This window comes from Miscanthus floridulus, chromosome 10 (genome assembly GCF_019320115.1).
Source record: "Miscanthus floridulus cultivar M001 chromosome 10, ASM1932011v1, whole genome shotgun sequence".
In the NCBI taxonomy this organism is placed as follows: Eukaryota; Viridiplantae; Streptophyta; class Magnoliopsida; order Poales; family Poaceae; genus Miscanthus; species Miscanthus floridulus.
This window is the reverse complement of record NC_089589.1, coordinates 24,664,741-24,736,829: the sequence shown is the minus strand read 5'-3', so window position 1 is coordinate 24,736,829 and position 72,089 is coordinate 24,664,741. Positions and strand designations below refer to the sequence as shown.

General features: G+C 42.9%; 3 protein-coding genes and 1 long non-coding RNA gene across 4 annotated transcripts; 3 read left to right on the top strand and 1 right to left on the bottom strand.

Annotated features, from left to right (window-relative positions):
* Nucleotides 1-20,200: 20,200 nt before the first annotated feature.
* Nucleotides 20,201-21,664, bottom strand: LOC136485696 (uncharacterized). The gene is made up of 3 exons (XR_010766523.1): nucleotides 21,408-21,664; nucleotides 20,589-21,318; nucleotides 20,201-20,503 (listed from the first exon to the last, which is right to left on the bottom strand). It is a non-coding gene; the product is annotated as an uncharacterized lncRNA (long non-coding RNA).
* Nucleotides 21,665-53,847: 32,183 nt separating this feature from the next.
* LOC136488241 (uncharacterized) lies at nucleotides 53,848-55,835 on the top strand. The gene is made up of 3 exons (XM_066485241.1): nucleotides 53,848-54,267; nucleotides 55,156-55,547; nucleotides 55,640-55,835. Exons 1-3 carry the CDS (start codon nucleotides 53,848-53,850, stop codon nucleotides 55,833-55,835), a joined length of 1,008 nt encoding a protein of 335 aa, XP_066341338.1.
* Nucleotides 55,836-60,716: 4,881 nt separating this feature from the next.
* On the top strand, nucleotides 60,717-63,055 carry LOC136485177 (uncharacterized). Its single transcript, XM_066482109.1, has 2 exons — nucleotides 60,717-62,091; nucleotides 62,332-63,055. The coding sequence occupies exons 1-2, from the start codon at nucleotides 61,342-61,344 to the stop codon at nucleotides 62,596-62,598; spliced, it is 1,017 nt and encodes a 338-aa protein (XP_066338206.1). The 5' UTR covers nucleotides 60,717-61,341; the 3' UTR covers nucleotides 62,599-63,055.
* LOC136488239 (protein synthesis inhibitor II-like) lies at nucleotides 60,782-61,187 on the top strand. Its single transcript, XM_066485240.1, has 2 exons — nucleotides 60,782-61,074; nucleotides 61,148-61,187. The coding sequence occupies exons 1-2, from the start codon at nucleotides 60,782-60,784 to the stop codon at nucleotides 61,185-61,187; spliced, it is 333 nt and encodes a 110-aa protein (XP_066341337.1).
* Nucleotides 63,056-72,089: the final 9,034 nt, after the last annotated feature.

The window sequence follows — 72,089 nt, the reverse complement described above, 5'->3', positions numbered from 1 at the left end:
TCCATTCATAAGCTTATATCACATGAAACATGATTTCGAAACATTACAACATGTTGCATATTTCATGTGTGTTGTTTCTTTTATGAAATGTATAGTGTGCCACACTTAAGTGCAACATGTGCAACTCACTTTAGTGAAACAAAGCTAGTAGTATCATGCAACAAGATCATGAAACATGTGAAACATGACTATGAAACAAATGTAACATTTCATGTGTTTTTCTTTGTTTAAGTACATACAATGCTTGATTCTTGTGTGACCAATGTGTGGTGTGGCTAATAATTCTCTTAAGTAACTTAGTTACACCTAGAATGTCATTTGGAACATTGTTCATATTGATCACATTACCTAATTATGATTTCAAATAGTGGTTTGACTTGTTTTGACTCCTAAACCCTTTTGTTTGACTGTTTAAAAAGTGTAGCTTAGAGTGTTTGCATGTCTGAGCAACCTAAAGCAAACTTGTAGAAAATTTTGTAAGGAACAAACTTTGTTTAGAAGCCAAGTCATGAAAATGTGCACAACATGTTCAAAAAGGACCCACAAGTCAGTATTGAAGGCTGATTCCACACTTGAAAATTTTCTAAGTGTTTTAACTGAGTTTTAGTTTCATGAACCCAACTTTGGCTTGATATAACTCATGATCCGTTGAGTTTTAGCTGGTGATTTCTGAAGCATTGTTGTAGCCCTATCTTAGCTTTACAACTTTCATGTATATGGTTTTCACTGATTCGTCACGGTTTAAGAGATCAAGCACCATCAAATGTCGCTGTCAGGCGTCGAAGGAACTCTGAATTGCGAGGTACAGTGCCTGATCGTTTTCAGAAAACAAGCGCCGCGTGGGTGACACTCGTCGCCGGCCGCCTAATCGCGCAGCCACGCGCCGTGGCTGTCCTGGCACTGCCGGCCATCACTTGAACCCCCCCCACGCGCATGCCCGACCAACTCGCCAGCCCAATTTTCATTTCCATCGCCTCCACTGCATGCAGCAACAGAGCACCGCCGCTCCGCCATTTCCGAGCAAGCCGCGCCGTCGCCTAGCTCGCTCGCCGCCGCAAAAACGCGAACCACATCTCCACCATAGCTCCGCCGTGTCCTCCTCTACCTCGTCGACCGCTTAGCCGAGCCATCCGTGCCTTAGGTGAGGTCGAGTGACTGTTTTTCCGTCGCCGTATCCATGGCCGCGCCTCGCCGGAGCGGAGCTCGCCACGGCCAACCACCACCGTGACCTCGTCCTCCTCTCTTTGCTTGGGTAGCACCGTAGCGACCTCGTGGAGCTCATACCGAGCTCAGATGAGGTAGCCGAGGCTCGCCGTCGTCGGCGTCTCGCGCCGGAGCTCTGCCGTGCCGCCATCACCGGCGACGAGCCACCTCCGTTGAACAATAGGTCTTGCCAGTAGCACCAATTGGCTCACCTCAACACGTAGAGCACGTAGGTGTCCTTGGTGTCGCCGGAGTCCTCGCCATCGGCGAGCTAGACCACCGTCGTGCCGTCACGTGCCGTCTCCCCTGTTCTGTGTCACTGACCAGCAGGCCCGGCTGACACGCGGGTCCCACGCGTCAGTGACAGTTCATTTGTAGGATAGTTCAAATTTATAGATTTCTATGCTGTTTTGTGAATTTTGTAACTCCAAATGTGTAGATCCAAATGGTGTGATTCAAATTTTGGTAGACTCACAGTGAAGTCTAGTATTTAATAAAAATATGACATGAGCACATGATGTAGAAATTTTGGATGAATTAAATAGGAACTTGAAATGAATTTTTAAATGCATGCAAATTTGTTTAAACTATATCTTGAGTTTCTCTGATCCAAAAATTATGAAATTTTGTTTGTAAGCTATTCTTACTTAGTAGAAGCTCTGGTAAAAATTTGAGAGTCATTGCATATATGGTTTTGGAGTTATAGATTTTCCTTTTATCATTGATTGATACTTGTGTAAATTTTTGTAAATTATCAAGGAATCCTATGACCATGAAACTTTGTGGTTAGTATCCTAGTACCTTAAGGATGCTAGGAAAAATATGAAATCTGTTGCTTGACACTTTTCACTAAGGTTTCCTAATTATGTCATTTTAAACCATTATGTCTTATCATTTTTGTGTAGGTTGTTATACTTGCTCAAATGGTGTGACATTTTTATAGTGGTCTACTTAGAGCATGTAGTACCTACTGTAATTTTTGTAGATTTAATGGTATAGTTTTCATATATGTTTACCATTTCCTCTAATTAATTCAATAAATTAAGAAAGGTATTAAAAGAAATGTTTTGGTGATGAACACCCTACTTTCTGGTGTTCTTGTGATATGTGTAATAAGTGGGTAGAGTTAGTTTTGTCCAATTATGTGTTTACATCAAAAGTTGATAATTATTTTGTTGGCATTATGTCCCTCTGGACAGATCTGGGGACTTTATAAAGTTCCCCATGATATTTTGGTTTGCTGTGAATGTGATGAATACAAAAGTTGTGGATAATTTATGTATCTAGCTCCTGTCAAAATTTGAGGGCATTTGGCCCAGTAGTTTAGGAACTACAGCTGTTTAAAGTTAGGTTCCAGTTTTGCCTACTCTCTGTCTTGTGAAGACAAGTTTCTGTTGATTGAGGAATTCGACCTGGTAAAGGTTTGAATCATGCTTAGAGGTCTGAAAATGAATTGTAGACAATTTCATAAGCTTTCCAAATTGTCTTGTTGCATGTCATTTGGATTTATAAATCTCCAGTTATGGGCAGTTTACTGTACCACTATATAGCTCCCTTTTGCTGAAATACAAATGCTTGAGTGTATGCTTCGTTGCCACGCCCTCATTGATTGTTGAAGGGCTAGCCTAACTTGAGAACATGCTTAGGTGCAGGTGCTAAGTCATTAACTGAAGATGAGCAATTATACATTAGATTGTATAAACTTGGTAAGTAAAGTGATTTGAATAGAGCTTAAGTGGAATATGCAGACTACAGTGAACATGTGCATTCCCCGAGCATCCCTGACTTCGTTCATGTGCATCCATGATATTTATCTGGCGCATTCATGCAATAGGTGTGCCGGAGGGAGTGACATCGCTGGAGTTCGAGGGAGCCAACCAGGAGGAGGAGCCCGAGGTGCAGGAAGCCGACGAAGCAGCCGCCGCGGAGGAGTTGCCCGAGTGCCCTGACTACCAGCCTTCCTCTTTCCTGAAAGGCAACCCCGGAGCATATTAAGTCTCCCATGATTTCACAAATACATTGAGTATCTTTTATTCGTTGATGATGCATTAAGTATAGGAATTGGTTGGAACCAATTGTTGCATTATATATCCTTCCTTCCATATATCGTACTGGAATCCTATTTAAGTTCAGGAATGGGTTAAATGCTTAGCCATGCTTAGTGCGGTAGAAGTCAGGTGATTTCCTATCACCTACGAGCTTTAGGATGAGGTGGATCACGGTTGGCTATATTTGCTATTGTGGAAAAGAACCATGTGAATAATGAACTAAGACCGGGCGGAGTCTTGTGTAGGCTGAACATAGTAACTCCGTCTGTGTCATTTAAGGACCGATACGCTGTACGTCCTCATGTCATGTTGAACGCAGCCTAACACTTAGCTGGCCGGATAAGTCATTCCGACCGCGAAGCTGAGTAGCTCAACTCAAGCCGGGATCCGTGGGGGTTGGATGCATTTTGGAGGAAGTAAGGATGTGCGGAGAGCCATTGGCATAAGTCCAAGGGGAGTCAGGTGCATAAAATCATGCACTTCCTGGCAGAGTGGTTCTCTGAGAATGCAGGGCGACCCGGACCCATGTCTTTTCTTTTATTTTTCTGCTGAGTTGTACCAAAGATGACTTGTTTGCGACCCGGACGGGGGAAGCAGGGTTTGTGTTAGGAATACCCCTCTAGCTGGATAGGAATCGATTCGAATCGTCGTCTCTCCCGGATAGTGAGAACTTGACTGAGCAGCGGCAACGTAGATTCAATTAATTTAACGATATGGTTAAATGGATGATGATGATAAGGTTGCCACAATGTATACCTGATATGGTTATTAATGTTTGCGCCCTAATAAAATGATTGCTTAGTACAGGTGCTAATATAGATAACAGGTTAATGGCTAAAAGTCACTGCTAGTTCAGTTTAAGAGCTGATCTTATTACTTATGCTTTTCCGCAAAAAGAAAGTGTCAGCCAGATCCACTACATTAAGCTATGCATAATCCTTGGTGTCATTTGTTTTGGTTTCCGACGGGTAAGTCTAGCTGAGTACATTCTCGTACTCAAGGTTTATTCCCTCTTGTTGCAGATGACCTTCTATATCAGGGATTCTGTAAGTATTGTCTCCACCCGGCGGGTGATGAAGACTAGATCATGGGCATGATCTCTGTTTCTCTCATCTGGATGCTTTTGCGGGTTGTGATCAGCGAACCAGTATTTGTATTTGAACTCGGGTGTGTATGTTAAACTATTTGCTTCTGCGTACTTTACAAGACTTATTTTGTAATAACGATGACTCTGTGATGAAGTAATCTATTTGCAAACATCTACGAAATGTTGTAACGTACGATATGTTATGTTGAATTACTGTGATCTTGGTTGTATGCAAGTTGGTTTGAAATCCTTCGAGATTTCAGTTGACTACCGGGTTTATATGGGCTCAAGTTCGAGAATTTGATCGTTTCGGCGATTGTTTTTGTACTTGTGCTCTTATAAATTGGTTGGTTCTGTGACAGTTGACCCCAGATCAAAGTTCTCTACCTGTGACTATGGACCAATCAGGAATACAGACATGATAATTTTGGAATAAAATTACTTTTATCCTAAAATTGGGGGCATGTGTTTACACCAAAATTTGGAAGAAGATGTTGTAGGGACTCGAAAGCTCCCAAGATCATGTCACCAAGGAACCAATTGTGTGCAGATCGGGACCAACTGATTCAGATGCAGAAACTAGAATCGGCTTTCCACAGATAGCGCCAGTGGATAACAACAAAGGCTACGTTCGACGCCAGGACGAAGCATGTCGGACTCTACAAAAAGGGAAAGATTAGAGTCCAAGTTATCTTAAATTAGGAATCCTTTCTCTAGGGTCAAAAATTGTAATAAGTCATGCTCAGACAGGAGTCATGCACGGGGCCCGAGTATAAATACCAAACTCTGGCTATTGTAACATCAATCAATCCAAATATAAGTCAATTACTTTTTTGGCTTCGGCCACCCCTTAGGAGTAGTAGAGTAGATCTCAGTGAGTTCTTCAGCGAGTACGACTGCATCGATCCGGTCGACCTCCACTGCTTGTCTGTAAGTACCGTCATGGTTTATACCTCTGTTCGTATGGCTGCATCGATCCGGTTGACCCCCATTGCGACTCTGGTATAAGCTAGTTATCGACTCTTGTTTAATTCAAGTATGGCATGTGTGATTCTGCCTCACACCCCACTGCTTGAATTAGATCAAGGTCAAGTTATCGGCTCTACCTTAGAATGGCAGTCTTTGGTAGATTCATTAAGTTACCGATATTGCTTGTTGCTTTCATCATTTATCTAATTACAACAATCACTACGGGAGAAGCAAAATTTGCCGAGTGCCGGAGGCTTTGCCGAGTGTATTTTATCGGGCACTCGGCAAAGACGGTCTTTGCCGAGTGCCAAATAAAATACACTCGGCAAAAAAAACACTCGACAAAATTCGTCTTTGCCGAGTGCCTTTTTTCTGGCACTCGGCAAAGATGTATTTTGCCGAGTGTTTTTTTCGGCACACGGCAAAATGCGTCTTTGCCGAGTGTCTTTTTTCTGACACTCGGCAAAGATGGAGTTTGCCGAGTGCCTTTGTTTTGGCACTCGACAAAGAGGCATTTTGCCGTGTGCATTTTTTTGGCCCTCGGCAAATCAGTTTTTTGAATCAATTTTTGAGGCCCTAAATGAATTCAAATGAAAAACTTTTCAACTACAAAGTTGTATAACTTCTCAAGATCTACAAAGTTTATTTTGGTCATTTCTTCATTTGACAAAGCGACAATAACGTTGTTCATAAAATCTACATCTCTCATATTAGTTTCATGAAAGTAGAAGAGAGATATATAAGATTTGTGAACAATGTTAGTACCACTATGTCGGATGAACAAATGAACAAAAAAAACTTTGTAGATCTTGAGAAGTTATGAAATTTTGTATTTGGCAACATTTTGATTTGAAATCATTTTGTCATGCAAAAACAACGTTTGAATTTGAAAATTTTAAAATTTGAATTTTTCAAAAGACCTCGGATGGAAAAACTTCCTAAATGAAAATTGTAGATCTCCAAAAGTTATGAAACTATGTAGTTGACAACTTTTTGAAATCATCTTATCATGCAAAACTACGTTTGAATCTCTCAAATTTGAAATTCGAATTTTTCAAACGACCTCGGATGGAAAAACTTCCTAAATGAAAATTGTAGATCTCGAAAAGTTATGAAACTTTGTAGTTGACCACTTTTTGATTTGAATTCGTTTATGGCCTTAAACAAGCAATTTACTCTTGGTTTAGTATAATATATGAGGATAGATAACAGAATCTAGACACAAGTGATAGTGTAGTGCAGTGGTAGAGCAGCAGAGACGCTAGGGAGAGGTCATGAGTTCGAATCCCACCGGCCGCGTTAGCCGTGGATTTTGCGCAAAAAATGCAGCGACTTCGATGGAGGCGGGCGCACACTGGCCGGTGGTGGCCTCCCCCGAAAAAAAAATTTCGGGTTTTTTTGCTATTATTTTTGGGTTTTTTCGCATTTTTATTTTGCCGAGTGTAAATCTTTGCCGAGTGTTTGCCCGACAAAAAACACTCGGCAAAGTCTGTTTGCCGACTAAAATTCGCCGAGTGCCGTTTGCCGAGTGTCGACACTCGGCAAACCCTTTGCCGAGGGTTTTTTAGGCTTTGCCGAGTGCCCCTGGCACTCGGCAAACCTCCTGATTCCCGTAGTGAATATCATTCTGCCCGATTGTGATTGATTTAGATCGGCCTTATATCTTACTTAACCCATTATTTGCTAATCTAAAATTGATCTAATCTATACCTTAAACGATGAGTTACGTTTTATCGGCTGTTTTATATCAATCTTAATCGTGCATAGCGTGCGGTTAAGGCATGTTGCGTCTCGAGTAGATCCACTGGCTAGCGAAAACCGTTCCACGACCCGTTATCACGGCCTGTGTGATTCTGCCTCACACCCCACTGTTAGCACCATGGATCGGGGATCGTTATTTAGTAGATCTATTCCTGGTAAGGCATGACTTTAACTGTGCGCTATGCCTGAATCGGCTGTTTTAGCCGATATCGAGTGCTTTCACGAACAGCTCGCATCACGAGACCATTGAAGTAAAGATAGGTTGAAAGATATGTTAGCCCATGATCTTATTATTGTATTATGGCATGCATGATTCTGCCTCATGCCCCACTGATATTAGTAATGAGTTAGGGTCGTCGAGTCTATTGTTATTTCTACGGCCTGCATGATTCTGCCTCATGCCCCACTGGTCATAGCGATAGATGAGATCTAGCATGTTCATTAGATTTATCTTTATCAAACGGTTAAATGGTGTTGAATTGTTTCTTTATATAAAAAGGGGTTCGGTTACTTGTAATCATTGGCTTGGCATAAACCAATCATCATTGATATCTTATTGCCATTGATTAATATTTGCTCAAATAACGATATTTATCCTGAATGATAACCGATTCTTCTTACACAACCCCATGAGCTTTAACCGATTTATTCTCATGAATATGCTAGAATCGACTATTTAGTCGATCTCCTTTCATATCGGCTCTCATAGCCGCACATTCGGGACTGTCTAGCAACACCGGCAAGTTCCACCCTTAATTACTGATGAACTTTCTCTTCTTGTCAATTGCAGGGTCAAATTAACTGGCACGTCTCGGGAGGATTGCATATGATCGACCATCCCTGCGCTGAAGCTAGGCGGATCTGCTCCATCGAGCGGACCCTTCTGGCTTGCTGCGTGTGTCCTCAGCACGGGACGAAAATTCTATGTCAACATAGTGTCTACCTTTTGAGCCTCATAAACCCCATGTTATTCTTTGTTGAGTACGAGATGTACTTACGCTTGTTTACTTTTCAATACTTGGATAAAAATCCTAGATGGATACCAGATTGCTAAAGTTTGGAGGAGTTAGGCTTGTGATCAACAGTTAGTTGTCCCAGTGGTGTTGGAGTCTTCACCTAAAGATCGGAGTTGTCTTTCTGCTGTTTGCTATCTAAGGTTATATCTTTTGTACTAAATACGTTATATAACAAGCATTGTCTTTTGATATTACCCCTTATTTGTAGCCATATGTGTGATTTGACTTCCTGGGCTCATATATGGTATGTATCTGGTTTTGTCCTTAAAACCGGGTGCTACAAAAATAAACACTATCTACTTGCTAGGATGCAATGCAAGAGCAAGATCATGATGCTACAATATAACAAATGAAGAAAATTGAGAATACTTATCTTGCCCTTGCCATTGTATACATGTCCCCTTATGGAGAGGTTCTATTCTAAAATTGACAAATGGAGAGGTGCTATCCATAAGGACGACAATAAGTTAAATATCGCCTTTTTAATGCTTGTGTATCGTTCAGATCGTAATGTAGCTGTCCATCTTCATTTTTCTGACATGCATGGCTATTTAGAGGTCTGGCAAACCCTAGGATGCAAAATTTGGGAATTCTTGGGGAAGGCGTCCTCTTCTCAAGTCATCCCACAACAAGCTCTCTTGGCGAATGGGTGGCTTACAGGCGGGACTGGATTTCATACATCTAAATGTAAGCCTATGTTCTTCACTATGTGTACCTTTTGATTTGCTCCTTAATTAAGATCGCATATCATGCACAAGCCAGCTCTAATATTAGACATAAGATTGAATTTGTCGATCGTCTTACTACTTTTTCATTCGTGTACACTCTTGCTCTGAATATGTTGTACCCCCATTCAATGTACATTAGACTTGCAGCCAAAATAATGAAATATTTGACAAAATGCTCGGATATGGATGCATTCATGTAAAATGAGCTATTAATTTTTTTAGATAATGGAACAAAGTTCCAACCTCTACCATCCAAAGATGGTACATAGCTGAGCGTCAACCACAAAACAAAGTCGTAAGGCTTAAGTTCTCACGTTTAGGAGATGAAAGAAAGCAAGCAACAGAGTTCAGCCCAACTAGGGCGAGCGAACAACAACTATAAAAGAACAAAAAGCTACGCTTCAATTCGATTTTGGAAACGCCACCCAAACTTTGCGAAGACCACCATAATCAATGTCTCCAAGCTTCTGCATCCATGCTTGAACAATGGACGTTCCTCCTTCCTATGCAGCAGGGACCACTGTCGGATCCAGTAAGTCACCCTGAAAATTACCTGCAAATAAGTATTAGACTTAGCCTTGTTAAAAACCACATCATTCCCATTCAACCATAAAGCCCAACAGATAGTTGTTTCGCCTAACAAAATCTGGTTTCAAAGCTTAGGACAAAAGTCATTTATCCAGGAGCCAAACATATTAGAGAAACTGGTGGGTGGTTGAATTCCAAATGTGATGTGCACCGCATGGCAAACAAAGTTCTTAAAATGGCAATCAAAAAACAATTGTTGAATAGTCTCAATAGCACTAAAAAACAAGATTTGACACTTCCTTGCCAATTCCTTTTTGCTAAGTTGTCCTTAGTAAGCATAACTCCCTGTTGTAAGTACCAAAGCAAAATCTTGATTTTCAGTGGTACTCTTAACTTACAAAGTGGGCTTTTTACCGAGAGGACTCCGTGCCTAATCATAGTCCTATACATAGACCGGACCATGAACAAGCCATTCTTAGCATGGTTCCACCGAAATAAATCTCTACCAGTTGTGAGATTAAGCAGGGCAACTTTTGACACTAAGTCATACCAAGAGTTGAGATTTTCGTTTACCAAACACCTTCTAAATGATACATTAAGCTTGTACAGTCTGTAGGACATTTGCCACCGTATCATCCTTCTTCCTTACAATACTGTAAAGATTTGGATATGCTTCTCTAAGGGTTTTGTTTCCTAACCAATTGTCTTTCCAAAATCTGACTTGCTCCCCACTTTGTACTTTGAAGGAACCACTGGCCAAAAATCATCTTTGACTTTCAAAGGGCCAATCCAAAAATGAGAGTCTCCTGGCTTATGTTGCACTTGTGTTAGAGTTTTGTTAGACAAATATTTCCTTCTTATAAGGTTTTGCCACACTCCATCTTCATTTATAAACTTAAATAGCCATTTACTCAGAAGTCATTTATTTTGAACTTCTAGCTTTTGTATGCCTAATCCGCAAAAATCCTTAGGTTTACAAAGAACACTCCATCTAGCGAGACGATAGTTCTTTTTGTGCTCATCAGATTGCAAAAAACACAAATGATAGTAACCTAGTTTTTAAAGGATTGCTCTAGGGATTTAAAAGAAAGATAACATGAACATGGCCAAACTAGTTAGCACCGAATTAATCAAGACAAGTCACTACTTAATTTTTCTAGAATTTCACCTCGATGAAGGCCCAATCCTTTTTAGATAGTTTCTTATGATTCATAGGTATACCTAGATACCTAAAAGGAAGGCCTCCTAACTTGCACCCGAGCAAATGAGTATATTCTTGTTCACAATCCTTGGCTACTCCATAACAAAATAGCTCACTTTTGTGAAAATCAATTTTCAGCCCCAATAATTGCTCAAAGGTACTAAGCACTAGCTTTAGATCTTTGGCTTTGATCGTGTCGTGGTCCAAAAACATAATAGTGTCACTCGCATATTGAAGGATAGATAGACCATCTTCTACCAGGTGAGGGACAACTCCCTTGAATTTTTCATTAGACTTAGCTCAGAAAATTAAGGTTGCTAGCATATCTGCAACTAGATTAAATAAGATAGGAGACAAGGGATCATGCTATCTTAGTCCTTTCTTAGTTTGGAAGAAATTTCCTACATCACCGTTGACTTTAACACTAGCACTGCCTCCACTCATAATTTGATCAATCCATCAATTTGCACCACTTTGGCGAGAAACCTTTCATTCTCAAAGTCTACTGTAGGAAGGACCATTTCACCTTGTTGTAGGCTTTCTCAAAGTCTAACTTTAAGATTACCCCTCTAATTTTTTCCTATGCATTTCATGTAAGGTTTCATGCAAAACGACCACCCCCTCCAATATATTCCTACCTTTCATAAATGTCGATTGTGATGGTTGAATCACGTTATGAGCCACTAGAGCTATATGATTGGTCATTACTTTTGTGAAAATCTTAAAGCTAACATTTAACAAACATATGGGTCAGAATTGTTGGATTTGTGTAGCTTCCTTTTGCTTTGGTAGTAATGTAATTATACTAAAGTTAAGGCTAAAAAGGGGAAGAGGTCACCTTTGTGAAATTCTTGAAAGAGAGGCATGAGATCAACTTTTATCAAATCCCAAAAAACTTCATAGAATTCGGTAGGGAAGCCATCGGGCCTGGAGCCTTATTATGCTCTATTTGAAAAATAGCCTCCCTAACCTCCTGTTATGTGAATTCCACCGTTAAGAAGTTATTTTCTAATTGTGAAACTTGTGCAATACTATCTGTGAAGGACTCTATCATAGAAAATTTATTACTATCTGGTTCTCCCAAGAGACTTTTATAGTAATTGGTGATGAACTTTTTAAGATTCTCATCATCCGATATTGTTACTTCCTCTTGTTCCATCCGGAAAATCCTTGTTTTCCGATCCTATATTTTCCATTGGACACTAAGAGGAAATACTTAGTATTGCAATCACCAGATAACAACTTAGTTGTCTAGGCCCGTTGATACCATTTGATCTCCTCCTCCCGTAGAAGAAGAGCATGTCTCTCTTTATAATAATTTTTAAGATCAAGTACCCTACTATAAGAGTCTGCAACTCCGCATTTTTATCTAACTCATCAGCTTTTCTTATCAACTCTGCTTTTTCTTTCTTATAGTTACCATAAACATTCTTGGCCCAACCCCTTAAGAATTGGCGAAGCCTTTGGATTTTAAATTGCCATCTCTGTAGTGGTGTTCTGCCTCTCAATTCCTTTTTCCAAACATCAACAACCAACTCATGAAAATCATCCCTTAACAACCAACCTAGTTCGAATTTGAACCCTAGTTGTTCGTTTCCATGTGTGCCATTACCAGTATCTAAAAGTAATGGAGTATGATCTGATATTTCCCTTGTCAACGCTTATACCCTCACAGGTGGAAATTTAGATTTCCATTCCGTGCTCACTAAGATCCATTCTATGTTCATTAACTAAACTGTGAACTAAATATGCTAGCTTGTGATTTAGATCCTTCCTCTTATATTTATGCACGCCTAATCTAGAACTATAGTTGTCTGGCCCTAGACTTAGCTTAGCTTATTGTATTATACACATGGGGTGCAGTTTGAGTAATTGGACGCAATTATAACTATGCAAGGACATAATCGTGAAGAATAATATTCTGCTTCTTAAGTTTAGCATGTTATAATGATTTGTTGCTTCTGTTGCTGTGAGCCTTCTCCTCGCGGCAATATGAAGCTGATCTGATGGTTGCTTCCCCTGATGCGACGCTTGTCCATGGTAGCATATATGCAGTCATAGGTACGTTCCTCTCTCGTCCAGATAAAGTTTATTGATTCAGATCTTGAAACATTGAATGTCACCCATTCTTTGCTCCATCTAGGCAGCATTTCTGATTGAGGTACCTCATCACAGTTTTTGCCAATCTTTTTTTGACCTTCGTTACTAAGCATGAGGCTATTTTGTTTCGATGTAGAGGTTGCACGAGTTGTTGGTTGCTATACCAATCTGCAGTACAAATTAATTTGCCTTTCATTGATCATGCAGTGACTTGCCATTGAATTTGACATTAAACATATGTATTTGATCATGCCCTGCTTTCCTATACAGGAACCTGGAAGATGCACATGCATCGGTGTTCTTAGCAAAAGGTAATTCAGTGATCAATTAGCTGATGATGCTCACTTGTCTATTGGATTAAGCTCATGCGCCCAGTAATGTTGGCCGTGGAGTCGTAGCAAATATTAATGCACCATTCAGATGTTTATTCACCATTCAGATGTTTATGCCTAGCAGGGGAAGCAATGTCTTCATGTTATGATGGTTGCGAAGGAGAGTAACTGAAGGTGGTTGCTGTTGACACTCCAACTAAAGCGTGTATTCTTGCTTAGTGCCTATGTGTATGCTTAATTTTGTACAAGAGAGAGACTGAAACATCTGTACTGCCTAAAATGATATTGAAGAGCTCTGATAGCTACGAGATGATTCATATGTTGTCATATGTATGTGAAATAGTAATCTAGAATGGCCAAGCAGTATGGGTTATCAAGATGCTTGGTAGGGCGTCGCGAAGCGCGCAAAATTTTCTAGTTGGCTTTAAGTTCCACTACCTAGTTACACTGCAAGGGATTTGGATCTCCGTCAGTGATCAGCGTAAACTAATGTTCTTGATACCTACAGTCCTGGTGACAACTGTCAGTGGCAACGTGCCTTGGCGAGGCTGCCGAGGTCGCAAATCTAGAGGAGGATCAACTTGCGTTTTGTTTATACACGAGCTGCAACTGCATGCAAGCAGTGGAGTTGTTCTTTTGTTTTTTTCCTACGAAGTTACACAATTCTTTTTTTATTCGTAAAGTATTCCTAGCATCGATATAGCTCTATTTCTCCTTTTTAGTCTTTCTAACATTTTTTGAGTTTGTTAATTAATTTATCATTATTTTGGTGGTTCATGGACAAACTAATTAATTTAGTTAGGACGGCAACACATATATGGCAAGGGAATATTTCACTCAAAGATCATGATAATGCGTCATCGGCATACTAGAACTACATGTAGACTAGCTATATCTGCCCCCTGTTGGCTAATACGATGGAGTATAGTTATATTTCCTAAATGAAAAATAGAGGAAAAAATTTGTTAGGGGTTCATGCTATTGCAAGCTATCACAAAGAATTGCGCATGTAGATACACTAATATTCTCGAGAACTGCAGACCCAGTGAGGATTTTCAAATGGTTCTCGTGAATCTAGAGGAGGATTAACTTAATTATGTACTGTTTGTGGCACCGGCACCATCTGCAGGCAGTCAGTCTGGGAATCGGAAACACTACTGGATTCAGGCGCTTTGCCGAGTGCCTAGGCTACTTTGCCCTCGGCAAAGCCTTTGCCGAGTGCAGCACTCGGCAAAGAGCCTCCGGTAAAAAATCCATTGGCAAAGAATTCTTTGCCGAGTGTCTTTTATCGGGCATTCGGCAAAGTCTTTGCCGAGTGCAATCTCGGCACTCGGCAAAGAAAAGTGACCGTCACGGCGCCGATTCCGTTAGCACATGCTTTGCCGAGTGCCATGTCAGAGGTGCTCGGCAAAGATTTTTTTAATTTTTTTTCAAAATTTCTTTGCCGAGCGCCCTACCAGGGAGGCACTCGGCAAAGATTTTTTTTAATAATTTCTTTGCCGAGTGCCCTGCCAGGTCGGCACTCGGCAAAGATTTTTTTTATTTTTTTCAGAATTCCCAGCTTTGCCGAGTGCCAGGGTCAGGGCACTCAGCAAAGAGGCTAATATATATTTTTTTGATTCTATATTCACAAACACAACATATAAGAGATATATATAACATCTGTGACATCACAAACACAATATAGCACATATATATCACATCCATCTCATCACAAAGGCAATACCACATATATATATCACATGTCGATCACACAATATCTCACATACACGACATCACAAGCATAATAGATCCAATATCCATCGAAACAAGTCGATAGTCGATCATAGTGCATCACATGTCCATCAAGCGATGAAAAAGAGATACAAACTACAGGTGGGGAGGAAACGAGTGCCTAGTGAAGGAAAAGTGCCGTCGCCTGCTTGCACCTGAGATGGGTTATTCGAACCCGCCAACGGAGGCTGCATAAAGGACAAGAGATTGCATCTGTTAGAGTGGTCATCTAATGAAAGCACTAGTCGAAGCAATTTGGTTTCATACTCACAGGACTAGCTATAACTGGAGGCAGCGGTGGAGCAAACTACGGCACAGCTACACCGTGCATTTGCCAAAGTTCTATAGGAACGTCGTAATCTCCGCTAGCTGCTTGGTTTGCCTTTCCCGCTCGGCCCGCTCGGCCTATCTTTCTCGCTCGGCCTGCTCGGTCCTCGCCGTCAGGTCCCACAGCTCCTGAGCGATCCTCTTGTTCTCGGCCTGCAACATTTCAATCAAATGTTTCAGTAATGCAAAGGTAACTAAGTTATTTAAAGATCAATGTACGAAGAGTTAAACGGGACTAACCTGGAGTGCGTCGACCCGCTGCTGTGAAGGGGACGACCGTTGGCGTATGGCCGGGCCTCCGCTCGGGGTCTGTGCTCGGATCTGGGAGAGGGAGGGAATCTCGCTGGGCTCGAGGGTGCCATCGCCAATCCAGTACCACCCATGCTTCTTGCCTTGTCCGAGCCTCATGACCATCGTCCCCTCGATGTCGTCGGTACTCGGATCCCAGTCTGGCCCATGGACCGACCTTGCCTCCGATGCGTACGAACTGATGCGAGTGTGGACGCTCGGGTTGCTGTAGGACTCGGGCGGGTCTTCCGGGGTGAAGGTGACAGCGGACATCGCCTTACCCTTGCGGGCCAGACCATATGCCATGAAATTGGAGATGGATTGGCCACCATGTGACGCCGACTGCGAGAAAGACAATAAGATGAATAAAAGAAACATGCAGAATGGTGCGTCAGAATACTAAAAATTCACGTACCCATGCTTGCTTGTATGCGCCGAGGCTGCGGCTGCCTTGAGGGTGTGTGGGGCCTATCGCTGCCATACGCTACTTCCGCCCCACCTCATGGTCCTGGATATAACCCTCCGTGAACCACCTGTCCACGATCATCACCCAGTAGTCCCGATACGACTCGCACTACCATGGAATCATCTACATGTCATAAAGAATTTGAGATGTAAGAAGACCAAATTAAAGCTACTTAATCTCAAAATGAATCAATATTATTCTTCTTCATTTACCTCAAGGTACTGTTCTCGGGTCAGCATCCTCTGTCTTGCCTGTGTCTTGGTGATCTTCTCACCAAGGTGCGTGGCGTAGTACTTGACGATGCAAGTGAGGCGCTCCTCGTAGTGCATGTCGGTGATTCGTTTCCTAGCACTTTTCACCATCACCTTCTCTGCCCTGTCCTCCTGTCCCTCTTCACATCTGAAAAAAATCTGCAGACAGACACAATGTATCAATTTATTATGTCAAAAAAAGTCAAATGAATGCGATGTATTGATCAAAGTTGTGCGAGCGAGACTTACCCAGAACTCTCTCCTCACCAGCTCCTACTTATCTCCACATGCGTCGGGGGCATCTTTGTAGTGGTCACACGATTTGGCCGGCTCAGTGTTCCCCTTGTGCGTGACAATGCCGGGGTAAAACTGCCTGCACGCAAGACCCAGGATGTGGTTGGGGTTGCGTGAGTCATCAGGCGACACAACCAGCCAGTGCCTGCTCATACGGCATATTTAGTGCTTTAAGGAGCTTATGTGCCTCGGACATGGTCTTCGGCAACATGTGGTCCTTTGGAACCAGGGTGCCAACCACGGCCAACACCTTATCAAATCCTTCTCGACTCATGTTCAAATCAGACTTCAATCCCATCAAGCGACTAATGGCATCCAGCTGAGAGACCTCAGAATGAGCGTGAAGGGGTTTCGCCACCAAGTCCATCATGTACTTGAACGCATCTACGGCTGCCTGCATCTCCGCCTCCTCATGTCCTTCAGCAAACTGTGCTTGGTGAACGTCATCTACCATGTCTGCTACCCCGGCACCGGCATCGAAAGCCTCGACACGTGGTCTCACCACCTCCTCTCTCATACGATCGGCTTCACCATGGTGGACCCACCGGGTGTAGTTCGGCGTAAACCCATTCTTGTGCAGATGTATAACCATGACTTCCTGGTTTTGCATTCTCCTGTTACCACACTTGTTGCAGGGACACAAAGCCATTTTCGGGTATCTAGCGGCCTTGCCAAATGCACGCTTCAAGAAATGATCGGTCTTGTTCATCCATTCAATGTTGGCATCACCCTGACTTGTTCGGCCCGTGTACATCCACTGACGGTCCTCCATCCTCTAGCATATATAACATCTCCACAGGTGACCATCAATTGCATCTACGCGGTGTCCCTACTCTCTAATAGGTGAGGATAGGTCCTAATCCCACCCGCGGATGCGTAGATGAGGTTAGTTTCCATGCTCCACTCCTATCCCAGATAGAATTTCGGTAGCACCTCCCCGTTGTTCTCCTAATACACGTCCTACAAGGGAGAGTGTGTATCCGGAGAACAACAGGGGGTGATGCCGAAACACCGTCTCGGACCGGAGCGAACCATGGAAACTAACCCATCTACACATCTGCGGGCTGTCTAAAAAACATGGACAATCCGAAACAGATACGGTCGCAGATATGCAAAGATCTGCATACCTCCAAAGATATCTCTTTCGGATGGGAGACGCCTAACTGGGCTACACCGATCTACGACGACAGACAAGAGGAAAAAGAGGTGATTTATACCTAGGGTGTCGATGAAGTCAGGCTAGTGGGGCAGTGGCGAGTCGACGCAGTGGTGAGGCGACGCAGTGCAGGTAGACCCGCGACGCCGACGAAGACGATCGGGGACCTCCGGGTCACCTCCGATAGGTCCTGCTCTGCAAAAGAAGAAACACGACACTATAAGTTCAAAATTTTGGCAGCACCTCCCCTGCACGGGGAGGTTTCCAAAACCTGCAAAAAACAACGGCACGAAGGCCGACATCACAACGGCACGAAGGCCGACAAGCAGAGAAAGGGTGGATATACCTTGCCCACGCTCGTAGGCGGTTCGGTGACGGTAGGGGCGTCGGCGGGACGGGCACGCGGAGAAGATGGCCGAGGCACCTCCTCCTCCCCTCCACCTCGGCTTCCTCCCCCTCTCCCCTTCTCCTCCTCCTTCCTCTCCTCCTCCTTCTTCCTTTTTCTTCTCTTTTTTCCTTCTCCTTCTTCTTCCTTTTCCTTCTCTTTCTTTCTCCTCTTTTTTCTTCCTTTTTCTTCCTTCTTCTCCTCCCTTCTTCTTACTGCTGCTTCCTCCTCCTTCTTCCAAGCCGGCGGCAACACTAGGGGAGCACGGGGGCGCGCGGGGCCAGCGCGTGCAGGGGAGGACGGCCGCGCGCGCCGGCGGTGGCAGCATGCGCGGACGGCGGCGGCGGGCAGCGCTGACGGCGGTGGCGCGCGCCAGGGAGCCGCGTGGCCGGGCGGCACGACCGGGCTGGGGGTGCTCGGGGGCGGGGCGCGGCCGGGCTGGGGGGTGATCACATGTGGAGATGTCTGGGTTTTAGGCATCCGACGTCACAACTTGCTCGAAACTTTCTCAAATTTTTACCATGACCTCCGCATGTGATAACAAGACACCTCGATAAGTTTCGTGATTTTCGGACTTCGTTTGGATTTTATATAATTTAAATACACTTTCCCCGTAAGTACCTCGTCATGTTACGACAACAAGATGCTCGTAATTTCATGTGAGTTCCTAGATACGGCCCCAACATACGCTAAACATCATGAATACCATTTTTTGAATGACCAAATTCTATTATTGCATGTACCTGCAGTTCAAATTTGGAATATTCGAAAAAATTTCAACGAAACAAAAATAATTAAGGAAATATAGTAAAAAAACTGAGATGTAATTACTGTAGCAAGGCCCCACAAAAAATATGGGGCCAAAAAAACAAAAAATAATAATTTGCCGAGTGTCATTCTTGGCACTCAGCAAATAAGTCTTTGCCGAGTGCTAGGGCACGTGGCACTCGGCAAAGAATTTAAAAAAAAATAAAAAAAAATTCTTTGCCGAGCGCCAAACGGCGGGGCGCTCGGCAAAGGCTGACGACAAGTGGCCGCCGTCACGCCAGCCACCTTTGCCGATGGTCGGAATTTGCCGAGCGCCCGGCACTCGGCAAAGGCAGATTGTTGCCGACGGCCAATCTTTGCCAGGCAGATTTGCCGACGGCATTTCTTTGCCGAGTGCCACTGAGTCTGGCTCTCGGCAAAGACTGCCTTTGCCGAGTGCCCGATGGAATGCACTCGGCAAACTATTTTGCACTTGGCAAAGAAGTTCTCTCCAGCAGTGAAAGCCGCCACGAGCGTGATGGGCTCCGTCAGAGACGTGAGCACGCGTAGGTTTCCGCTACCTGAAAGACGAGCTGAGCACCATGGACGCCGTGCTAGCTGCAGCCTGCAGAGGTTCGCATGACAAGTAGGATGACCAGATCGATCCACTACCACTAGTCAAATATTCTGACAGTTCCTTTTATGCAGAAACACTGAATTTGAGTCTTTAAGGACTACCACAAGTCAAATATTCTGACAGTTCCTTTTCTTGCATGTGCTGTCTTTAAGGACTTCTTTTTTTCCTGCAAAGCAAATGCAGAAATGAGAAATTCCGCCATCATCCCTATCAGACCTTCCATACCTCCTACCCAGCTGCAGGGCTTAGGAGCTCATATGTGTGTCCACTCTCATGCTAAACCAAAAAACCTAATAGCCAAATGGATAAGGCTATCAATGTTTTTTTTCTATAAGAATAGGCAAGAAACTGTCAATTATAATTTCTTAAAAAGATCTTACTGATTTAGTTTTTGTTGGCTTGCGCCCTAATATTAAAAAAAAAGCTAGAGCACTTTGAGCTTCTCTCTATTAATCAATTGCTACCTAAAGCTTCGACCGTCAAAAGCCGAACTAATATTGGAGCATCTCATAAATTACATCATCTGTCATACCCAATTTTAAAGATAAAATGGAGTGCAAAATCTTATCACTACTACAGGATGGACTTGTTGTCCCGGGCGGTAACGGCTTTTAGTCCCGGTTAACGCGCCGGGACAACGATCCCGGGACTAAAGGTGGAACCTTCAGTCCCGGGTCATCGAGCCAGGACTAAAGAGGGACCTTTAGTCCCGGTTGGTGTTACCAACCAGGACTAAAGGCCCTCTAGCCGAGCAAACGTGGCCGCACCCTTTAGTCCCGGTTGGTAACCCCAACCGGGACTAAAGGTTCCTTTTCTTTTTCTTTTTTTTTGTTTAATTTGTTTTCAGTTCAGTTACACATATTTGTTTAATATATAATATGTTTTTATGTACGTATTCTACGCTGCTAATATAAATACACGCACGCATATAATTACATCTAATTCTCATCTCGAGCATTATTATATTCGAATAAAGTATGAAACTATATATATTATAGATATATATGTATATATACAACACTTTCATAATCTTGTTCTCGAAAATAACGATATCAATAAACATTTAATTTACATCATTTATTCCTTAGGATCAAAGTAGAACTCGCCGTTGGGATTTAGCACTTTTTCTAGAAGAAATCCTGCTATTGACTCTTGAACTGCTTTCAGATGGTCTTTTTGCATGACCCTTTGTTTCAACCATTCAGTCTTGCATTTGAAATAAAAGGAAAAGTATTAATACATATATATATATATTCATTTAAAAATAAATAAAAAATTGATATATACGTACTCTGAGGACATCTTCAGGAGTTCTTCTTATGTGTGCAGTGATAAATTCACAAACGTAGTATCCACACAAGTTATTACCTGGTTGCTGCCGCAAACACCACTGTACGAGAAGAAGATTATTCTCATCATCTCACACGTAAATTGAAGTACGATATAGTAATTAAACACGTGGGGAAGTATATATAGTACAACTTACTGGTATTTCAACTACATTAAGTGGTGCCTTGCAATCCTTGCGGTGTTGCCGAATAAACTCTTTCCAAACCCTGTGCGACCAATAATGTACGATCGTTAATAAATTATGGCAAAGTCTATTCAATAATAGTTGTGCGCGAGAGATCGAAATTACCCCTGGATAATGTCTATCATATCTTGGTATAGTGCCCGCTCTTTTCTCAACGAGTCCAAGATTACTAACCGACTTGAGTTTAACTCAATGACAATGAGTATCCAGTGAAACCTGCATTGGTTTATACACACACGTACATGCATATAAGTTGTATTGATATTACATAAAATGTGTAGACTACATTATTATTAACACTTACTCAAAGTTGTACGGGAAAAGTATTGTTGTCTTGTCGTGCTGCTTCACGAAGAACCTCATGATATTCTTCTGTGCTTCAGATACCCACTGCTCCTTGACAATAATATCGGTTTTGAATACGATATAAGGATCAATGAAGCCAACACTGGTGTCTTGTATTCTTTGGAGCTCTGACATCTGGAATCTGTATATAAATATAAGTTACATGTGAGGATAATTATATACACGTACGCATGGAAGTGAGTTTATTAAATAAAAGTAAGAATCACTTACAAACAAAAGGAGCTAATGATTGATTTGTCCAGAGCGTCCATGTGGTATAGTTGATGCAATTCTTCGAAACTAATATGTAAGATGTCATCGCCACGGAAGTAATGATGGTCTCTAAATCTGACAAAGATCCACTCCTCACCCCTGCCACACGCCTGCATGTACCACTTGTTGAGCAAGTACATTTGCGTACCCAATTCATTCAGAGCCGCAGGGTTGTACAGACTTTTGCCAAATTTATAAGTCTTCCAGGTATCAACTTCTAGGTTCTGGATTGGAGCTTTGCCCGTCAATTGATCCAAGGTTAAACCAGTTAGTTCAAAAAAAGCATTAAGGTCTTGAACCGACACTTCTCCAGAGTTGTCTGGTCGATAGACTTCTATGTTGGAACCATATTCATTAGCAACAACAAGATTTTGCATTGGTTGCTTCTGTTGTCCGAGCTGTGGGACATCCTTCCCTGATGCTCTTTTCCTTTTCTTATGTGCATCATGTGACTTCACGAGGGAGCGGTCATAGTCTGATAGTGGCGGAGGCTTACGAACTTCAAGCATCTTTTTCTTGTGAGCTTCGACCTTCTGCCTCAGCAGATCTCGTGGTATGTAAAAGTACGGCTTCTCCTTAAGCTTCGCTTGTCTCTGCTTTTGGATATCTATAAAAAAATCTTTCACTTTTTTGTCTTCTTCAGCTGCTATTTGCTCATCAGTCTTTTCAGGAAGTATTTCTTGAGAAATAACTCTTTTTTTCGGGGTCTTCTTTGCCGCCGGGACCTTAGACGTCTCTGTAGTGCGTCGCTGTGGAGGGGGTGGGGGCGGTGTTGGAGACCGGCGTGGAGGCGATGAGGCCGGTGTTGGAGTCCGGCGTGGAGGCAGTTGGAGATCGTTGTGGAGGCGGTGGGGCCGGTGTAGGAGTTGGAGATCGTTGTGGAGGCGATGGGGCCGGTGTAGGAGTTGGAGATCGCCGTGGGGATGAAGTCGTCTCGCCCCCCGCGACGCTGTGATGAGATGGGGAATGAATGATTGGGCTAGGCTAGGGGGAGACCCTGCTACAAAAACAAGTTGTGGGTCAATTATTTTTGAAGCCAATATAAAATTAATGGAAAATAATATTTCATTCACTTTCATTCGTACCTAGGGTGAGGTAGGGGAAGCGGTGGCGCCCCAGGAATGATGATGAAGCGTTTGCGCCATTGAATAAATGTCTTCTCTGCTTCTCCTAGTGTCTTCTCCCCATCACCGCCTTCAATGTCAAGAGGAACATTGCTGTAACCTTTGAGCACTCTATCGACCGAGACGCTAGCATATCCAGGTTGAATAACTGACCCATGGATTCTTGGTGTCTTCGTTCGGTCTATTGGAGATACAACCCCGACAGCCACCATGATTGATGCATTATTACCATCTGGAATGTGCAGCTCACATGTTGTTAGAGGCTCGGTAATGTCATCAACAGGGAAGCGCAACCCAGCGTCATCTTGAATAACTGGCAGCTCCGTGGAAGCACAACTGCTTTTCATCTGACCAACGGGGCTAATGGTGACTCCCGGCGTTGATTGCGATTGCATTTGACTCATTGCTAGCTGCACTTGCCTCTTGATCTCCTCCTGCATTCTTGCCTCAAGAGATTTTTCTCGTTCACGTGATTCAAGCAATGCTTGTCGTGACTCATTAACAAATTGCTCCAATACACGGATTCGGTCTGCCTCCTCATCCTTCTTTCTCTGGCGGCTTCTGTAGGTATCCTTGTCTGCTAGGAATGCTTGTAGCCACGGAACCGCCCCATAGCCTCTTGTTCGACCACCGTGTTCGGGATTCTCTAGGGCATATGTCAATTCATCCTTCTCTCTGTTGGGCTTGAAAACACCACTATCAGCTTCTTCCCTAGCACGAGCTAGTCTCTGTGTTGCTCTCTCAATTTTTTGGCCGAAAATTAGCTTGCCAGTGTCTGGGTCTAGGCTTCCCCCATGAGCGTAGAACCAATTCTTCGCGCGTTGAGGCCAGTTCTTCTCTATTGTTTCAGGTATGATTCCCTTGGCAGTAATCTCTGCTTCTAGGTTCTGCCACTTGGGAATAGCACTCCTATAACCACCTGATCCCATGCGATGATGGTATTGCTTCTGTCGGGCATTCTGCTGATTCCTCATCACACGTTCCTCACTCTCTTGAGATGTCTTGTATTGTACGAAGTCATCCCAATGGGACTCCAACTTGACAAACGCCTTAGCATTGAAATCCGGCGTTTCATTCTTCAAGATAAACTTTTTATACAATGTCTTCTTCCAACTCTGGAACAATGTTGCCATCTTCTTCATTGTCCAATCCCTCACTAGCTCCTTCAAAGCATCATCTGCTTGTAATGTGAAATGCTGAGTGATATCTCTCCAAGCTAGGTTCTTGTCACGATCAGATACAAAACTAACATTAGGAGCGGATATCTTCTGCTTCCATTCACGAGCACTAACTGGGATCCTATCCCTTACAATGAACCCACATTGATTGACATATGTCTGAGCATGTGGTCCCAATGGTTTGCCGGTGTCGGTGTCGAATTCTGATATTATGAAACGGCCCTCTAATGGCTTTTTTGGCCCTCGGACTTTCCTACTCTTGTCGGTGGTTGATGTAGATCTAGAGACCGGCTACATGAGTAGAAACACAACGATTAACAACAAATATACGTACGCATGCATCTATAAGAGATGATAGATAATCGAATATACCTCGCCAGTATTTTCTTGCGCGACAATTTGTTGATCTTCAACCACCGGGATATTCAGGATATCCTCATAATCAGCAAAGTACTGACTCGTGTCATCTACATCCGTATTGGTGCCGGCGTTGATAATATCCGCCATTATGTCATCATTCAAGTTATCATCCGGAGCAGCCATTTGTATCTTCAAGATAACACATAGATAGAATTACTATGGCACATAACATAAGTACATGTGATAACACATATAGAATTACTAAATCCAATTAAATATAATAACACATAATATTTCATAAGGATAAACAATAATAAGGTATAGGCTTTGGAATCGAATCAAAAACACTTTCGATCCAAAAACATGGAAATAAGTACATGTATATATACACATAGAATGATACAATTTTCTCTCTCTCTCAACACATAGAAATAAGTGCATATGTATATATCTCTAGATATGCATGTGATAACACATAGAATGTCTCTCTAGATACAATTTTCTCTCTCTCTCAACACATGGAAATAATTAAGTACATGTATATATACACATAGAAATAATTAAGTACATATATATGTATACATATAGAATCTCTCTCTAGATACATGTGATATAGATAGAATTACTAATAAAATATCCAAGTGATATATAGATAGAATTACTAAAATAAAATATGCATGTGATATAGAGATAGAATTACTAATAAAATATGCATGTGTCAATTACTAAAACAAAATTAAATCTAACATATATATAGAGACATAGAATATAATTACTAAATCCAATTAAATAAAATAACACACATATATCTAGATAGAATTAATTACTAAATCTAATTAAACCTATCATATATACATAGATAGAATTACTAAATCAAAATTAAATCTAACACATATATAGAGAGAGATAGAATAATAATTACTAAATATATAAAAAACTATAATAAAAAACTATCTAAAAAACTACTAATTAAATTTTAATACATTTAAATCTAATTAACATATATAAAAAACTATCTAAAAAACTAACTAAAAAACTAAGAATAAACTACTAATTAAATTTTAATACATTTTAATCTAACATATATATCAAAAACTATCTAAAAAAACTATCTAAAAAACTATCTAAAAAATATGGCCGAGCTAGCTAGCAAGCTAGGGGCGGATGGCGGGCGTGCTGGCCGGCCACAGGGTCGAGCTGAGCACCTCGCGCGAGGACGACGTACGGCGGAGACAAGCTCGACGGCCACCGGGCGGGGCTGGACGACGAGGCTGGGCGGGGGTAGATCGACGACGACGGTGGCGCGGCAGAGCTCGACGCGGCCGGGCGCGGCAGAGACGAGATCGACGTGTAGATCGAAAAGTAGAAGATGAACAGAGGAACCATTCGATATATATAGGCCGGGACCCTTTAGTCCCGTCTGGTAACACCAACCGGGACTAAAGCTCCTTTAGTCTCGGCTGGTAAGCCGAACTGGGACTAAAGGAGCTTTAGTCCCGGTTCGGCTTACCAGCCGGGACTAAAGGAGCTTTAGTCCCGGTTGGTGTTACCAGCCGGGACTAAAGGTATTTTTGGGCGGGCAATTCCGCCCACCCTTTAGTCCCGGTTCCTGGCCTGGGCCGGGACTGAAGGCCTGAAAATTTTGGCAGCCCGCCAGAGTAATTGGAAAGGCCTGGGATTTTGATTTTGTTCTCCTTGTTTAATACTAATTAATTCTATAGCAACTTCAATACTTTGCAATATTTATTTTAAAAAATACTATTGATTAACTAATTATTTATTGTAAATAGGAAAATTTTGTAACCTAAAGTTTTTAATTTCTTTTATGAATATAGAATATAAATGTTACTAATACTAAGTATTTTGTTAATGCAAAAATATATTTGTAACTTAAAATTAATAAAACTAATATTATTCGATAGGAAATTTATTATCACATTATTGTAACGTCAATGTTTCAATTTTTTCTCGGTTTTTTGACCAAAATGACAGGAAATTTTTGTTGAACCTATAAAAATAAAGAAATATAGTATTTTTGTTCTACAACTTTTTCAAATGAAAAAATGGCCTATATAAGGATTGTAGATCTTGATGAGTTGAACAAACTTAATATTCAAAACTTTTCAATTTGAGACAATCTAGGGTTCCGAAAACTAGTTTGTAGGCGTCGAAATTTAAAAATCACAAATTTGAACCATCTAAACTTTCTCAAATGGAAAGTTGACCAAAACAACAATTGTATATCTTGATGAGCTGAACAAACTTGGTATTCAAAACTTTTCAATTTGAGACAATCTAGGGTTCCGAAAAATAGTTTGTAGGCGTCGAAATTTAAAAATCACAAATTTGAACCGTCCAAACTATCTCAAATGGAAAGTTGACCAAAACAACAATTGTAGATCTTGATGAGTTTAACAAACTTGGTATTCAAAACTTTTCAATTTGAAGTCATTTAGAGTCCATAATACTAGAGTCAAAGTGTTGTTTTTTCATTTGACCAAATTTGACTTGGTCAAACTTGCTCAAATGAGACACTAAATGACCTCAGATGAAAAATCTCTGAATACCAAGTTTGATCATCTCAGCAAGATCTACAATTGTTACATAGCTCATTTTCCCATTTGAGAAAGTTTTATCAAACACTAGTCACAAATTCTTGAATCTCATATAGACTTTCTAAAACTATGTCACACACTTGTGAAATTTGAACTACATTTTGTTCAAACTTTCTCAAATGAAAAAATGGCCTATATAAGGATTGTATATCTTGATGAGCTGAACAAACTTGGTATTCAAAACTTTTCAATTTGAGACAATCTAGGGTTCCGAAAACTAGTTTGTAGGCGTCGAAATTTAAAAATCACAAATTTGAACCATCCAAACTTTCTCAAATGGAAAGTTGACCAAAACAACAATTGTAGATCTTGATGAGTTTAACAAACTTGGTATTCAAAACTTTTCAATTTGAAGTCATTTAGAGTTCATAATACTAGAGTCAAAGTGTTGTTTTTTCATTTGACCAAATTTGACTTGGTCAAACTTACTCAAATGAGACACTAAATGACCTCAGATGAAAAAACTCTGAATACCAAGTTTGATCATCTCAGCAAGATCTACAATTGTTACATAGCTCATTTTCCCATTTGAGAAAGTTTTATCAAACACTAGTCATAAATTCTTGAATCTCATAGACTTTCTAAAACTATGTCACACACTTGTGAAATCTGAGAACATATATTAAACATATTACAATGTGAAGTCATAACATATTACATAATATCCAGTCTCTAAAACATAATATATTAAACATGCATCGTTATATCATGCGGGCACAACAGTGAATTTCTTCTTGACGTATGACCCTTGGTTATGATCTTGTCGTAACCATGGAGTGTCTTCATCATTTAACATGATGCTTGGATCTTTCTTCACTATGAAGGGTGGAATTCGGACATTTCTTTCATAATCTTCTGACATGTCTGACTTGTCTTCAATTCCCACTATATTTATTTTCCCAGAAAGAACTATGTGGCGCTTTGGCTCATTGATCATTGAGTTGATGTCTTCGTTTTTTCCTCTCTTTGATTTTGTAGACATGTCTTTCACATAGAACATCTGACTCACATCGGCAGCAAGGACGAATGGTTCGTCTTTGTACCCAATATTGTTGAGGTCCACTGTTGTCATTCCATACTCTTTGTCGACTGTTACCCCTCCTCCGGTCAGCTTCACCCATTGGCACCGGAACAAAGGGACTTTAAAATTAGGTGCATAGTCTAGTTCCCATATCTCTTCTATGCGGCCATAATATGTTTGTATATTCCCATTTGGATCTGTGCCATCTATGCGAACACCACTATTTTGATTGGTGCTCCTTTTATCTTGGGCAACTGTGTAAAATGTATTCCCATTTATCTCGTACCCTTGGTACGTGAGGATATGCCACGATGGTTGCCTAGCCAACAAATACAGTTGCTCATCAATATTGTCATCGCCTTGACATTCTTTTCGCAACCAACCACTGAAACTTTCCATGTGCTGACGCCTAATCCAAGCTTCAGTCTTCCCTGGAAACTTGGATCGTAAGAACTCCTTATGTATCTCGATGTACGGATGCACCAATGACGAGTTCTGAAGAACTGTGTAGTGTGCTTTATTGAAATAATCGTCTTCCATGCCAATATATGTTTTCTTCCCTAAAGTTTCCTTTACCACTGAGTCTCCCCTCGTGTCGCGATTCGGGAACGCCAATCGGGGCAAGGTCAGGAATAAAGTCAACACAGAACTCAATGACCTCCTCTGTTCCATAGCCCTAGGCGATGCTTCCTTCAGGCTTAGAATGGACTTTCACATATTTCTTCAAGACTCCCATAAACCTCTCGAAGGGGAACATGTTATGTAAGAACACAGGTCCAAGAATACTAATCTCCTTCACCAAATGAACTAGGAGGTGTGTCATGATATTAAAGAAGGATGGAGGGAACACCAACTCAAAGCTGACAAGACATTGAACCACATCATTCTGTAGAGTAGCTAGTTCCACTAGGATTGATTGCCTTCTGAGAAATTGCATTGAGGAATGCACATAGCTTCACGGTGGCTAGACGTACATGTGGAGGTAGAATTCCTCTTAAAGCAACTAGGAAGCAATTGCGTCATAAGCACAGTGGCAGTCGTGGGACTTTAAGTTTAGGAATTTCTTCTCTGGCACATTTATTATACCCTTTATATTGGAGGAGAATCCCGATGGGACCTTGATGCTGCTTAGACATTCGAACATGCTTGTCCCTCTCTTCTTTGCTAAGCGTGTAGCTAGCAGGACTTAAGTAATGACGTCCATCATCTGTCTTCTCTAGGATGAAGGTTGTCTCATTCTTTCATGCCCTGCAAGTCCTAGGCGTGCTTCAAGTGAATCCTTTGGCTTCCCATACACACCCATGAATCCTAACAGGTTCACACAAAGATTCTTTGTCAGGTGCATCACGTCGATTGCGTTGCGGACCTCTAGGACTTGCCAATAGGGTAGCTCCCAAAAGATGGACTTCTTCTTCCACATGGGTGCGTGTCCCTTAGCATCTTTGGGAACAGATTCACTGCCTTGTCCCTTTCCAAATACTACTTTCACATCCTTGACCATTGCGAGTACATCTTCCCCGGTTCGGTTATGAGGCTTCTTTCGGTGGTCTGGCTTACCTTTAAAATGCTTACCTTTCTTTCTTACTTGGTGATTCAAAGGAAGGAATCGACGATGGCCAAGGTACATGACCTTTCGACATCTTTTCAAATATATACTGTCAAGGTCATCAAAACAATGTGTGCATGCATTATATCCTTTGTTTGTCTGACCTGAAAGATTACTTAAAGCAGGCCAATCATTGATTGTTACGAACAACATTGCTCGTAGGTCAAAGTGTTCTTGTTTGTACTCATCCCAGACACGTACACCTGGTTTGTTCCATAAAACTAGAAGTTCTTCAACTAATGGCTTCAGATAGACATCAATGTCGTTGCCAGGTTGCCTCGGACCTTGGATGAGGATCGGCATCATAATGAACTTCCGCTTCATGCATAACCATGGAGGAAGGTTGTAGATACATAGAGTAACTGGCCAAGTGCTATGACTAGTGCTCTACTCCCCAAAAGGATTCATACCATCTGTACTTAAGGCGAACCTTAAGTTTCTAGCCTCATTTGCAAACTCTGGAAATTCCCTATCTATCGCTCTCCACTAGGACCCATCAGCTGGGTGTCTCAGCATATTGTCTACCTTACGGTCTTCTTTATGCCACCGCAACAACTTTGCATGGTCTTTATTTCTGAACAAACAGTTTTAAGCGTGGTATTATAGGAGCATACCACATAACCTTGGCAGGGATTTTCTTTCTAGGACGTTGTTCACCCTCGACGTCACCAGGATCATCGCGCCTGATCTTATACCATGCTGCTTTACATACCGGGCATTCATCCAAATTCTCGTATTCATTGCCATGGTAGAGGATGCAGTCATTAGGACATGCATGTATCTTCTAGATTTTTAATCCCAAAGGGCAGACAACCTTTTTTGCTTCAGTACGTAGTGGTGGGCAATTCATTTGGCTTCGGAAGCATCTTCTTTATGAGGTTCAATAAATTCCCAAATGCCTTGTCGGATACACCATTCTTTGCCTTCCACTGTAGCAATTCCAGTGTTGTACCCAACTTTTTTTGCCCCTCTTCGGCCGTCGGGTATAGCAACTTCCTATGATCCTCAAGCATGCGCTCGAACTTAACTTTCTCTTTTTCACTTTCGTATTCTTGTTGTGCATCACGAATGGCATCGCCAAGAGCATCACCGAGATCATCTTCTACCGCTACCTCTTCTTCATCTCCCCCCATTGTAGTATCATCAAAGGCACCATACTGAGCAATAATGTCATCAATGTCTAAATCTTCTCCTTCACCTTCTTCCATCATGACCCCGCTTTCTCCATGCTTAGTCCAACATATATAGTTTGACATGAAACCTGACTTAAGCAAATGTGAATGAAGACTCATTGAGCTTGAATATTCCTTTAAATTCTTACATATGGCACATGGACAGCACATGAAACCATCCCGCTTATTTGCCTCGGCCACACCTAAGAAATAGTGCACACCCTCAATAAAGTCTTGGGACGGCGATCGGCATTGTACATCTAATGGCATGACATAATCTGCATTACACGACAAATTATAAAAACCTTGAACATAATTAAGTATTTTATTACACAACATAGATAACACACACACGGTTGATTAATTAACTAAGCCTGGCTACAACATAAGCAATCCCAACTATCACTAAACAAACTAAAACTACAATGCACTTCAGTAACATAATTATTTCGTGACCGTACGCAACTAAAACAGACAAATCATTCGTCTGTTGAATATCAATAAGCTTCTCCTGCTGGCTCACTGCCTCATCATCAGCAGCCGCTACCTCAAGCGCACCCGAATTCTACACATATGTAGCATAATCTTCCTCCCAGTACCAACCATCGCATCCATTGCCCTCCCACTGAAATTAAAGCCAAAAAATATTTAGTCAAAAATATTCAAGAAAAGCAGGTCAATTAGCCATAATAATCAAATGCGTAAGAAACTCACATCGCGATCCGAGCACTTGTAGAAAACACGACCCTTGTTGGGTCCCTGTCTCTTGACTCGGTACTCCATCACAATCTTCTGCTTACACTTGCCGCAGATAATGAGAGGGAGTTCTGGCCTCAGTCGTTTCGCAACTGAACGAGAGGCCAAGGATTCGGTACCAGTTGTCATCTACTTTCTATACTTATTTTTGCAAACTAGTGTAAATTTCACATTTTCTAAAATAATATATTTAAACAAAACTAAAATTCTTTATTTATCTAACTAAACCATGAAATATGTACTATGTATAATAGTAAAATACCAAACTATCAAGTGATTTTACTATTGTAAATCATCATGTGATTTTGAGCTAAAAATGACATAGAAATCACATAGCTCAAAAACATGTTTCAATAAATAACCATCCGTACTAGTTGACCTTGCTTATGTGATCATCTCGGCGAGCATTTCTCCACCGGACGACATCGTACTTGGCCAAGGAAGAGCTCCGATTCTACGAGGAAGGGAACACGGTCTTCCACGATCGTTGCTGCTCTCCCTCGTAGAATCAAAGCTCCTCCTTGACATCCATTACCGCTCGGCAGAGAACATGCTCGCCGAGATGAACACGGTCCGCAAGTTCAACTAGTACAGATTTTCTATAATTTTCTAACTATTTTCTAAGTTTTTCATTTCATGGAAAATTTAATTCTAAAAAATAAAAGGCATCATTTCATGGCGCGTGCTCCAGAGAGGACGAGCGAGGCGTGATTTTGATGAACTAATTTAACTTTTGTTTATCCAAACATATATGCAAATCATCATGTGATTTTTAGCTAATTAAAAATGACATAAAATCATAATAAAGTCCAACATATAAAGTTACACATGCATCTACATCGCAAAATGAGATAAGCTACTGATAAAACATAAGAGGATTAAGTTTGTTACCTCCAAAATCGAAGAGCAATACCAATGGAGGGGGAGAGAGCAAGAACAACAGCAAGCTGAAGAACAGAGACAATGAGTTTGAATGGAATGGCTCAAGCTCAGGGAGGAAGAAATGAGATGGTCTATAGGCCGGGATAATTAGTCCCGGTTAGGGGGCCAAACTAGGACTAAAGAGTAATCTTTATTCCCGGGGCATCACCTAAACCGGGACGGCTGGTATTACCAACTGGGACTAAAGGTTTACCTTTAGTCCCGGTTGGTAATACCAGCCGGGACTAAAGATCCCTGCCCGCGGATGATCGTTGGGTAGGAACCTTTAGTCCCGGGGGCAAAAAATGCCGAGGCTAATGCCAAATTGGGACATCGTTCTAAAGTCTGTTCTCTAGTAGTGTATGTGCGTCCAGAGATCAGTCACATACATAAGTTGACAAATTATAAATAGTATCATCACAATTGTTTATTACATCATGAATAAGACAGAGTTATCACATAAATATAGCAGAAATAATAAACGATCTCTCGCGGAAGCTCCATTTCACAGGGACGTCGACAGGTTGACCACAAGTCTAGAAGTCCTCAGGAAAATCATCATACCCATAGTCATATGTTACCCATCCGGGATTTTTATCCAAATAATGAAAATAAACAAGCGTAAGTACATGTCGCACTCAACAAGTGTAACACGGGGTTCATGAGGCTCAAAAGGCTTGAGACAGGTTTAACAGCATTCAACTTTTAGTTGTCACAATTTTTGCTTAAGAGTAGCAACAAGTTGTTTCAATTCCCAATGCAAAACACATGATCAAATGTAAACATGAATAATGAATAACATAAACAAATGATTCTTAGTGTTTATCTATTCCATAAATGTTTCAAGGCCGCTCGTGATCGTGAGCACGGCTGATATACCAGTTTTACACTCTACAGAGGTTGTACACTTTCACTATGAGTCATGATACCTATATGCCCGGGTTAATTACTCCCAAAACACTTCTAAGGTGAGCAGGCATGGGTCACTATGAAGCCTTTCAAAGGTTTGTCTAACAAGTTAGGGACGTTAGATTCACTCGACAAACAGATGTAGAGCCCCCCTTCCCGATGGCACATTGACACGCAGCCTATACACATAGGGACAAAGGCCGCACTATACCCGATTTAGCAAGCCATTCTTACGCCAATAAAGGTAACCACTAACAAGCTATAAAAGGTCCTCATACTGAGCTAAAGCCAGAGCCACGTAGCCCTCACAGCTATAATGTAAGTCCCGGATGATCACTTACAGATAAGTCCTTAGGGAGAGAAATCTGAAGCATTTAGAAAGTAGCTAAAGACTCCAGCCCCTGTTTCCATGTTGTTAAAAAGTCATATTTTAATGTTTATTGCATATACCATTAGTCAAGTTACAAGATCATGGTTTAATTGAGCACTAGCAAAGCTACCCAAATGCATAACCCGTAGGTGACAAGGTAAAAGTTTAGTTCTAGGAAATTCCTATCAAGGTGACATATGCAACATGAATTTAATGAATTAACGTGAATAGAAAACAAGGATGATCCCATACTATACTTGCCTTGAGCAAAGTAATCCTGCTGGTCCTGCTCGTCAAAGTTGTACCCTTGATCTCCCATGAATTGCTCACCGTCTATACTCGATAACACAGCAACATACAAACATCCAGGAGCAATCATGCAAAGCAAACAAAGCTATAGACTAAAACAGAACACCAACAGCATAAAATCAAGATGAAAAGTTTGGAAAATGAATCTACGTCTCGCTACGAACACACAGACGCGAAGATCACAAAAATCGGAGCTAAAACGAAGAAGTTATCAATTAAACAAGTTTTCCTTTAGGAAAATAATAGATTAAATCTAATCTCAAATTTTAAAGGTTGAAAGCCTATTTAACAGTAGTATAAACATGTAGATTACCTAATTATGAACCTAACGTAACTTGAACGGATCAAATCGGAGTTAAAACGGAGATTTTATGGCTAAAACAAGTTGAGTGGCAAAACTATAAATAGCTGAAAACGTATTTTCAATCTAACCGAACCAAAATACGCTTTCAAAAGAAAGAAACGGAATTTGGAAAAGACGCTAGGGACGGCGGGTTAAATCTGAAATAATTGTAAGGGGCTTTTTGAAAAACCGACGGCGAAGGGGTATCTTGGATTAAGGACCGTCGGATTAGATCTGATCGGCTGAGATTTGATCTGGCGGTGGAAAAAACACTGCCGTCGGAACAGGACCGGCGACGGGTGGCCGACGGCAGCGCAATGGGTGGCTCGCCGGAGCTCGCGGTTTGGAGGCTACAGCGCTCGGTTCGACGAAATAAAAAGCCCAGGAGATAGAGGGAGCGACGGTGGACTCACCGGACCCAAAAACACCGAGCGGGAAGCTCAGAGATGGCACGACGCTCAGTGGTCGGCGACGGTTGCAGCGGTGCTTGGGTGAGGCGTGGCTGCAGCTTGCGTGGGCGAAAAAAGCTTGCGGCAAGATGGATAAGGAGGTGGAGGAGACGGCTATTTATGGGGGCGGGGTTCTTGGGCGTCACTGGCATCACGGAGATCATGGCGGAGACAGACACTGGCGTCGGCGCGAGTTAGAATCCGAGCCAGCCACGGGCGAGAGGAAGGAGAAGGCCTGACGCCTAGGGCCCTGGGCGGTCAGTGGTCGGAGGAAAGCGCGCGGGCGTAGGCACGACCAGGCTGGGCTGGCGAAGCGGGGCCGTTGCGGTGCGGCGCGGGAAAGAAATGGGCCGGCACTGGAACAAGGCCGAGTGGGCCGCTGCGGGAAGGAAGTGAAGCAGGCTGGCACGGGGGAGAAATGGCCACGGACAGAAGCAGGCCCACAGCCTAAAACTAAGGAAGGAGAAAGGAAATTTATTTTTTCTTTTTCTAATTTTTCCAAAGCAAGTTCAAAATGAAATTTCGACTCAATTTGAAACCCGACTTCAACCAAGGCAATACAAAATATTATGCAACATCATGAATGCACATACATGATTGTGACCTTATATTTGATTTTATTTTCAATAGAATTTATTATTTTCCTAAATTCAAATTCCCACAAAATGCATAATTAACCATTTTCTCCTATTTCAAAAATATGCAAAATTTTAGGGTGTTACAATTCTACCCCCTTAAAATGAATCTCGTCCCTGAGATTCAGACGATGCTTACTCAAACAACTATGGGTATGTTTTCCTCAAATCCTCTTCTCTTTCCCAAGTAGCCTCATCTTCTGTATACCGATTCCACTGAACCGTACACATCTTTATAACTTGGCTCCTTGTAACTCTTTCTGTCGTCTCCAAAATCCTTACCGGAAACTCCTCATAAGTGAGATCTTCCTTAACTGTAAGCTCTTCTTACTAGTATCTGCTCCTCAGGTACACGCAAACACTTCTTTAGCTGAGACACATGGAACACATCGTGCACACCTGACAAACTCTCAGGCAATTCCAACTGATAAGCTACTTCTCCACGTCTCTCTAAAATCTTGAAAGGTCCAATATACCTTGGTGCTAACTTTCCTTTCATGTTAAACCTTCTCACACTTCTCATAGGTGACACCTTCAAGTACACATAATCACCTACTTCGAAAACCAATTCTCTTCTTCTAGTGTCGGTATAACTCTTCTGTTGAGACTGAGCCACTCTCAAGTTATCTCTGATCATCCTTACTTGCTCTTCTACGTCTCTCAAAACATCTGGTCCAAACACTTGAGTTTCTCCCGTTTGATTCCAAAACAACAGGGGTTCTACACTTTTGTCCATACAAAGCTTCGAAAGGTGCCATATTGAGACTCTTCTGATAACTGTTGTTATATGACAACTCTACATAAGGCAAACTCTTGTCCCAACTTATACCATACTGCAATGCACAAGCTCTCAACATATCCTCCAATATCTGATTAATTCTCTTAGTTTTCCCATCTGTCTGGGGATGGTATGCTGTACTAAAATTGAACTTGGTTCCCAACGAACTATGTACTTGCTGCCAAAAATGAGATATAAATTGAGTACCTTGATCAGACACAATTTTCTTAGGAACTCCATGTAGACACACTATCCTCTCCATATAGAATTCAGCCAATTGGGGACCAGTATAGGTAGTCTTGACCGGTAAGAAGTGAGAAACCTTAGTTAACCGATCCACTATTACCCAAATTGAATCATAACCTCTCCGAGTACGTGGTAACCCAACTATAAAATCCATACCAACTTCTTTCACTTCCACTCAGGTATCTTCATTGGTTGTAGCAATCCTATAGGTCTTTAATGTTCAGCTTTGACTCTCTGACATGTATCACATAAAGTCACATATTCAGCAACATCTCTCTTCAGTCCGTACCACCAATACTTCTCTTTCAGATCTAAATACATCTTAGTACCTCTAGGATGAATAGAGTAAGCAGACTCATGTGCCTCACTGAAGAATTGCCTCTCGTATAGCCTTATCCTCAGGCACACATAGTCTCTTCCCAAACCACAGAGTTCCATTGTCATCCATACGGAAACCTGGTGCCTTGCCAATCACTATGTTTTCCGCTATCTCTTTCAACTTCGCATCCTGTAACTATCCTTTACGTATTTCTTGCTCCAATTTAGGCTCCAACACCAACTCGACTGCATTAGTGACAAAGCTCAAATTTAGTCGCTCAAACTTAGCACATAACTCACTTGACATATGTGCCACTTGCACCTCATTGGCATAACTCTTCCTGCTAAGAGCATTGGCAACAATGTTCGCCTTTCTAGGATGATAGTGTACCTCCAGATCATAATCTTTGATCAACTCTAACCATCGACGTTGTCTCATATTCAGATCTGTCTAAGTGAAAATGTACTTGAGACTCTTATGATCAGTATAGATATCACTCTTATGCCCGACGAGATAGTGCCTCCAAATCTTCAGAGCATGAACTACTACTTCTAACTCTAAGTCATGAGTAGGATAATTTAACTCATGCTTTCTCAACTGTCGGGATGCATAAGCCACTACTCTACCTTCTTGCATAAGAACACATCCGAGACCTTGATGAGATGCATCACAATAGATAGAAAAGCTCTTGTTCAAATCAGGCAAAACCAATACTGGGGTTGTAGTCAATCTCTTCTTCAATTCTTCAAAGTTAGCCTAGCACTTCTCGGACCATACAAACTTGGCATTTTTCTCCAACAAAGCTGTCATAGGCTTGGCAAGTTTAGAGAAATCTTCTATGAACCTTCTATAGTATCCAGCTAATCCCAAGAAACTTTGAATCTCCCCCACATCTGTTGGTGGTTTCCAATTCAATACATCTTTCACCTTGCTTCGATCTACTACGATTCCACCATTAGAGACAACATGTCCTAGGAAAGAAACTTCCTTCAACCATAATTCACACTTGCTTCGCTTAGCATACAACTTGTGTTCTCTGAGCTTCTGTAAGACCAACCTCAGATGTTCAGCATGCTCTTCTTCTGTTTTGGAGAATACCAATATATCATCAATGAATACCACCACAAGCTTATCCAAAAACTTCATGAACACCTTATTCATCAAATACATAAAGTAGGCAGGTGCATTGGTCAAACCAAATGACATAACGGTGTACTCATACAAACCATACCTCATAGTAAAAGTTGTCTTGGGTATGTCAATTGCACGAATCTTCAATTGATAATAGCCAGAACGAAGGTCAATCTTAGAGAAAACACAAGCACCTCTCAACTGATAAAACAAGTCATCAATTCTAGGCAATGGATACTTGTTCTTGATAGTAACCTCATTGAGTGACTGATAGTCAACACACATCCTCTGAGTACCATCCTTCTTGTCAACAAATATAACCGGTGCTCCCCAAGGTGACGAGCTAGGACGAATAAAACCTTTCTCCTATAACTCCTTAATTTATTTCTTAAGTTCTTCTAATTCCTTAACCCCCATTCTATATGGACGCTTAGCTATAGGTGCAGTTCTAGGTAATAATTCAATAATAGACTCAATGTCACGGTCAGGTGGCATACCTGGCAAATCATCGGGGAACACATCGGGAAACTCATCCACCACTAGGTCCTCCTTGTTGATGCTATCATCAAGCTGGTTCACTGTGGCTGTCGATTGTGCTTGTATTACAACATCCACACTAATTCTTTCTCCATTCGGTGCGGTCACAACCACAACCTTCTCCTTACACCGAATCACTGCTTGTTGTTGCTTCATCCAGTCCATACCTAGAATCACATCAATACCAGATGCTCTCAACACAATGGGGCTCACTTTGAACTCTACCCCCTTAAGAATAGACTAGTCAGAAGACAACGATATGAAGCTTGCAAACTTCCACCCGGTGAGTTTACTAATATGGGATTTTGCATGGCACATAATGGTATGCTATGGCTTCTAACAAATGCTTATGATATGAATGAATGTGAAGCTCTAGAATCGAAAAGAACAGTGGCAGGGGTTGAGTTAACATTGAACGTACCGAGCATGACTTCTGGTTCTGCAAGCGCCGTCTCGGTAGACACATGGTTCACCTTTCCTGTGTTGGGTGCTGGCTTTTGATAGTTGTTCTGCCTTTGGGGGTTTGCTGGTTGGGCTTCTCAGGGCAATTATAAGACAGATGACCTTCTTTACCACAACAAAAAGAACTTGTTGGGAGTGTTAGGGGCACTAGTCATCATGGGAGTGCTGTTGGGTGTTCCATGTCGTGGTTTCTACTGACCACTCTGCTGCTGAGGACATTGATTACCAATCTACTACTGGTTCGGGTTGCGCTGAGGATACTGACCATGACTCCACTAACTGGGTGGTCCCTGAAACCTCTGCTAGAAGCCTTGCTGAGGGTTGGTGCATGGACGAGTATTACTTCTAGAGGCATGTGCCTAAAGCCTCCTCTTCTTGGCCTCCATTTCTTTGCGCTTATTGTCAATAACAATAGCGCAATTCACCAGTGTCTGAAAGTTGGGGTATGTATTGGACATAAGCTAGAGTTGCAGACCATCATACAGACTCTTGAGAAAGCGACGTTGCTTGTCAGCATCATCAGCCACTTCATTTGTAAGCATAACCGTCACAACTGAGCAAACATGTCCATGATACTCCGCCACAGACATAGATCCCTACTTCAGTGCTCTGAACTCCTCATGCTTGAGCTCTATCAATCCCTCTGGTATGTGATAGGATCTGAAATTCTCTCTAAACTCCTGCCAGGTGACAGAAGGAGCATTGGCAGGACGTCCATACTCGAATGACTCCCACCAGTCTTGTGCTTCTCCCTGAAGCTAGTACTGAAGCGTACAACACCTTCTGTTGATCATCACATTGTGCTATATTGAGCTGCTTCTCCACTGCACGAAGCCAATCATCTGCTTCCAGTGGATTCAGTGGCATGAGAGAAGACTTCGGGGACTGGCCCTTCAAAAATTCACCACGCTTATCACGCGGTGCTCCACCAACCTGTTGGTTCTGCTGATTCTGCACCAACGCTTGCATGAATCTGTGTCTGTACTGCCAAAGTTGTTCAATAGTTGGCGGTGGTGGTGGTGGTGGAGGTGGATGTGTGGGAACACCTCCACATCCTCGGTCTCTTCCTCTTCCCGACATCTGCCATTCAACACAAATATGCAAGATTTAGAGATTTCCAAGTTAGAATACATTCTAAAAATTTTCTAGACGAGTCTCAACATCAGCAGCTCTGTAAAACAGTCATATCTCGAGTTCCAGAAATCCAAAAGAGGCGTACTTTATATGGTTGGAAATCTTAAGAAATTATCTACAACTTTTATTCAGACCACATTCCCAGATGCTGTCGTTAGATTACTCAAAAACATGATACAACCAAAACTGTTCCCAGATTCTAGACTGCGCAGAAACTTTATCTTGAAACAGAGATATCTCACAAACCAGATCAGATATGGGGGTGGTTCCAGAGGCATTGGAAAGATACTTAAGTCTAGTTATTCCCATAAAAATTTCATAATTTGTGGTCATGTATATTTTAATTGGCATTGAGATAAGGACAGACTGCTCCGAAAAACAGATTCCGAGAGAACAAGATGTAACAAACCCAACTATTTATTTATTGACCCAATCTTTAATATTCTTAACTATCGAACTTACGGACATTCCCACAAAGTTCCAGCACTCATTACAAAGATCCAAATCACACATAAACATAATAACAAATCAACTAAACACACCAATGTTCACACCGCACTAGTAGACTCGACTAGACTCAACTTGACTCGTTCTACTATCATTTTATTACATAAAAGGGACTCCAACATCTATGGGCGAGACTTATGGGGAAGCTCCTCATACATCTTTGGCAAATTGAGGCACACCCTTTATTCATCTATCACCTATCGGTGTCTCTTGATGGTTTTCTGATGTGCCTTCAATTGATCCTCCAGTCAGCGAATCTTTGCCACGGACTCATAGCCAAAGTGTACCATCACCTAGGTTGTTGGATCCGTGCCCTGCGGGTTCATCATTGCCCATCCCAATTCTGGGTGTTGGTGAGGGAGAAATCGATATTGGTCATTCTTCATGTCCTCAAATCGGCGACCACGGAGGCCTATGCAAGCTTCAGCAGCTGCATCTTCTATGCCGTCCTCCATGGTAGAACGGTAAGCATGGTGCGCATAGTTCGAATCCAGCTGATATGCGCCTTTCTGTTCGTCCTTGATGGTGATGCACACCCTGGTCTTCCAATAGGTATCTTCAAGAGGGTGTGTATGTTCTTCGCAGACGTACTCCATAGCTGCATCCTAGTCGCCATAGTAGGTCTGAAGCATGCTCATGAGTCGGTGATGTGAAATGGAGGACTCACATCCTGGCTTATACCACACCAGTGTTGTCCACCCTAGGGGCAGGATCGGCTCATCCTCTTCAATGACGTCTTCCTCATCATCATCGTCAGACAAGTGGACGACCTTGACTTCTTGGGATTCCTCCTGGATTGGCTTAGGCATAGGTACAGGTGTTGGCGAATCAAATTCTTGTTCCTGGGGTTCTTCCTCATCAGGCTCCATGGAGAAACCATGAGGCAGGTAGTACCCTCCAGTGCTTATGCAGGCAGTCTTGCTGGCATGAGGCATTTACAGAATTAGATTTAGTTAGGTTAGATTAGAAGCAATAATTTTCATAATAGAATAAGGCAAAAGAAGCAAAAAACTTTAGCAAATAACAAGGGTAAGATAGAAAGCATGAAATGAGTGAAGCAAAAGAAGCTAAAAATGACCATTGCTAACTAGGCTTGCGTCCTACAGTCAACACTGCTCTAATACCAATCTGTTACACCCAATTTTAAGGATAAAATAGAGTGCAAAATCTTATGTGCGCCTAGAGATCAGTCACACACATAAGCTGATAATTTATAAATAGTATCATCACAAGTGTTTATTACTTCACGAATAAGACAGAGTTATCACATAAATATAGCGAAAATAATACAAGATCTCTCGCGGAAGGTCCATTTCACAGGGACGTCGACTGGTTGACCACAAGTCTAGAAATCCTCAGGAAAATCATCATACCCATAGTCATCTGTTACCCATCCGGGATTTTTATCCAAATAATAAAAATAAACAAGCGTAAGTACATGTCGTACTCAACAAGTGTAACACGGGGTTCATGAGGCTCAAAAGGCTTGACACAAGTTTAACAGCATTCAGCTTTTAGTTGTCACAATTTTAGCTAAAGAGTAGCAACAAGTTGTTTCAATTCCCAATGCAAAACATATGATCAAATGTAAACATGAATAATGAATAGCATAAACAAATGATTCTTAGTGTTCATCTATTCCATAAATGTTCCAAGGCCGCTCATGACCATGAGCACGGCTGATATACCAGTTTTACACTCTACGGAGGTTGTACACTTTCACTTTGAGTCGTGATACCCATATGTCCGGGTTAATTACTCCCAAAACACTTCCAAGGTGAGTAGACAGGGGTCACTATAAAGCCTTTCAAAGGTTTGTCTAACATGTTAGGGCCATTAGATTCACTCGACAAACAGATGTAGAGCCCCCCTTCCTAATGGCACATTGACACGCAGCCTATACACATAGGGACAGATGCCACACTATACCCGATTCGGCAAGCCATTCTTATGCCAATAAAGGTAACCACTAACAAGCTAGAAAAGGTCCTCATACTGAGCTAAAGCCAGAGCCATATAGCCCTCACAGCTGTACTGTAAGTCCCGGATGATCACTTACAGATAAGTCCTTAGGGAGAGGAATCTAAAGCATTTAGAAAGTAGCTAAACACTCCAGCCCCCTTTTCCATGTTGCTAAAAAGTCATATTTTAATGTTTATTGCATATACCATTAGTCAAGTTATAAGATCATGGTTTAATTGAGCACTAGCAAAGCTACCCAAATGCATAACCCGTAGGTGACAAGGTAAAAGTTTAGTTCTAGGAAATTCCAATCAAGGTGACACATGCAATATGAATTTAATGAATTAACGTGAATAGGAAACAAGGATAATCCCATGCAATACTTGCCTTGAGCAAAGTACTCCTGCTGGTCATGCTCGTCAAAGTTGTACCCTTGATCTCCCACGAATTGCTCACCGTCTATACTCGATAACACAGCAACATACAAACATCCAGGAGCAATCATGCAAAGCAAACAAAGCTATAGATCAGAACAGTACACCAACAACATAAAATCAAGATGAAAAGTTTGGAAAACGAATCTACGTCTCGCTACGAACACACAGACACGAAGATCACAAAAATCAGAGCTAAAACGAAGAAGTTATGAATTAAACAAGTTTTCCTTTAGGAAAATAATAGATTAAATATAATCTCGAATTTTAAAAGTTGAAAACCTACTTAACAGTAGTATAACACATGTAGATTACCTAATTATGAACCTAACGCAACTTGAACGGATCAAATCGGAGTTAAAACAGAGATTTTATGGCTAAAACAAGTTGAGTGGCAAAACTGTAAATAGCTAAAAATGTATTTTCAATCTAACCGAACCAAAATACGCTTTCAAAAGAAAGAAATGGAATCTGGAAATGACACTAGGGACGGCGGGTTAAATCTGAAATAATTGTAAGGGGCTTTTTTAAAAACCGACGGCGAAGGGGTATCTTGGATTAAGGACCGTCGGATTAGATCTGAACGGCTGAGATTTGATCTGGAGGTGGAAAAAAACATTGCCGCCGGAACAGGACCGGCGACGGGTGGCCGACGGCAGCGCCATGGGTGGCTCGTCGGAGCTCGCGGTTTGGAGGCTACAACGCTCGGTTCGACGAAATAAAAAGCCTGGGAGATAGAGGGAGCGACGGCGGACTCACCGGACCCAAAAACACCGAGCGGTTAGTTGTGCGAAGCGTTGTTGACAAGACTTACTCAACTCACACCTGCTCGGTGGTTGGCGACGGTTGCGGCGGTGCTAGGGCGAGGCGCGGCTACGGCTTGCGTGGGCGAAAATGCTTGCGGCAAGATGGATAAGGAGGCGGAGGAGACGGCTATTTATGGGGGCGGGGTTCTTGGGCGTCACGGCATCACGGAGATCGTGGCGGAGGCGGACACGGCGTCTGCGTGAGTTAGAGTCCGAGCCGGCCACGGCGAGAGGAAGGAGAAGGCCTGACGCCTGGGCCCAGGCGGTCAGCGGCCGGAGGAAAGCGCGCGGGCGCGGGCGCGGCCAGGCTGGGCCGTTGCGGTGTGGCGCGGGAAAGAAATGGGCCGGCGCTGGAACAAGGCTGAGTGGGCCGCTGCGGGAAGGAAGTGAAGCAGGCCGGCATGGGGGAGAAATGGCCTCGGCAGAAGTAGGCCCACAGCCGAAGCAGAGGAAGGAGAAAGGAAACTTATTTTTTTCTTTTTCTAATTTTTCCAAAGCAAGTTCAAAATGAAATTTCGACTCGATTTGAAACCCGACTTCAACCAAGCAATACAAAATATTATGCAATAGCATGAATGCACATACATGATTGTGACCTTATATTTGATTTTATTTTCAATAAAATTTATTATTTTCCTAAATTCAAATTCCCGCAAAATGCATAATTAACCATTTTCTCCTATTTCAAAAATATGCAAAATTTAGGGTGTTACATCATCCTAACATACATACTATTGAATACCATTCAGATGGATCGGACGATGAAACTACTAATTGTTTTATTACTAAATTTGTTTGGCCAGCACAAGCTAAATCAGTTACTTATTCTTCCCTCTAGCCGATTCACAAGAATCAGCATGAGAAGATGAAATTTACATTTGATGTATCCAAGTATGATCGGATTTTTAATGAGATGTTAGAAAATGGATACATTATATTATTGCATCCTTTGCCACCACTTGATGAGTTGAAATGTCGTGCATATTGAAAATGGCATAATTTTGCTTCTCATGTTACTAATGATTGTAATGCCTTCCAGAGGCAAGTCCAATCAGTCATATTAATGAAGGCCGATTGAGTTTATCATAGATGTTGATTGATATGAATGCCCTTCCCCATCGATGCTTTTGAATTGAAGAGTCTTGTTGTCTTGATTCGGCCTAATCATCAAGCTGATTGAGAAGAGCTCGGACCGTGAAATCGTGTTCGGGAAGTCATTGGATGGCTAAGAGAATATTAAAATGTACATCAAATCTTCTGGGCTCATGAGGCAAGCAAAAGCTCCCGTTGGAGAGTAAAAAGGAGATGTCATTGCTATTATCCAGGGTGTTAAACGGCGAAAAACACCAAGGACTATTTCTTTAATCAGTCTAATTAAAATGGATCAAAGACCCCCACGCAACTACAAGCCAAGCTGGCACATCCGGAGATTGAAAATTGGAAGGTCAATAAAATTAAAAATTCTAGCAAGGACTCTTTTTCTTGCAAACAGCAAATGGAGAAATAAGAAATTCCGTCACCATCCCTATCAGACCTTCCATATGTCCTACCCAACTGTAGGGCTGAGGAGCTCAGATGTGTGTCCACTCTCAGGTTATCCCAAAAACTTAAAAGCCAAATAAAATCAAGAATACCATGTAGCATCAACATTACCTGGGAAGACAAAGGCGTCAAGCCAACACAACATCGCAGTCGCTTACACAGTCATCACCGATGTTGCCCCACATTGATCCAACCCTTACCATGCAGGGCTAGCCACCGCAGTCCACTGCATGCCAAGCACCTGTCACGCCATCAGACCCGCTTGTGCTGTCTATTGGCGTTGTCCAACACCTTACTAGCCCTGCCATGCTGAGCTAGCCATTGTAATCTGATACAAACCACCGATCCAAAAACATAAACATCTACCTCTGATCGCCATCTAGCTAGTTGCGTGCATCGTAGCTCTCAATAACCTAGTCGCTTCATTGAAGATGGTAGAAATGTCAAGCGGGGAATCAAACTACCATCCGAAGACCTCCTTGCACCAAAACAACCAACTATTGCACACGACCGCGCGTCGCCTCACCATGCAGACCACCTTAGCAAAAGCACTTATGTTGTCCACCAAATCCCGCGCTGGCCACTCATGCTAACTTTGCCCTGCCATACCGTACTGTCGCCCAACAACTGATACATAGAAGACATGCCCTTCAACATTGCGCCTACGCTGCATCCACATCCAATCCGCCTTTCACTACTGATGACACCCGCACCTTGAAACCACGATAAAGCCTCCACCCTCCTTAAGAGTAGGGATGAAAACGGATCGGATACGGACGGATATCACCGATATTACATTTGTTTTCATATTTCTGTCCGGATTCGGATTCGAATACGGATAGTGTCAACTATGTCGGATAGAATACGATTGGATATCGACATCATAAATATGCGATTTGAGTATTCGGATACGGATACGGTATCGGATGTTGGATATCCGGACTCGGATACGGACAGATCTCAACCCCTCTAAACGGATTCGGTTTCGAATACGGTCGGAAAATATCCGTACCGTTTTCATCCCTACTTAAGAGCATCTCCAAGTGTATTTTTTAAACTCACTCTCTAAATAATAATTTGAAGAGACATTCGAATAAAAATCGCTCTCTATATCTTTTCACCCTCCAACACTTCTATATACCTTGTGCACACTCTAGAGAGATCGACAACCTCGCTCTTCGTCTTTGGCTAGCGAGAAATCCATAACAGAGGATGTCAATATTTACAGATCTAATTAAATAAGCTATTGGAGAGCTTTTTTTTTTTTGCCAAAAATCTCTATTCCTGTCAATAGGGAAGGATATAGAAAGACTCTTGGAGTTTCTCTAACATCGGCTTGCAAAGACTGCTGCTACCAGCGGCGGCGGCCTTCCACAGCGAGCACCAATCCATCGCACACATGTGACCTCTGAACCGCCTCGTTTGCATGGCCACAGTGTTGCCGCACACTTCAGTTTGATTGTTTACTCATGGATGGTGATATGCTATGTTTGTGGCACACCACACCGTGGGTTAGTTAGTAGTTATGAAATTGAATTAGCACCTAAGAGAACCTAATAGACAAGTGAACATAGTTGTTCATGGTTGTTTTAACGCTATTAAATTGATGCCCATTTCTCTTTGTGGCTCAAAACATGTTGCTAGGATAAGTAGACTGGTGTCAGAAGATCTCAAAACCTTTTCTTACTCCTCTAATTGGGTTGAAAAACATTTTGCACCAATGGCAACCACTACTGGAATCTTGAATTTTTCTGTGCGTGCAAAAACCCACGGAAAAATACGAATACCGTCAGAAAAATATTTTTCTGACGGTGTACCCTCAGAAAAATACCCACAGAAATATAATGACAGAAAAATCTAAATTTTTCTGTCGGTTCACCGTCAGAAACAATTTTTCTGTGGGTCTCACACGCACAGAAAAATTGTGTTCGCCCAGATTAAAACTATTTTTTCTGTGTGTTAATCCACACAGAAAAAAGAAATAAACGCACAGAAAAACACACGTTTTTTTTCTGTCGGTCTAGTTAAACTCACAGAAAAATTCATTTCACCCAGATTAAAAATAATATTTCTGTGTAGCCAGCCTCACAGGAAAAAAGAGTTAAACATACAAAAAAATATTTTAAAACAGTAGCAACAACATATTAAAATATATATTTTCCATACAGTAATTTCTGTGCATGACCAACAAGGTTTCATTCAAATAATACACAAATCGGTAGTTCATCGTGAATGGAGTCAACACTTATGTCAAAAATAGAATCAGTCTGATCTATCAGCACATATATCATATATACAGATATGATATCTGGTCATCTACATGTTCAACATGAATACTACAATGAATTCACAAATATGGATATCGAAAAAGAAACCAAACTATTTTTTCTTGTTCAACCAATTGTAAACTGCTTCACCTTGCACTCCATCTCTACCTGTAAGAACAGTCAACATGAATACTACAATAATTATACAGGAAAGTAGTCATTTCTGTTTCATAAAGTATCTAGAAAATGGGAATACAGTATGTACCAGCAAAGGGGAGACGAAATCTTTGAGATCAGAAAGGAGATCATCTTGCTCTCTCTCAAATAGTTCCTTTCCAAGTGGACCAACAGCTGATTCATTTACTGGTTTGTCATTGAATGATCTACAAACAAACATGGAAGTTACTTGAATGATTTGCAGGCACTTGAATGATCTAAGGTCAATACCAGAACAAGATTCAAATATACTATTGTTTAAGTAATGGAGAAATCCAGTAATACCCGAGTCAAGCTTTAATAAAGTAAATGAAATACATCAATACTCTACTAGTCATTTTGAAGTTACAATTTGAAGATCTTATGTAATCTATCATAAAATACCAAATAGTGAAATAAAGAAGATCAGGGTATCAGAAGTTACAAAATATAAACACGTGAAACCTCAGGTGTATTCAATACTTTCCCAAGAGACCACATCAATGCACCATAAACTCTCATAAGCTGCATGTCAATGAGAAAAGGACTATTAATATGTAGAGCAAAACAAAGAAAAATGTCCCATCACGAGTTAAGACACAAACTTGGATAAAAATGCAGTCCCAAATGTTGTAAGACCGCTAAAAGGCATGTCAGCTTGAACAGCAATAGTATTTCCAGGAATAGTCCTTTCATCAGGTCGTGACTGGCAAGCATACGTAAGTTAACTGGAGCGACAGAAAGGGGAAAGTATTATAGGTATAAAACATGTGGTAATGTAATAGGTGGCACACAGGCAATTCATACTGCTTATACTGCAGTTACATTGGCCTAGGTTGAAAAAACTGAAATTGGACAAAAAGAGTGTGCCAATAGGTGCTTAGTATCTATTGCCAGTTTCACAAGCAAAAATTTGCATAAATCTAGCAATGATGAACTTAAACTTTAATATTGATTTGGAGATGTGTGCATTATGCTTCTTTTACATTAGCTAACATTCCCAACAAACCCTAAGGAATCAGAAACAATCATAAATATGATGGCTGGCGATATAATCGCAGCTCAGCATTTCATAGAAAATTTAGAGAAAAAGGTACAGGCTGCTAATCACAACGCAACAGGTGTCAGCCAGAAAATTGACAGTGTTTCCACGAAGCACAAAAAGACAAATCAGATCCAAACATATTATAGAAATGAACAAGCAATGCATCCCAAAAGCACTAATTTTAGTTCTTGTTGGCAACAGGAAGACCCCCCCCCCCCCCAAAAAAAAATCTGTAAAGCCAACATCTTAGGAGGGATCCCATAGGTAACTAACGATGTAAATTCCCTATCCAAAGTTTTGAGAAAAATGTTGGATTGCTTCATCCGTTCATCATTTCAACTAAAATTACTTCACAAATCATAATAAGAAGTTTAAATCATTTGATGCACCTATTATACCTACAAAGAGAAATATCTTTATATAGGGAATCAGAAATAATGACAGCATTGGCACAAAAATATCTATGTTGCTTAATAATGCATAATAGAAACACAAGTACTGAGAGCTATGTTGTCTTACAAACATTTTGGTGGACTGTGGGCTTCCTTTTAGACAACTTACATGCATCATATTGTTTCCAAGCTCGTTAACAGACAAGATACAATTAAAATAAATAGTGAACCAGCTACAGAAGCTTACACAAGCTAAACAAGTAAACTTGCTGCCTTTTCCTTTTGCTAACGTAAAAAGACAGATAACTGATGGTAACTGCCAATGGGAGGAGCAACGAAGCACTTACAAACGGAAGAAGACAAAAGTTCCAGCTCGGTCCAGTCAAGCAAACAAAATTAGTATTAAACCGTGCAGTGTTGGGACTATGGTAAGAGCCTAAAGCAGTGGCCATAGCATACAAGCTTCTTAGTTCTTACACATACTCAAGTTTTCATAATACATGCTGCCCATAATTACTTCTAGCCTTCACAAAGCAGTACAGCTGCAAGAGACAGGAAGAACTTACAAATCTACAAGTGCAAAAGAAATGACAGGCAGGCAGTGACCATCTCCAGAAATTTCACATTTGAAAGTATATAATTAACAAAATTTCACAGAAGAAATACCACAAGACAGTGACCATCTCCAGAAATTTACCCATTATCAAGAGCAAAAGAACTCGAGAAATGGCTCAGATTTACCCATTATCGGCATGACACCTGCAACTTAATTTCACCTGGAGCTTAATTTAATTCTCTCTCTCTAATGGGAATTGAACTGGCCACAAAACTGGTTGCTTGTACTGGTACAAGCCATCCTAGTTAAGCAGCAAACAGAACAAAATATCCCAAGTACGAGCTCATAAGGTGCTAAAGTGCAGAAGTTCTCTAATGGAAACTTGATTCATCACAGCCACTCAAGAGTAGTACAAAACAAAAAAAGTCACAAGGCATAGTTAGGGAAGGGGAGAGCAGCACGGCACGAGACTGGGGTTTCATAGCATCTCCAAGCTGCAGGATGCACCCCCAAAATATTTTTGAATGTGTCACCTCAGTTTTCCCATCTGAAACAATGTAACAAAAAAGCCTGAGAGAAGGAACTCACTTGGAACAAAGAGACAATGTAACACAAAGAAGCGCAGTATACCTGGTTGTCTGCAGCCCTGCCATTGGAGAAATGATGTCATTAGTACAGGGGAAAGAAAAGTAGTGGAGACATTTCAGATATAAAATTAGCCTCCCAAGAATTATGAGGAGTTCTGATCGAGGTTTTGACTATTATAAAGAAATAGATATGCTGGATTGGTCGTCAAGCATCAATTCAACTCTAACACAATGAACACTAAAAACAGTTTTCGAAGCCAGATTAGTATGGAACTTGAAATAAGCATACTCCTGAAACTCTAAAGCATATCTATAGTGTTGTGCAAAACACTAAAATGGTCCTAAAGACATGTGTAAACAATGAATTAAGATTCATGCAAATAAATAGTTAAACAACATGCTAGCCTCCCAAATCTTATCAAACCAAATATTTTTTCAGTGCTGTCTTAGCTAACACTTGACAACTTTTATGCATGGAACTTGCTACTGCAGCCCATATCAGGATATATAATGGAACAATCATTCATGTGCAGCTCTAAAAATTCAACCAACAATTTAAGAGCAGCTATAAAGTGGCTAACTATAGGCAGTAGAAAAAAATGCATGTAGGACGATAATCATGTGCTATTGGAGAAATAAAGAATTCATGTTGACCTGCACATTACATACCACATCTAATTCTAAAATGAGATTGACAATATGATGGGATAATTGCCAATTTTGACAGTGATCTTAGCCTTCAACACGAATCTGACACTAAAAAACTTCAAACTACATGGAGTCGATATCTTACCATTGGAGCACACAACAAGCCTATATCCAGAATGTGATCAACCGGATTGGAAACGAGTGTAATCAGATTTGCAATGTTGTGCAAAGTATGGAATTAAAAAAAAGGCCTCCACCGGCCTCCACCGCCAGAGCCCAGAGCCCAGATCTGGCCGCCACCGGCCTCCACCGGCCAGATCCGGGAGAGGAAGGGCCGGATCTGGGAGAGGGAGGGGCGGCGCCGGGGAAGAAGGCCGGGGAGGGGCGGCGCCGGGGAAGAAGAAGGCCGGGGAGGGGCGGCGCCGGGGACTTCACCACCACCACGAAGCCTGCCGCCACGCCGCCCGCCACCACCACAGCCCAGATCCGGCCGCCACCGGCCTCCACCGGCCGGATCCGGGAGAGGGAGGGCGGATCCGGAGAGGGAGGGGCGGCGCCGGAGAAGAAGGCCGGGGAGGGGCAGGCGCCAGGGAAGAAGAAGGCCGGGGAGGGGCGGCGCCAGGGAAGAAGGGGAGGGGCGGCGGCAGGGAGGGGAGGGGCGCTGGGGGCCGGGTGCCGGGGAAGAAGAAGGGAGGGGGCGCTGGGGTCCGGGTGCAGAGGAAGAAGAAGGGAGGGGGAGGGGGCGCTGGGGTTCGGATGCTGAGGAAGACGCGGGTGCGGAGGAAGACGTGGGTGCGGGGAAGAAGAGGGAGGGGGGAGGGGAGGGGGAGGGGGAGGGGGCGCTGGGGTTCCAACGCTGAGGAAGACGCGGGTGCGGAGGGTGCGGAGGAAGACGCGGGTGCGGATGAAGAAGAAGGGAGGGGGAGGGGGAGGCGGCGCTGGGTAGGAAGAAGGGTCTGGTCGTATTAAATTTTTCCGTGTGTGCGTATGTTTTTTTGTGTGCGTTTTAAAATAACCGACAGAATAATAAAAATTTTTCTGTGCGTATATATATTTTTTCTGTGCGTTTTTAAAGAACCGACAGAATAATTTTTATTTTTCTGTGAGTGTTGATTTTTTCCGTGTGTGTATTGTCACGCACAGAAAAATTATACAATTATTCTGTGGGTTTTCGTATTTTTCTGTCGGGATATTTTGAAACCGACAGAAAAATCATAATTTTTCTGTGCGTGTTGAAAAAAACCCATAGAAAAAATCGTCACCCACAGAACAATTAGATTTTCCAGTAGTGAACGCACGGGTAAAAGACTAGTGTTAATGCTATTTGCTATACTACTTGCTATGTATATACGTAGTTGGTAGATAATCTTTACATTCTGCACAACTACCTTTATGCAACTCAAGTTTATACCTTGCTAGATCCTAAATAATGCATACTTCCTACTTATTATATTGGGTGAGTCCTAATGAGTACTCTCGTATACTCACGGTGCTACCTTTAAGTTTTGCACGTAAGATGGCTTCTAATTATGGCAAATTCTATCCTCCCAAGTCTACTTATAACAATAACTAGGAGTGATATGATATAGCCTATGTGAGAAGCGTGTCTCGTGGATGTGGCATGGTCCAGAGGAATGTATCTTGTTAAAACTATTGTTTCACTACCGGACAGAGCATCTTTGCCGAGGACTTGAGGATTTGTCGAGGGAAAATGCTCGGGCACTCGGCAAAGAGTCTTTGCCGAGGGCCTGACCCTCGGCAAAGAACAGCCCTCGGCAAAGACAAGCACACGGCAACAATAATTATTTGCCGAGGGCTAAGCCCTCGGCAACACCGCCTGACACGACGTCCATCCCCTGCCATCAATCTTTGCCAAGGGCATCACCGTTAGGCCCTCGGCAAAGACTTTTTAACCGTTTTTGAAAAATTTCTTTTAAAAAATTCTTTGCCAAGTGCCCCTGGACCAGCACTCGGCAAAGACAGTCTTTGCCGAGTGCCAAGCTGGCACTCGGCAAATTTTCAATTTTTTTTTGTTTTTTTGACCCTAAATTTTTTGTTGGGCCCGCCTACATTGTTTACAACTTCATGTTCAAATTTGGTGCTTTTTCTAGTTTTTTTGTTATATTTGGTTGATTAATTTGATTATGTTGAATTTTTATATATAATTCAAATTTGAACCGCAAGTGCATGGAATATTGTAATCTAGTGCTTCGAAAAATATTATTCATGGTATTTGGTGTATGTTGAGTCTCTATCCACGAACTCGCATCAAATTTCGCGCATCTTCTTCACGTAACATGACGAGCCACTTGCCAGAAAAGTGTTTTAAAATTATATAAAGTCCATACGAAGTCCGAAAATCACGAAACTTGTCGAGATGTCATGTTATCGCATGTGTAGGCTGTGGTAAAAAAATGAGAATGTTTCGAACAAATTGCGACGTCAGATGCATAAAAACCAGACATATCCACATGTGGAGATGTTTGGCTTTTAGGCATCCGACATCACAACTTGCTCCAAGCTTTCTCAATTTTTTACCACGGCCTCTACATGCGATAACAAGACACCTCGACAAGTTTCGTGATTTTTGGACTTTGTTTGGATTTTATATAATTTAAATACACTTTTCCCACAAGTACATCGTCATGTTACGACAACAAGATGCTCGTAATTTCATGCGAGTTCCTGGATACGGCCTCAACATATGCCAAACATCATGAATACCATTTTTTGAATGACCAAATTCCATTATTTCATGTACATGCAGTTCAAATTTGAAATAGTCGAAAAAATTCAACGAAATAAAACTAATTACGGAAATAAAGTAAAAAAACTAAAAATTGTCCCAAATTTTGAAATGGAGTTTAATTACTGTAGCAAGGCCCCAGAAAAAAAATGGGGCGAAAAAAACAAAAAAAATTAATTTGCCGAGTGCCAACCTTGGCACTCGGCAAAGAAGCCTTTGCCGAGCGCCAGGTCACAGGGCGCTCGGCAAAGAATTTTTTAAAAAAAATAAAAAAAAACCTTTGCCGAGTGCCGCTGGGCCTGGCACTCGGCAAATCTTTTAACCTAAAGGCCCAGAATGGGCCGGCCCAACCCCACCCCCTCCTCACTCGTCTCCCACCCGCCCCCACGTCGCCGCGCCGCCGCCGTCGACCCCGCCGTCGTCCCCCTCCGACGAGGTCCTGCTGGGCCTGCCCCGATGCCCCCGTCCCGCGCCCCCCGCCCCCGTCCCGCGCCCCCCGCCCAGCCCCGACAGCCCCACGCCCCCGCCCCGCCGGCCCCGCGCCCGCGCCCTGGGTCCCCGGCCACCGCCCCGAGCTCGCCGGCGCCCCGGGCTCCGAGCTCCCCGGGGACAGCTCCCCCGCCGGCCCCGAGCTCCACCGGTCCCGCCGTGCCCTATGGCCGGCCAGCAGAGGGAGAAGGAGAGGAGCAAGAGGAAGAAATAGAAGGGGGAGGAGGAAAAGGAAGAAAGAGAAGGGGGAGGAGGAAGAAGAGGAAGGTGCCGACCCGACCGCCCGTCGATCCTCACGCCGTTCCAACCGCCCGTTGATCCTCGCGCTAGGGTGCAGTCATTTACCGGTTATGACGTGAACGGATATCGCTTCCACACAACAAGATATGAGCAGACTCGGCCCAAACGGAAAACCACAAATAGCGGAGTTTGCACGCCCAGCACTGATGGCCTCGACTATCATGGTAGAGTTGAGGAAATCTATGAACTCTCATTTCATGGTCACAAACATAAACCTATCGTGTTCAAATGCCACTGGTTTAATCCTCGAGAAACGAGATGGACCCCTCATCTTGGGCTAGTCGAGATTCGAGAAGATTCCGTCTATCCAGGAAAAGATGTCTACATTGTGGCTCAACAGGCCGTGCAGGTGTACTATACGCGATATGCCAACCAAGACAAAGTGGATCTTAAGGGTTGGGCTATTGTGCACCAGGTGTCTCCATACGGTAAACTACCTGCCCCAAACGATGACGATTACAACTTCAACGCAAACACATATGATGGACAGTTCTATCAAGAAGATGGGCTACCAGGCACATTTGAGATAGTCTTACCCGAAGCGATCGAAATGGAAGTACACAACAAAACGGAGGATGACGAGGTTGATGGAGATGTGGTGCAAAATGCCAAGGACATAGAAATGCTTGACCGATTAAGGCTAGGCAATGACGATGAAGACAACATAGAACCTTCAGATAGTGTTGCCCATTTGGACAATTTTGACAGTGATGACGACACCTATGATCCTAATCATGAAGATTATTCCTAATACATGTAATACTACATTTGTTTTAGTTTGTGTTTTCTTTATTTATTTTGAATCTATTTCTAATATATATACTAATAAGTCTTGTTCATTCTTTGTGATTGCAGGTAATGGCGAGCAGCCGTCCACAACGTGAGACGGCCTCCCTTTATGGGAGACCATGCCCTCCCGTTTCAGACGAGGGGTCGGGGTTAGGGGTAGCGTCCATAGGAGGTCAGAGGAGGAGGACCAGGGTCAGCAGGAGGCAGCGGACTCCTTCCCCGCCACCTTCAGATGAGGTGATGGAGGAGGAGCACGTGATGGCCACGCCCGAGGACGAGGTCGAGGACGAGGACGTCCAACAGACCAAGGATGAGGCGGCCGAGGACGAGGCGGCCGATGATGAGGCCGCCCAGGGTGACAGTTCCGCTACCCCAACTGTCTACCAGCGAGGTCCCGCGAGCCTCCCTCAGCCTCCGCTTCCTCGCAGCCGGGCACTGATTCACCCTATGGCAAAGAGGTAAGTAACTATAGATGTTATCACAACTACATTATATGATAATGTTGGAAATCAAAAGAGGAACTGATAAATTTTCTTAATCACTTGTGCAGGGCCTGGTTGGTTTTGTCGGGTACTCCTGCACGCTCCCCCGTGAGCATCCTTGGTGTTTTGTGCAGGAAATGGTACCCCAGCCTTGTGAATGTGTCTGAGGACGTGCAGGAGCCGGCCTACACGTGGGACAGGTACCAGTTGGCCCCTGACGACAGGTACCAGTTGGCCCCTAATGACAGGTACCGCAACAAGTAGGAGCGGGTACTGGTGGAGTTTTGGGTAAGTCTCTCTCGCACAACATTTTCATTGGGCAAGTCTTTTATTGAAATAATGAATGGATACATCGGTTTTGTATGCAGAGGTATTTCAAGCCAGAAGAAGGACTTGAGGCCGGGCGGATCAGGCGGCTGCCGCCGCCTGTAGGAAGTACATCACCGACATGCACCACGAGTCGCGCGTGCAGGCCCACAGAGACTACTACGCCGTGGTGTTGAAGCAGTCCATCAGCAAGCCTAATGCAAGACAGGTGGAGCTGTCCCGGGCCTAGTACCTTGAGGTAGATGAAAACCATTAATAATGATTCGTTTTAAGATTAAGTCGGTTTAATTTTATCTTTTTCTATGTCAAATAATCGATGACTTGTAGGCGATTCCCTGGTGGTGCTGATCCCACTCCGTGTGCTGGGAGATGATCGTGGACAGGTGGTTGTCCAACGACTTCGCTGAGAACCACGCGAGGCAGTGGGACCAGCGTCTGCTGAGGCGAGGTGCTACTCACCATCAAGGCAGCCGCAGCCTCCCCGCCTACAAACAAGCATATGTAAGTGATTTCTTTTATCTTATTTGACGCTGAGTTCTGCCTTATTTCTCACCATCTTGTCGTCTTACTCACAGGAGGCTACACACCTGGGCGTGGAGGTCTCGGAGTTCTCTGCGTGGGCTATGTCCCACATGGGCAGGGCATCTTCCTATGTCTCCTTCAACCCGTCTGCCCCGTGCGAGGTGTACTCCGACCCGACCATGCACACTAAGGTCCAAGAGTACACCTCAAAGGTGAGGGAGGTCCATGGGGAAGATTACGATGTGCGCACTGAGCCCATTGATGCAGAGATCATCATGAGGCTAGGAGGAGGCAAGAAGCATGGGCGGCTGTGGATTGCAGACGGCGCCATCGACTCCACCACTGTTCCCTCTCTCGACGTGCTCCGAGCACGGAGCACGAGCTCCAGCCAGCCCATATGCCCACGGCCTGCTCCGTCACTGCAACAGGTTGACGCTCTCGAGGTACGTCCTATTTTACTCGTCGTACGTTCATCTTTGCACACCTAAGTTACATTTGCATTACTAAAACATTGAAGTTTGTATTGCAGGCCGAGCTGCAGGCCCAGAAGCTCATGGTCGAGGCTCAGAGCGCGCAGCTGCAGGCCCAGAGGGAAGCGTTCGCGGCCCAGGAGAGGAGGATGCCAGAAATAGAGGCCTTCATGCGGAGTGTCCAGCAAGGGGGTGTACCTTTGCCGTTGGCAGCTCCTCCACCGCCTACTCCTACAGCCACTCCTGGAAGTATGAAAGTTCACTCTTACTAGATGCTTCCTTGACATACAACCATGGTTGACATACAAACTTACTAGATGCTTGACATAGAAACTTACTAGATGCTTGACATAGAAACTTACTACATGCTTGCACTAGCTATGACATACAACCATGCTTGACATTCTCAATTTACTAGATGCTTGACATAGAAACTTACTAGATGCTTGCACTAGCTATGACATACACCAATGCTTCACATAGAAACTTACTAGATGAATCTCACACATGCAACCTCTTATCCTTTTTGCAGCTTCCGTTGGCGGGTTTGAATAACCCCGCTCATGCGTCACTGAATGATGGAGCCTTTGCTTCACCATCGTGTCATAGGCCGCTTTTTTGAGGAGTTGTGCTTCGTCATGTGCTTGGACTTGAGCTTCACTTGTGGTTGTGACTTGTGCTTGGACTTGATGGACTGTGGTTGTGAATTTGTGACTTGTGGTTGTGATATTTGACTTGTGGTTGCGATATGTTGTTATTTGAGTTGTGGTTGTGATATAATGTATGAAAATGGTTTCTTTGTGATATATATGTGATTATTGTGATGTTTGTGATATATATGTGACATGTGATATATATTTGAACTGTTTGTGTCAGTGGAATGCAAAAATCAAAAATAAATTGCAATTTCGGTTGATTTGCCGAGTGTAATGGTCATGGCACTCGGCAAAGCTGAGAAACTTTGCCGAGTGCCAGGACATTGCACTCGGCAAAGATTTAATCTTTGCCGAGTGCCAAGCTGGGGAGGCACTCGGCAAAGAGCTTTTTAAAAAAATTAAAAAATGGCTTTGCCGAGTGCGCGCCGCCGTGGCACTCGGGAAAGTGTTTTTTTTAAAAAAAATAAAAAATGTCTTTGGCGAGTGCCTTGCCGCTGCGGCACTCATCAAAGAGTTTTTGAAAAAAAAATAAAAAATGTCTTTGCCGAGTGCCATAACTGTCGGCACTCGGCAAAGGCGCCGTCAACGGAGCAGCGCCGTTGACGGCTGCTTTTCTTTGCCGAGTGTCGCCGTTGGCCCTCGGAAAAGGCTTTGCCGAGTGCCCGACAAATGGCCCTCAGCAAAGAGCCTCTTTGCCGTTAATTTTTTTTCCAAGGGCTCTTTGCCGAGGGCGGCGCTCGGCAAAGCCTTTGCCGAGGGCTTTTGGGCCTTTGCCGAGTGCCCTGGGCCCTCGGCAAAGAGGGCGCCTCCAGTAGTGTTTGTTAGACTTCTGTTGCTGAACTCTATTGTTGTGAACTCGAGTAGTGTGCTAACAAACTTGGGACGTAACTTTAACTACCTTAGTGACGGCTGGGTCAATCTTGTTAAATCGACTATTGGTCAGAGGATGCAACTTGATTAAGTGTGGTCAATTGGAGGGTCCTTGCAATAAGTGTCACCATAATATAAGCTAAGGTTTAGAGGAAATGGATACTGAAGATTCACAGAGGTGCCATGCAAAGGGGAAAACTATGGATATGGATGAAAAAAATATAGATCAATAATTGATAACACCGGAGAAATCCAGTGGCTACAAACAGCCACCAATGAGCTCCATTCTTTGTGTCTTGTCGTTCGGGCTTTGTCTTCTTGATGTGTTGGACTTTTTGCAAGTCTTCTAGGGTCTTCAATGCTGCTCCATGTCCTTTCTTATTGATTACTTGATCTACACATTGCCTTTTCCATGTCCATCTATACATCCATTTGAACTAAACCTTGTATACTAGAGAACGACATTAGTTTAAAAGATCGTGTTTTTTCATGAAACACCAAAATCATATAATGACCCAGACCCATGCAAGGTGCCATTTTCCTTACAAGCTGGAAAATGACATTACCATGTAAATATATTAGTTGGTTTTTAGAATTCCTGCACATCAATTGTCTTCTTCATGCATGCTCTCACACTGAACCATAGATGGACATACAAATGTCTAAACTGAATCAGGAATGATAGATAGTATAAGAGCCCTAATAATAATCATGCACAACTAGATAGGTGTACGAGTAAGTAATACTTGGTTAGACACAAAGAGACAAGACATACTTATTTGGACAGCTTACCATGGGATTACCCTGAGAGCAGTGCCGGCCCTAAGGGGTGGGCAGGAGGTGCGACGGCCGAGGGCCCTCGCGGGATGGGGGTCCAAGCTCAAGTATATAATGCTCCATACCCTTTAGCTATAGTTAATTAGGATTTAAGATTAATGAGAAGATACCGCGGTCCATCAACAAAAGGAGTCGTCGGCCTCTTTCTTTCCGGGAGGCAAGGAGCCGAGCCGCCAACACCCGCACATGCGCACATAGCGATCGCGAGTCGCGACTTCCGGATTTCTGGCGAGACGGGAGACTGCGAGAGACGCAGCGCCGATCACCAGTTCACCACGCGATCACCAGCGCAGATCACCGAGACACCGATGCTCGAGTTCTAGTCTTCCAGAAGCCAGACGACGGCGTTCCAGACGACGACGGCGACCAGGCAGCTGAAGCAGGGCTCGACGAAGACGACGACATCTGATTTTGGTTATTGCCTTCTGCCCTTTTGTGATTTGTGAATTTTGGTTATGAATAAGTTCATATCCAAATTGTCTGGGCCCTATGTTTTGTTTTTCTTGTTCAATTTTTATCTAGTACTTTGTACTCATATAGTTATGCTTTTATTGTAATTTAGGTCAGGTGTTAGAATTTTAGAATGTTACCTAAGAAACATTTGTCGAGAGGGGCCGTCGCGACAAGTTCGCCAGAGGGCCCTAAAAATCCTAGGACCGGCACTGCCTGAGAGTACTGTATACTGACAGGATAATAGGAATTTTTCTGTGTGGTACGTGAACCGACAGATTAAATTTGTAATCTCTGTGAGCCTTTTAGACCTGTCATAAAAAATAAGCGGCACACAAAAAATATACAGTTCCAGTAGTGCCAGGACAAATGCCGAATTCAATGATATGGACAACAATACCAATTGTAGTAGTAGTTCATTCACCAACGAATTACAACCGAAGACCAGCCGGGCCGTACGCGTTGTAGTAACTAGTAAGTAATAGTAATATGCATTCGGAGATGCGCGCTTTCGTAATTTTATATACTACTTGCTCTCGTACGTGTCTCAAGCGCGTTGTTTGCTCTCGTGTCTCAAGCGCGTTGTGTTGCTCTCGTGTCTTAAGCGCGTTGTTCTTTGCAGCTAGCTAACCACTCCACCTCCACTAGTGCAGGCAGTGATGCCGTGCCTTGCCTCTCGGAGGAGCTAGTCTGAGTGTACACACGGACACACGGTAGTATTTGGTTGGGCTCTTTGACACGGCCATTTTGTTGTTTTGTCCTTTGAAGAAACTTGGTAGTTTCATCAGTTGACCCATCGTCAATGAAAATATAATGACTGTTGATCAATAGATTACAGGGATGCTTTTTGAACCTCTCGATTCTCTATCTCTGCTCCATGCACGTCTTATATACATATATACAGAGCATACGGCATGGTCCCCCTATGTGTGGGATCGGAAGAAGCTAGCCTGGATACACGGTACGTACCTCTAGCGTAGTCTAGTCAGCTGCTAGCTAGCTTCTCATGAGATTTGACAATAGTGCACGCAAGGGATTTGGCCACTAAAAAATTAAGCTAAGGTGCACAAGCTGGTCCATGGAAGCTGCCATCGAAACAATCGAGTACGACGTAGCAGAAGAAAACTACGGCGAATTCATCGAGGTGCTCCGCAGGGTGCTCGCCGAGTACGAACCCGTCGGCGACCGCCAGAGCGTGGTGGACTTCCACCACGCGCCGCACCCGGTACTGCCACGGCAACGCAGTCCTCACCGGCCGGCGCGGTGGATCCACGTCACCCTGCAAGTCCGCAACGAAGGCCACGCAACGACCCTGGCAATCCGCGACGACAACGTGTACCTCATCGGCTTCCGGAACCGGCGGGGCCAGTGGTACGAGTTCGGCTTCGGCGGCGGTAGGAGCGCGCGGGTCCTCCCGGTGGAATGGAACTCCACCTTCCTTGAGTGCGACGTCCGCTACGGCGGCATCGTCGGCGGCGCCATGAACCTGGTGGGGCTCGGGCTCGGCAGGTGGTTCGCCAGGGACGCCGTGCGCCGGCTCTCGGCCTACGAGCAGGCTCCGGCGGGCGGCGGAGTCGACGAACGGACCCGGCGGCACCTGGCGCGCCTCATCGTCATGGTCTGCGAGGCCGCCAGGATATGATCCCGCATTTCGAGACGGTGCTCGATGGCTGGGACCGCTGCACGGGCGCCATCGCCGAGCGGCAGGTGCACTTGCTGTGGAACTGGAAGCTCATGTCGCACGCCGTGCTGCGCTGGGACTGGTGGAACAAGTACGGGAGCGGGACGCGGCGGTATACGTATACGTATGTGTCGTCACATCCTCCGGCATGGCCCCCGGAGCTTCTAGCTCCGCAAGTTGATGTCAGGAACGTGGGACAGGCACTCCAGGTAGTGCAGCTGCTGCTCAACTGGTCGGGCCCGAGGGCACTAGGGTCGTCGCAGCCGCCGCCACCACCTCAGGATACGGCGGCAGACGGTGACAGCGGCGCCGACGACGGCGACATCTTGAGGCACTGGAACGACGATTCCACCATCGCCCACGTCCTCGGGCAACAAGGCCACTGCATGCTGGAGATGTTCGGTATGCGCGCTGGTTTCTACATGTGCGGCACCATCTCGGTCTTCGACGGGATGCGCGGGCAGATCATCTACAGCAAGGACGACAGGCCGGACGACGATGACCTTGGAAGAAGAAGAACCATGTTGGGCTCACTGGATCACGATGATGATGGTGACAGTGATACTCATCAATATGGACGACATTTCGGCGAGTGGATGTTCGCCCACCTGCGCTCCATCTACGATTGGACTGGACTTACTGGCTGCTGGAGCCGCCACAGCCAGACCAAGACGATCACCAGCAAGCGGGAGAACGGGTCGATGCTGGTGAGTTCTCGTCTACACTATGCACCCACCCTAGTATAGAATATTACAATACGGTGTTTGACTAAAGAGAAAATTGTGAATTACTCCATATTTTTTACAGGTTCTCTTTTTAACTGTACTAGTTAGTTGTATTTGATTGTTTTCTGAAATAGCGTCAAGATTCAAATACCTCAAATATTGCTGTCGGTTTATCGGCATCTGACTGAATGATGTTTTTTCTCACGTATCCAATTCGACCAGGGTCATGATCTGGTGCTCACTGGACCCTACAGGGCCATCTCCGCGTACGGGGGCGTCTCCATTGAAATTGACAGCTCCACGACAGAGACAGACTCCAACGTTGAACTTGGCATCTCCACGACAGAGACAGACTACGTCAGAATCGACATCTCCAAGAAAGATGGCCACCGCCGTAGCGACGGCAGGACGACGACGTCGCTGCTCTGGGATTGCTACAACGACGACAACGACGACGCGAACTATGCAGCCTCTACGACACGGTGTTGACGCGGACCATCAGCACAAGCCATGGGCCCTTGGAGGTGACCTACGCGGTGCTGAGTAACGCGGTGGAAGCCACCGTGCAGGTCAGGCTCCTGTTCGCTGCCGAGCAAGGCGCCGCCGGCGACATCCTCGTCCATGGCAGGATAACTGCCAGGTGTCGAGATCTCGATGCCCAGAGCCTGCTCTTCTGCCAGGACGCAGAGGAGAGAGTGGCTGTCACCCGCGACTCCCACGTCCCCTTGTCGCGGTCCGTTGTTGCGGTGCCACTCACCTCGCACTCGCAGCTTTTTATAGCGGCCGACCTGCACACTTCGGTCGCTTCTTGTAACCACGCGGCGGCTGAGGGTCTCCTCCCTGAACCCCTCGTTGCTCGTTTCCGCCCTGAACCCTCTGGACAGGAGGTGCAGCGTTTCGGCATCGACAGCGGTCAGGTCGAAATCAAGGTCATCTGGGCTTTGGACTTGTGATGCATCAGTTCACTTCTCTGCTAGTTCTATATACGTCTAGTTAATTAGCAGGTGGTATTCCAAGATATAGCCATGTAACAGCCTGTTTGTTTTATGGAGGGATCTCATCCGGAACGAGTTGACGCCGAATGAGGTGGTCCGATGGATTCTCACGGAATGACTCGGTGACGGACTTGTGCACAGAAACAAGCTTACTCGGTAAGGGATGGGTTGGACCCATGACATTAACGAAATGTGGTCGCTAGCTTCGTACTCCCTCCCTTCCAAATTATAAGTGATTCTAAGAATCTTGGAGAGTCAAACCATCTCAAGTTTGATCAAAATTATAGAGAGAATTACAAAGATTTATGACATGAAATAGGTACACTATGAAAATATAATTAATGAAGAATCCAATGATGCTTAGTTGGTATCATAAATGTTATTATTTTATTATATAAATTTGGTCAAACTTGAGATGCTTTAACTCTTTAAGAAAGTTGGAATGACTTATAATTTATGACGGAAGGATTATTTAGGATCGGATCATTCCGCAACTGTGCATTCCATGAACCAAACACGTTCAATGCTCCCTCCATTTGAAATTGTAAGCTGTTTTTAGTTTTGTCCCTAGTTAAATTGACCTTCTCCAACTTTAATTAAGTTTGCAGAAAAATGCACAAATCTTACTATTACTAATTGGAGGCCCCAATAGAGCTTCCACGTTAATTCTCACCAGAAGCGCTAGAAAAAAAGATAAATACAAGAAATTCTCACATTAATTAATCAGAAACATCAAACCATAAAGTCAAAAGACAGGCGATCCTTAACCATTAGATCTATTACATTTTTAAAATTAGCCACCTCTGCCATTATTATACATGAAAATAATAAAAAAGATAAATATATTATTTTAAAATCTACATACTGTGTATACCAAGAAAAAAAAGGAAAGATCCATTATTTTTGTCTTCCACGTCCAATCCCGCAGGGCTTCTAGCCGGGAGACCAAAATACATGTACGTACTAGGTACCAAAGAATAAAGGAAAAGGTAAATCAACTATTTTTTCCCTACCACCGTCCCAGGCTGTTTTAATAAAAATTGCCTAATATCTAGGTATCAGAAAATATTATATTACGCAACATGCATGGGCTCCAAAGGGCTCAGAATAACTGAAGGGATAATATAAAGCAAGTGCCAAGATATTGTGAACAGATCAACTCTACGTGTCGATGACACCGTTGGCCGCCGGAACAGCCAAGGCGTGCACCGGCCGCTAGGAGTGCCCCAAACTACAACACTGTTTGCCACCGAAACAACCAAGGTGCACCTACAGTTAGGAGTGCCCCCAAACAACACCTGCCGTTGTCGCCGGATCGTGACCCCAAACATGTACACGGTAAGCATGCGTGTGTATCCCTTATACCACAACTATATATGAATCAATGCCAGAAAAGGGATCTAAGACATTAGATTAGTGTCACTAATACACCTTCCAATTTAGGATCTAATTAAAACATTCTAAATTCAAAAGAAAAAGAGCAACACGAGAATATATCTACTTCCACGTGTTTACAGTCTTGAATTTCTAGCCAAATGAATTGTGGTTCATATTTTACTTCAGAGTTTTTTGTGCATAATTAATCATATCCCTCAATATCGATCAACAAAACATGGAACATCGGCGAGAAAGTGCTAGAGACAATCGAGCAAGGAGGGAATATGTATAGTGGGGGAAAAAATAAAGGTGCCAACTTGGATACAGTACATTTATATTCATCAACTTTTCAACTCTTCAATCACCTTTGATCTTGAGGACCGAGCGTAGCTCGGTTGGCTTGCTCGCCAGGTGTGCCAGCGGCCGGGCGTGAGTTCGAACCCTGGGTTCGACACTCGCGTGCCTCACGGGGTTTTTCCCCTTTAATAAATTTGTAGGTCCTGTGTATCTGTAGCCTCATGCGTGGATGTGCCACAATTGTCAGGGTGACGTACCCGTCACGTGCGAAGCCAGGATTACTTCGGATATCTCTCAGCCACGTGATGTCTCTTCGTGTAGGTGTAGGTCTAGCGTGCACATTAGGGTAGGTGTGTGTGTGAGTTTGTGTGTGTGTGGTGGTGTGAGTTGGTGTGTGCGTTCAGATACTACAACTTGTACTCGAAGAGTTGAGGCACACAAAAAAATCACCTTTGATCTTTATATTCATTATTTTTTACAAACACGACCCTAGAAAATTTCATAAAAATTAGAAACATCTGACCATCAATTCGGTATAACCTAATCACCATTGATATAGAGCTTTTGGAACTATTTTATTTTCTAAATAATTACCGACATTTACTATCGTGTAAAACAACCGAAAGTAACCAATGAGTCTATCTTTAAATTACCTACCTATGTCATTAAGAAATATGATCTAAAGTAGACCAAACTTTGCATCAATTACCCATGTCCTCGTATTACAATAGATAGTTTACGTAACCCAATTTTCATCTCATTATCAGAAATATTAAAAAACCCTTAAATCTGCATCTAAATTGTCAACATTTTTTATTAAAAAATGTTTCAATAAGCATATATACATATGTTTCGACATTACCCACTTCTATCAATATTAATATACTAAGATTTGATTAAAGTAAGTAGACACATCGTGCCAGCATACATGAGTGATAAATATATATGTTATGTTTCATCATTTAAAAAATATTTCCTTAACAACTCATATATGAATGATACTAACAAATTGTTTAAAACCATATTAGTAACTATGGTATATAATTTATATAGGTTGTTACTTTATATATATTTATATATTTTAACTAAAATTTGACACGTCTATATTGATAGTATAACTATAACTCCATATATAATTCCTTGATAGAAAAATTCAATCATCTTGAGAAGTATGGGAGATCACTGGTGGTTTATATCTTTCTGGCCCTTTACGATTAGTTTAGAGTAAAAAGTTGAGCATTATAAGACTTAAGTATTAAAATACTATTGAGGTTAGCACTACTACCCCTATCCAAGATATTACTTCAAACTCTATCACTTATGTTAAGTGACATGGTGCAGGTTTCAAATGATTGCTTATGATATTGTTGTATTTAAGAACGTACTCTACGACCTAAAATTCTTATTCTACAAAGTAGAGAAAAAAAAGAGTTAATAAAAGATACAATAAGAACAAGAGTTTTAAGTTAACTTAGAATTTGTAGCAGTCAATAAGAATAAAATTTGAATCCAAATTGACTCATGACTTCGTAGGATATATGATGCAACAAGAGCCACATAGTTAATGGTAAGGTTTCAAACTAATTGCATATTTAAAGTATACAAAGAAAAATGTCAATATGATTGAAACAAATGTACAGATAAGTCTCTTAAAACAATACTAATAAGTTTATGATAACTGGATATAGACTATGAGTATCTATTGTGTCTATTATGTTAAAAAAACAAAGAGAAAAACATACAATTTAATATAAGTAATTCTTTATTAGTCACATGTTATTAAACAATAACTAATTCTTATATCCCCTAAACTTCTATCCGTGCGAGAGCACGGGTTGATGGACTAGTAGCATATTAATTTGGTATCGCTAGTCCATCAACCCATGCTACCGCACAGGCTAGACTCTCTATCCCGAATTGATGATAACCATTTTTTATCAAGAAAAAAGCATATTAAATAGATTTTGACTGTTAATTTCTCCTACAACGTGTCATTTGCAAAAGTAAATATTACCTCAAAGGTATTTTGAATAGAAATCTATATGTTGACGTAAATTTATGTCCTAAGCTTGTATAAATTTTGACTAATTATTTGGTCATAATTTGTAAAATTTGATTTTTTTCCTATACAAAATATGCTTATCATAATGGGACTGGGAGTAATGTTTAATACCTACAACTAATAAAACTACTTGTATTAATTTGCATGTTTTACACTTTATTCATTTTTAACGCAATAAGCTTATAGATGCTTTGTAATATCTCTACCTAGTTGTAATAAACTTACACTAGTAGAGAACAGACCTTTGATCCAAGGGCCAAATCAGGCTCTAGTCCCGGCATTTTTTGCGCCCGGGACTAGAGAGACCTTTAGTCCCGGTTGGTGGATCCAACCGGGACTAAAGGTCCCTGCCCAACGGCTCCTGCGCCAGGTCGTTGTGGCAGGGGACCTTTAGTCCCGGTTGGATACACCAACCGGGACTAAAGGTCGACCTTTACTCCCGGTTGGTGGATCCAACCGGGAGTAAAGCTCTTGTCCCGGCTGGTGGCATGGCCCGTGGCTGAAAACATACCTTTAGTCCCGGTCGGATCCACCAACCGGGACTAAAGGTCCACCCTATATATACTGGCCGGCTTCTTCCTCCCCGAGCCCGCCCGAGAGCTCAGTGTTCTCGCTCTTCCATCCATTCTTCTTCGATTCTCCGTCGATTTCTTCGATTCCTCCGTCGATTCTTCGGTTCTAAAGGTTACCAACTTCAAACTCTCATATTTCACCATTGTCTTATCTCATTTTGTTCACTATATATAATTATATATATATATGGTTCTTTATTGTGGTTTTTTTCATTTGTAAGCAATTTGAGCTCAAAATCACTTAAAGTTTGCATATTTACATTAAGGAAGGTTAAAGTAGCTATTAAAAACTAGTATTCACCGTTCATTTATAGCATGCATAGCACACTTCATTGTTTAGAGATATAGAGAATTTTAGAGTTTTTTTAATTTTATTTGATTATAAAATGAGAAATTTATAGTGTATTAAAAATGAGTATAGAGAGTAGATGGCAACTGCTTCCGGGTCCTCGGCCTCTCATGGGTTCCCAAAGCGACTTAGGCCGGGCCTCCCACTCATTGCATGCGGCAAGTGTTGTGATGAGACGAAGATTGTGATGGAGTACCGAGTGAAGAAGGAGGGTCCGAACAAGGGTCGCATTTTCTACAAGTGTCCGGATCGCAATGTGAGTTATTTTATCGTATTTAATGACTATGGTTAGTTTATACCTATTTTCATGATGGTTGTGATTAAAGTTCTAATTTATGTTTTAATTTCAGTGGGATGGCACTGGATGTTCAGGCTTCTACTGGGAGGAAGAATATGTTGAACTCGTGCAAAAATATCTTGCACGACAGGCAGATATGGTGGCTAATGATGCAGTGATCCAGCCAAAGAAGCCCAAAGATGTTGAACAAACGGGAGATCTGTTTGTTTTAGTTGAGATTGATCGCGAAATCCTTGTTCTGCTGAAGTGCATTTTAGCTTTAGTGTTTATAGTGGTAGTTGGGATTGTCTACATTATAGCGAGGCTTTCTTAAATTTATAGCTTTTGTGGTGGTATGCATGTTGTATAGTTAACTAATTATGTTCTAGGTTTTAATACGGTATTTATGTCATGTAATGCAGATGAGTCGGCATTGGATGTACAATGCTGATCGTCGCTCACAAGAGTTCATGGACGGCGTGCATTCTTTGTTACGTGCGGCCGAGGCAAACAAACGCGATGGTTTCATGTGCTACCCATGTGCCGTATGTAAGAATACGATGGAATATGCTAACTCAAAGACTCTTCATTCACACTTGTTCAAGTCGGGTTTCATGGCAAACTATATTTGTTGGACGAAGCACGGAGAAACCGGAGTTTTAATGGAAGAAGGTGAAGAAGAACAATGGGGCGATGATGACATTTTTGCTGAATATGGTGCCTTTAATGATACTGCAATAGGGGAAGCTGAAGAAGAGGTGGGGGCAAAGGAGAAACCCGCTGAAGAAGAGGCGGGGGCAGAGGAGGAGCCCGCTGACGATCTTGGTCAGGCCATTCGTGACGCACAAAGAGAATGCGAAAGTGAAAAGGAGAAGATCAAGTTCGACCGCATGCTAGAGGATCACAAGAAATTGCTATACCCAACTTGTGATGTGGGGCAGAAAAAGTTAGGTACCACATTGGAATTGCTGCAATGGAAGGCAAATAATGGTGTATCTGACAAGGGATTCGCGGAGTTGCTAAAAATCCAAAAGAAGATGCTTCCGAAGGATAACGAAATGCCCAGCACTACGTACGAAGCAAAACAGGTAGTCTGCCTTTTAGGATTAGAAATCCAGAAGATACATGCATGCCCTGATGACTGCATCCTCTACAGTGGCACGGAGTACGAGAAGTTGGATGCATGCCCTGTATGTCATGCGTCGCGGTATAAGATCAGGCGAGATGACCCTGGTGATGTTGAGGGCGAACGTCCTAAGAAGAAAATCCCTGCCAAGGTTATGTGGTATGCTCCTATAATACCACGCTTGAAACGTCTTGTTAGAAACAGAGACCATGCAAAGTTGTTGCGATGGCACAAAGAAGACCGTAAGGTAGACAATATGTTGAGACACCCTGCTGATGGGTCCCAGTGGAGAGCAATCGATAGAGAATTCCCCGAGTTTGCAAGTGACGCAAGAAACTTAAGGTTTGCTTTAAGTACGGATGGTATGAATCCTTTCGGGGAGCAGAGCAGTAGTCACAGCACTTGGCATGTTACTCTATGTATCTACAACCTTCCTCCCTGGTTATGCATGAAGCGTAAGTTTATTATGATGCCGGTGCTCATCCAAGGCCCAAAGCAACCTGGCAACGACATCGATGTGTACCTGAGGCCACTAGTTGAAGAACTTCTACTTTTGTGGAACAAGCCAGGTGTACGCGTGTGGGATGAGCACAAGCAGGAGCACTTTGACCTGCGAGCATTGTTGTTCGTAACAATCAATGATTGGCCAGCTCTAAGTAATCTTTCAGGACAATCAAACAAGGGATATAATGCATGCATGCACTGTTTCGGTGACATGAAAGGTATATTCTTGAAAAAGTGTCGCAAGGTCGTGTACCTTGGGCATCGACGATTTCTTCCTACAAATCACCCCGTAAGAAAGAAAGGCAAGCATTTTAAAGGTAAGGCAGACCACCAGACCAAGCCTCGCAACCGAACTGGTGAGGACGTCCTCGATATGGTCAATGATGTGAAAGTAATATTTGGAAAGGGACCTGGCAGCCAACCTGTTTCGAAGGACGCCAACGGTCACGCACCCATGTGGAAGAAGAAGTCCATATTTTGGGAGCTACCCTATCGGCAAGTACTAGAGGTCCGCAGCGCGATCGACATGATGCACCTGATGAAGAATCTTTGTGTGAACCTGCTAGGCTTCATGGGCGTGTATGGGAAGCCTAAGGACACAATTGAAGCACGACAGGACCTGCGATGTTTGAAAGAACGAGACAACCTGCATCCAGAGAAGACAGATGATGGACGCCAGTACTTAAGTCCTGCCAGCTACACTCTTAGCAAAGAAGAGAAGGACAGCTTGTTTGAATGCCTAGATAGCATTAAGGTACCGTCTGGATTCTCCTCGAATATAAAGGGTATAATAAATGTGCCAGAGAAGAAATTTGGACACTTAAAGTCCCATGACTGCCACGTGCTCATGACTCAATTGCTTTCAGTTGCATTAAGAGGAATTCTACCGCCAAATGTACGTCTAGCCACTGTGAAGCTATGTGCATTCCTCAATGCAATTTCTCAGAAGGCAATCGATCCAACGGATCTAGCAAAACTACAGAATGATGTGGTTCAATGTCTTGTCAGCTTTGAGTTGGTGTTCCCTCCTTCCTTCTTTGATATCATGACACACCTCCTAGTTCATCTGGTCAAGGAGATTACTATTCTCGGTCCTGTGTTTCTACACAACATGTTCCCCTTTGAGAGGTTTATGGGAGTCCTGAAAAAATATGTTCATAACCGTGCTCAGCCAGAAGGAAGCATCGTCAAGGGCTACGGAACAGAGGAGGTCATTGAGTTCTGTGTTGACTTCATTCCCGATATTAACCCGATTGGTGTTCCTGAATCGCGACACGAGGGGAGACTAAGTGGAAAGGGGACACCAGGGAAGAAAACATATATTGGTAAGGGTGATGATTATTTCAATAAAGCACACTACACAGTTCTATAGAACTCCGCCTTGGTAGATCCGTATATCGAGACACACAAGAACCTCCTCCAATCTGAGTTCTCAGGGAAGTCTGAAGCATGGATTACGCGTCAGCACATGGAAACTTTCAGCGACTGGTTGCGAAAAGAATGTCAGGGTGATGAGAGTATTGATGAGGAGTTGTATTTGTTGGCTAGGCAGCCATCGGGGCATATCCTCACATACAAAGGGTACGAGATAAATGGGAATACATTTTACACAGTAGCACAAGATAAAAGGAGCACCAACCAGAACAGTGGTGTCCGCATAGATGCCACCGACCCTAGTGGGAACAAGCAAACATATTATGGCCGCATAGAGGAGATATGGGAACTGGACTATGCATCTCATTTTAAGGTACCTTTGTTCAAGTGCCAGTGGGTAAAGACGACTGGAGGCGGCGTAGTAGTCGACAACCAGTATGGAATGACAACAGTGGACCTCAACAATATTGGGTACAAAGGCGAACCATTTGTCCTTGCGAAGGATGTGACTCAGGTGTTCTATGTCAAGGATATGTCTACAAAACCGAAGAGAGGGAAAAACGACAACCACCCAATCAATGATGAGCCAAGGCGCCACATAGTTCTTTCAGGAAAAAGAAACATCGTCGGAATCGAAGACAAGTCAGACATGTCAGAAGATTATGAAAAGGATGACCAAATTTCACCCTTCACAGTGAACAAAGACCCTAGCATCCAGCTAAACGATGAGGACACTCCATGGTTACGGCGCGATCATAACCAAGGGACATACGTCAAGAAGAAGTTCACTACTGTGCCCGCTTGATATATATATATTGATGTTCAATAGTGTGTATTTGAGATATTATGTAATAATTGTGAATTTATGTTTGAATGTGGGGTTATGTCACGTTGAAACGATGTGAAAACAAATTTATGTTTGATGTTGGGATTATGTCGCGTTGAAATGATGTGAAAACAAATTTATGTTTGATGGTGGGATAATGTCACGTTCAAATGATGTGAAAACAAATTTCCAGTCGAAACACAAGAGTTTTTCTGAATTTA

What these genes read in the sequence shown, in the direction of transcription:
- LOC136488241 (XM_066485241.1), top strand. Translation starts at nt 53,848, where the DNA reads ATGGGCCGGCCCAACCCCACCCCCTCCTCACTCGTCTCCCACCCGCCC. An exon ending in GGAGGAGGAAGAAGAGGAAG is followed by an intron (nt 54,268 to 55,155) that starts GTGCCGACCCGA and finishes TTGTGATTGCAG; the next exon opens with GTAATGGCGAGCAGCCGTCC. An exon ending in ATTCACCCTATGGCAAAGAG is followed by an intron (nt 55,548 to 55,639) that starts GTAAGTAACTAT and finishes TCACTTGTGCAG; the next exon opens with GGCCTGGTTGGTTTTGTCGG.
- LOC136488239 (XM_066485240.1), top strand. Translation starts at nt 60,782, where the DNA reads ATGGAAGCTGCCATCGAAACAATCGAGTACGACGTAGCAGAAGAAAAC. An exon ending in CGGAACCGGCGGGGCCAGTG is followed by an intron (nt 61,075 to 61,147) that starts GTACGAGTTCGG and finishes ACCTTCCTTGAG; the next exon opens with TGCGACGTCCGCTACGGCGG.
- LOC136485177 (XM_066482109.1), top strand. Translation starts at nt 61,342, where the DNA reads ATGATCCCGCATTTCGAGACGGTGCTCGATGGCTGGGACCGCTGCACG. An exon ending in GGGAGAACGGGTCGATGCTG is followed by an intron (nt 62,092 to 62,331) that starts GTGAGTTCTCGT and finishes CAATTCGACCAG; the next exon opens with GGTCATGATCTGGTGCTCAC.